Source organism: Salminus brasiliensis, chromosome 9 (genome assembly GCF_030463535.1).
Source record: "Salminus brasiliensis chromosome 9, fSalBra1.hap2, whole genome shotgun sequence".
NCBI classification, from domain to species: domain Eukaryota; kingdom Metazoa; phylum Chordata; class Actinopteri; order Characiformes; family Bryconidae; genus Salminus; species Salminus brasiliensis.
The window spans coordinates 38,976,810-39,046,531 of NC_132886.1; the positions used below are offsets into that span (position 1 = coordinate 38,976,810).

A 69,722-nucleotide genomic window follows, 5' to 3' on the forward strand; every position below is an offset into this window, starting at 1 on the left:
GGCTAAGTGGTCGTAGCATCCCTCAGGCTTCCCCGACTCCTAGATGAAAAACAAACCGTACCAGCTGAAGTTCACACCGCCCTGGGAGAAAGATGTCGGGTTTGGGAGAAGGCACAAGATGTACGTCCGAAAACCCACCAAGATAATCGCCAACCCAGGCGTCGTGATGAAGGTGCTGCGCCGCAAGAAGATCTTCATCTTCCTAGCCTACTTCCTGCTGGTGGCTCTGACGATGCTCAACCTGGCGAACTACCGGTGGACCAAGGAACCGCAGCAGTGCAACCACGAGGTGCAGAGCGGCAGGTTCCAAAGCACGCCGGACCTCAGGTTCCTCTTCAAGGATCCGCCGACGAGGCCCAGGCAGCTCGTTTACGTCCTGACCACCTGGCGCTCCGGCTCGTCCTTTTTCGGAGAGCTCTTCAACCAGAACCCGGACGTGTTCTTCCTGTACGAGCCCATGTGGCACATTTGGCAGAAGCTGTACCCGGGCGACGCCGTTTCACTCCAGGGTGCGGCCCGGGACATGCTGAACTCTCTATACAGGTGCGATTTCTCCGTGTTCAGCCTGTACAGCACTCCCTCAGGCAAGAACTTAACCACGCTAGGAATTTTTGGCTCCGTCTACAACAAGGTCATCTGCTCCTACCCCCTGTGCTCGGCCTATAGGAAGGATGTGGTGGGCATGGTGGACGAAAACGTCTGCAAAAAGTGCCCATCCCACAACATCCAGTTCCTGGAGGAGCAGTGCCTGAAATACGACACCATCGTGATTAAGGGGGTGCGCATTCTGGACATAAACATCCTCGCTCCGCTGATGGAGGACCCCTCGCTCAACCTGAAAGTGATACACCTTGTCCGGGACCCCCGGGCCGTGGCCAACTCTAAAATCAAATCCAAGCACGGCCTGATTCGTGAGAACATGCAGGTGGTGCGCAGCCGGGACCCGAAGGCTCGCCACCCGCCGCTGACCGACCCGAATCAGAAGCAGAACCGAAAGGACAGCTCAGACTACCACTCGGTCAGCGCCATGGAGGTAACCTGCGACCACATGTACAGAACCCTGAAGACCGCCCTCGACCCTCCCAGCTGGCTCAAGGGGAAGTACATGACGGTGCGGTATGAGGACCTGGTGGACAACCCGGTCAAGACCTTGCGCAGCGTTCACCAGTTCTTGAACATGACCACCAGTCGTGACTTAGAAGTCTTCGCCATGAACATGACCAGCGGCACCAGCGACACCTCTCAGCCCTTCTTGGTGTCGTCCAGGAACGCCACCAGGGCCGCCAACGCATGGAGGACGGTGCTCAGCTACCAGCAGATCCGGCAGGCTGAGGAGTACTGCAGCCAGGCCATGTCCCTCCTTGGGTACCTGCGAGTTCGCTCGCCGGCCGAGGCCAAAGACCTGAGCAAGTCTTTAATGACGAGGCTCAGGGTTTGACGCGTTGGGAGACTGGAAGTGCACCACCGTTTCAGACTGGTATGGTTTCCAAAGAAAGTGTTACTGGAGCATGCTAGACCAAATAAGACTAAAGAAAAGTACCCTGTGTACAGTGTACAGTGTCTTGTTGACCGTTTAACCAATGCCAAGTTGGCAGTCCAGAAGGTACGCTCGCTAGCGCTCAACAGTTTAGAGTCATTGGGCCTTATTCAGCTACCGTTCTTGTGAGGAAAGTTCTTCCCAAAACCTGAAACTTTTGTGGGATTTGTTGAGGTTACTAGGACTATGGGGTCCAGGGCAGAGCTGTGAACAACCGATCATGAATCTGACGTAGACTTTACCACATGACTTTTCTCAAGAACTTGCGTAATTTGATTTAAGTGAACCCTAAAACCAGTGGTACTTCAAATTAGGCCAAGACCAGACTGTGTCCTGCATGGTGAACGGAGATGATTTAGAGCTTTAGAGCTTCAGCAATCAAGAAACTAAAACGATCTTCCAGAATCTAATCTCACAAATGCTAAGTAATTAATGTAGATAAATATTTATAGTTGTATTAATTTCTTTTCAAATAAAAGCCTGTAAAATATTTTCCTGGTGACTAGGTTCGTATATTTAAGCCCTTATTATATTGTACCGGTTATTCTTGTATATAAAATATCAGAAACATGAATACGACAAGCGAAACCAAGCTTTTGAACGCTAGCGTACGCACCGCAATGTGACTAGCGAGGTCCAGTTAAGCAGATCTGCTCCTCATGTCCAGCTTATTACTGTATGTTCTTCAGCCTTGCTTCGGGTTTGAAAGCTACTGACTGCGGCCTGAATGTCACCGAGGCTTTCGGGTCTTTTCAGCCTTAATCCAGAGTTATTTTAAGTGTTAAAAGTGCTGACAGACGACACAACAACACTCACAAAAAAGATGACACGCGAGTCAGACACCCATCCCCTGATACGAATCTAGGAATCTTGAAGAAGTATTGTTTGGGAATGTTTTGTACGATGTTGTCCTTAGGGATTTTCGGCACAACAGTGTGAACTGGCCTCATTCCACGGCTCATTCCTTTACTGATAAAAGTGCCTTTACAGTCTATAGTCTCTGAGCTGTAGGAGAGTCTTGAAAGGGTTCTCCACCAGGTTTTCTAAATTTCTGCATAAGGTGATGGGTGAGATGTAAACAAAGTGGAAGAGTTGATGCTAGAGAAACGTACCCAGCCAGAATTGCCCACTGTTGTACCATCATAACATTTCAAATGTTTAATATAAACATAAAAGTCATTCAGAGCAGGTTTGTCCACCCAGTCAGAATTGTTCTCAACAGTGGTGAATGGAATCAGACGTCTGAAGTTTGATGCCTCTGAAAGCTCCCCCACCGAATGTTCTTAACATTAAAATGGGCATGGATACACTCCCTGATGTCTGAGACTTTGATTTACCACAGTTTTGCGGTTAACATTTGTCGTAAATCCTATTAGACTATTAAAATTCATTCATGGCGGAGGGCGTTATAAGGCAAAAAGTAGTCCCAAAAAGAAAATTAAATTCTAACACTATTTTACCATCATTAACATTAAAATGCGTTATAATACAGCCTAAACAAAGTCATTCAGAGCAGGTTTGGTGTAAAATGCTCTATTCTACAGAAACCTGAACTTCCATGTGAATGGAACCAGACGTCTGGAAAGTTTAAGGCTTCTAAAAGCCAAATCACAAATGTTGTTAACATTAAAATAAGCATGGATACGCTCCCTGATATCTGAGACATCGATTTGCCACAGTTTTTTGGTTAATATTTGTCATAAAATCTATTGGATTCCTAAAATTCATTCATGGCGGAGGGCGTTGTAAGGCAAAAAGTAGTCCCAAATGAGAACTCATTTTTAACACTACTGTATCATCTTTAACATTCTGATTTATTACATTACAGCCTAAACTAAGCTAGTCAGAGGTTCGGGTTTGGTGTAAAACGCTTCATTCTAGACAAACCAGTCAGAATTGTTCACAATTATGATGAATGGAACCAGACGTCTGAAAAGTTTAATGCTTCTAAACGCTTAATCACGAATGTTCTTAACATTAAAATGGGCATGGATACACTCCCTGATGCCTGAGACATTGATTTACCACAGTTTTGCGGTTAACATTTTTGTCGTAAATCATAAAATTCATTCATAGCAGAGGGTGTTGAAATCATTACAATTCAATACAGTACAGTGTCGACAAAGTCATTCAGAGCAGGTTTGGTGTAAAACGCTCTTTTCTAGAAAAACTTGAACTTCCATGTGGGAAAGAACTAGATTTACCACAGTTTTGTCGTTAATATTTGTCATTAACAGTATCATACTTTTGAAAAAAGTAGTCCTCAAAAGAAAACCGTCTTTGGCCGTTGTTGTACCGTCATCAATATAACATGAAAACTCAGAAGACACATGGTGGTGGTAGCTTCACTGGCGGGTTTGGATAGTAAATAAAGTGTCTGTACTCGTGTTGTAGCCATGACGACTACTTTCTCCCGTCGACTACTACAATGCAGCCAAACACGTTTTACCAAACTAATATGATGTAAACCCCTCATGTAACCTGAAATGCACGACCTGTCAGCTTTTCAGTTCCTTTCATCAGTTCATGCATTGTTCTGCTACACTTCCCATAGTCATATCGCCTTCTGCGCTAGCGTATTATATTACTGGAGGGTTTTTCCTTCATCACAATGCCCTGCTGATCTAAAAACAGGCACAGTATCTGCTCAACCACCACATCTGATCTGGGGTTTTCTGCGTCTGTTGTCCAAAGCTGGAATCAGCTTAACGTGTCGATAATCTCCCAGAGGTGGGATCTGTTACAAATCGCTAAGAACAGCGCTTTCTCCTGTTTTGCCTGAAGACACACAATGAAGATATTTAAAAGACAAAACTTGATTATAAAGGGTTTATAATTCAAAATTTCATAAGTCAGTGTTATACAGTGGAGTGTCAGTGTCATATGTTGGTCAATAAAGCAGCAAAAAGGCTAAAAATGTGCCTTATGCTAATGTGCTAATGTTGCGTTTTTGGTTTATCAGTGTCCAAATATATAAAAAAGCCCAGGTTTTGATGTTAAAGCTGTGCTCTACTGTGTTTTGATGGAATGCTGTAGCCATAAGCTAATATGTTAGCCGTAGAGTCACAGGAAAACAAAAGTATGATTTTTATATATTAACCCTATATTATTTTTTTTGGGGCCTGTCCTGTATCTCAGCTTCAGGTTTCAAATTGACCAGTACCAATCAGGCCTGATCAGGTCTCAAACTTCCCAGAAAAGGTTGGGTTAAGCCTTTACTATCATTCACATAGTTTGAGCCACAAGCTAACACGATAACCAAAGGTTAACACACTAACACGCTTGTCACTCGATAGACACAAGCCAACTTCCTAGCCACAAGCTAACAGACTAATTACAACCTAACACAATAGTCATAAATGAACATGCTGGCCACAAGCCAACTTATTAGCAATAAGCTATAAGTAGTCACTAGACACACATTAACACACTAGCCACAAGCTAACACACTACACTAGTCGAGCTAACACACTGGCCACGACCTAACACACAAGCTAACACACTAGACATACATTAACACACTGGCCACAAGCTAACACACTTGACACAGTGGCCTGTAGCGCACCACTGTTATGCTGTTTAGCTACAAGCTAACACACTACACTAGTCAAGCTAGCACACTGGCCACAACCTAACACACAAGCTAACACACTAGACACACATTAACACACTAGTCCCAAGCTAACACACTGGCCACAGGTGAACACACCCATCCACAAGCTAACACACTAGCCACAAGCTACCAAACTACACTAGTCACACACTGGCCACAAACCACCACACTAGCCACAGTGGCCTGTGGCGCACCACTGTTATGCCATTGGGAGCAAACCTTCACTACCACAGCTCTAGAACATCCCACTTTGCACTCCACAGCTACAACTGACTGGTGTGCTCGCTTATTGCTATGTGCCGGGTTCATTCCAAACCGGGGTGGTCATAATGTTTTGGCTGTGTATTTTCTCCGTAATGCCCGCCCCAGTGCAGGTTTAGGGGGTGTTTTGTGTCGGCCACTCTCAGAAACCCTCAGCCCTCCATTTCAAAGCAAGTGCTTTGTCGCCTTCGGGGCTGCGGTGTCAGATATCCGAGCGTAGTAACCCACAAACGTAAGGAGAGTGGAGGGGGTCCTAGGGGACAGTCTGGGCTCTGAGGCTCAGAAGATTTGTGAAAGTGGTGAAGTGTGTCGGAGCGCCTCTCGGGAGTGGCACAAATACATGAGCGAGGCAAGAGACGAGAAGCCTCTCAGCCAGAAACAGAAATAGCAGGAGCAGCAGCAGCAGTCTGATCCCAACGTCTTCTCATCCTCACGTCCTCACGTCCTCACGTCCTCAAAAATAGCCATTTTTCTATTTCTGCTCTTTGAAATCAAACAAGGATTCGATGCTGCGAAAGCTCCTCAATAGAGTCTCAGTACCTCATTCAACTCCACAACCAAAACACCCAGCCTATTCACTCCACAATGGCCTGTAGCCTACAAGTACGTAGCAAACGTAAACAGTAGCCTCATTCACACGCTGCAGAACAGTGCTGGGGTGGAAAACAGCCCAATGTCTGGGTCGCTGCGGGGCAGAACAGGCACTGGGTTCATCTGGACAAGCGGGTTTGATCATTTAACCCATGCTTTGGCTCATATGGACGAGCAATCTAGGTTAATTGTACCTCATGAATTGATTATTAATATCTTATACTTATTATAACAGGGATATTTAAATATTGCATGTTTTGCATGTTGTCCACACAGTAACACCTCGTAATGGAATCTTCCTTTTTTAACTTAGCTCACTGTTTCTTAACCCTGGTAATAGTTTTACTGCATTCCCTACCTTAAAACGCCCAGATCAGCTCAGTATGGGGTTATGAATGACCACATTAACAGCTGGAGTTAGCCATTAGCCTAGTGCGTAAGCAGAGTCGCTTGCTGCACTTCCGTCTCCTCTCGCACCGCTTTCGTCGACCCTTCTTTCGGCCAGCAGGCTCACACAACGTTTTGGACTGAAGCAAGCCTAGAGCGCAAATCTTCTCACAGTCTGAGTACGAGTAGGGACTGTGGCTGATTTGTCTTAGGTGTTAGGAGGGTCTAGCGATGGTATACATCAGTTATGTTGGAAGCATGAGAAACACTAGTGTGCCACGGCTTGGAAAATGCTCCTCTAGCTAAAGGCGAATGCGACCCACCACCCAAATAACACCTGCTCTTTGGTGGCCAGTCCTGTGGGGTCCTAGGCATTAACTAACATAGCATGTATAGAGAAACCGATGGACTACAGTCCGGAGTTATAGAGCTACACAGTGCTGCTATACGGTCAGTGGAGCAGATACCAGAACCACCAGTGATCCTACCACAACCACCATGTGACCTCTGAGTTGTATATGTAGTGTTGATGAAAGTTGCTAGGTGGCAGGAGCGACATTTCATCCTCAGTCCTCACTTGGTACACAGCCAGTGCCTCAGGCATCAGGCAGTGTATTCATCACCATTTGGTGTAACAACTCTTTTAGCTTTTAGGGGTTTGGACGTCACAGTGGAAATCACAGGTTTTAGTCCAGGAACAGTTTAGGTCCACAAAAAGACTTGTCAGGCTTGGTATTCATACTGGTATTGGTGGCAGGATATGAGTACTTGGTACTGGGTCAAAAAGAAAGTCAGTGGTGTCGCTCATTCTAAGCAGGAGGCTCCAGAAGTCCTTGGCATGGAAGGAGATGTGGAGTGGAAACAGAAGGATCCTGCCTGGGCACCTGATGGCTCTTAGACTGAAGAGCTGGCAACGGCACTGGCCTCTCGCCAAAGCCCCCCCTGCTATAAATCAGTGGAGTGCGCCCGGAGGCGACTGCTGCTCTATCTGCTGCTCTGTGGATGGGTTTAAAAGGCTAGTCAAACATCTTGGCAGCAAACCCGGAGTCGGCCGGGTTCTTCTGTTCTGATCTTTTTCCTGAAGGCAACACTATAAGTCCAATAGTTTGTAGACACCAGCGTTTCATCTGCAGTCAAGACTATGAATAGCAAGCTTTTCCCCCGTTTGCTGCAGTACCAGCACCTCTTCTGTTCTGAGGAGGCTTTACTCTTGATGCGGGAACATTTCTGTGAGGACTTGATTGTCCCACAAGAGCATCAGTGAGGTCAGGTACTGGTGTTGGAAGATAAGCCCTGCCACTCCAACTCATCCCAAAGGTATTGGACGGCGCTCCATTGTCAGAGAACACAGTTCCACTACTCCACAGCTTAAATTTGGGGGCTTTCTACCCCTCTAGGCCCACGCTAGGCATTGGACATGGTGACCTCAGGGTCGTGGATGGATGCTACATACCGTGTCCCGTTCTGTTGGTCAATGCTTTCCTACTGGGATTAAGCAAATGGTGTGTTAACAGTTAACAGGATCAGCAATGGATGCACATACTGTATCTGAAGGCCCTTGAATGGAAGGGGTGTCTGAGTAATTTGGGACATATTTTGGTGTCTCTGCCTTCAGTTAAGTAATGGAAAATACTGGCAAAATAATTCTGTTTTGCTTCAATATGTGTCCTCTGTAAATGTCTTTTCTCATGGTGAGAAGAACCAAAAATAGGGCTTTTGATGGACAGCATGTTTTTAATGATGTAGTGTGTTTTTGTTCAGTCGCTGGGTGCAGGAATTTCAAGCTTGTCTAGTGACGTGTCATCTCTAAGAATAGATTGGAGCTAATCTTAGATATCTCTGTGGAATGAGGGCAAAAATATGTACAGTTTAGCCCTAGACGCGTCACACAGGAGGCCATAGGTGAACCTCCTGGGATGAGTACACTTCACACATAGCCAGCTGGGAAAGTTTAGAGAAACTGTACTATAGTGAAAGTATGGTACTGTATCTAACTCAATCTAACTCAATTAAAGAGCTGAAACTGTACTATAGTGAAAGTATGGTACTGTATCTAACTCAATCTAACTCAATTAAAGAGCTGAAACTGTACTATAGTGAAAGTATGGTACTGTATCTCGATCTAACTCAATTAAAGAGCTGAAACTGTACTATAGTGAAAGTATGGTACTGTATCTAACTCAATCTAACTCAATTAAAGAGCTGAAACTGTACTATAGTGAAAGTATGGTACTGTATCCCAATCTAACTCAATTAAAAGAGCTGAAACTGTACTATAGTGAAAGTATGGTACTGTATCTAACTCAATCTAACTCAATTAAAGAGCTGAAACTGTACTATAGTGAAAGTATGGTACTGTATCTAACTCAATCTAACCCAATTAAAAGAGCTGAAACTGTACTATAGTGAAAGTTTGGTACTGTATCCCAATCTAACTCAATTAAAGAGCTGAAACGGTACTATAGTGAAAGTATGGTACTGTATCTAACTCAATCTAACCCAATTAAAAGAGCTGAAACTGTACTATAGTGAAAGTTTGGTACTGTATCCCAATCTAACTCAATTAAAGAGATGAAACTGTACTATAGTGAAAGTATGGTACTGTATCTAACTCAATCTAACCCAATTAAAAGAGCTGAAACTGTACTATAGTGAAAGTATGGTACTGTATCCCAATCTAACTCAATTAAAGAGATGAAACTGTACTATAGTGAAAGTATGGTACTGTATCTCAATCTAACTCAATTAAAAGAGCTGAAACTGTACTATAGTGAAAGTATGGTACTGTATCTAACTCAATCTAACTCAATTAAAGAGCTGAAACTGTACTATAGTGAAAGTATGGTACTGTATCCCAATCTAACTCAATTAAAGAGCTGAAACTGTACTATAGTGAAAGTATGGTACTGTATCCCAATCTAACTCAATTAAAGAGCTGAAACTGTACTATAGTGAAAGTATGGTACTGTATCCCAATCTAACTCAATTAAAGAGCTGAAACGGTACTATAGTGAAAGTATGGTACTGTATCTAACTCAATCTAACCCAATTAAAAGAGCTGAAACTGTACTATAGTGAAAGTATGGTACTGTATCTAACTCAATCTAACTCAATTAAAGAGCTGAAACTGTACTATAGTGAAAGTATGGTACTGTATCTAACTCAATCTAACTCAATTAAAGAGCTGAAACTGTACTATAGTGAAAGTATGGTACTGTATCCCAATCTAACCCAATTAAAAGAGCTGAAACTGTACTATAGTGAAAGTATGGTACTGTATCCCAATCTAACCCAATTAAAAGAGCTGAAACTGTACTATAGTGAAAGTATGGTACTGTATCCCAATCTAACCCAATTAAAAGAGCTGAAACTGTACTATAGTGAAAGTATGGTACTGTATCCCAATCTAACTCAATTAAAGAGCTGAAACTGTACTATAGTAAAAGTATGGTACTGTATCCCAATCTAACTCAATTAAAGAGCTGAAACTGTACTATAGTGAAAGTATGGTACTGTATCTAACTCAATCTAACTCAATTAAAGAGCTGAAACTGTACTATAGTGAAAGTATGGTACTGTATCCCAATCTAACTCAATTAAAGAGCTGAAACGGTACTATAGTGAAAGTATGGTACTGTATCTAACTCAATCTAACCCAATTAAAAGAGCTGAAACGGTACTATAGTGAAAGTATGGTACTGTATCTAACTCAATCTAACCCAATTAAAGAGCTGAAACGGTACTATAGTGAAAGTATGGTACTGTATCTAACTCAATCTAACCCAATTAAAAGAGCTGAAACTGTACTATAGTGAAAGTATGGTACTGTATCTAACTCAATCTAACTCAATTAAAGAGCTGAAACTGTACTATAGTGAAAGTATGGTACTGTATCCCAATCTAACCCAATTAAAAGAGCTGAAACTGTACTATAGTGAAAGTATGGTACTGTATCCCAATCTAACCCAATTAAAAGAGCTGTAATAATAAAGGTTTGGGTACTGAGCACAGGCGGTACCCAAACTGATATCTGATATTTGAGTAATGAGGGCCGAATAGAAAGACTGATAAGAGGCATAGTTCACTAAAACATTGCCAAAATCCACTACCAAGCAATCCACATGGCTGTCCTACAGCCCTGACGGTATAGTGAAACCAGTTATTAATCCCTGTTTGTGTTTCCTGTTACTGGGAAACACTGAAGCATAGAAACTGCTGTTTTCCAATTACCACAACTCAACACAACATAAACAAGTGGCTGCTTGAAATGCTTGGATCGACTGTCAGCCAAGTCGCGTTTGATTGGCAGCCTGGAGGAGCACAAATGGCGTTTATGCTCCAGTTCTTTACAAAGTGTCAACCATCTGCACGCTCCTCGCTGCGGCCACCGAGACGAGGAGTTGCCACGGTTACGTGGCCAAAAATGCCCGTTGAGCAAAAGGAGCAGATGGTGGTCGTGCAGATATTTTGGGGGGAAAGTGGGGAGACTAGGAAGGGGAGGCCTTTGAATAGACACACCACAAATGTGAAGGCCCGAGTGGAGAACCGTGACTATTAGAGCTTGGCCTTCAGTTCAGGCCCAAAAGTCCCAATAAAATGAGGAAAAAGCCCTTGCATTCACAGGTAGTGATGTATCTAGAACTGTCTAGTGTAACGTTTTTGGCTAATTCCACTGTCTGGAAATCAAAATGTGATTGGTTGAGTAAAGAAACCACATCAGAAGAGGGTGTGATGATTAAAGAACATAGTTTGCATGATGCTAGTAGGTGAACTTTAGCTTCTATAACAGTATGAATCCACATTCTGCTATCGCAGATCTCTCTCCACATTGAGTCACTTTTTTTTTATTAAATACAGAATATATATATGAATATAAAGCCAACCAGTAACAGTGAAAATTCCAAATAAATGTGTAAATAAAATAAAATTAATTTTAAAACAATAAATTGTGTAAAAGTACAATTAATATAAATTAAGCTAAAAGTGGACAAAACTGAGCAAAAATAACTAAATATTGTCAAAAATGAAATAAAAATGGATAAAAGTACGAAAATAAAAACATAACACAAATTGTACAAAAATGCAATACAAATTTAAAAAGATTGAATAAATGTACAAAATTATGAAACAATTGCAAAAAATTTACAAAAAGAAAGAAGTACAATAAATATAATAAATTACAATAAACGATAAATGATGAAATAATACAAAGAAAAACAGAAATACAATCATTTACAATACAGCAATTAAATAAAAACTGAAATTTAATTTTAAAAAATTAAAGTATTACTGTCACATGTGAATTATTTTTTATTATATTACTGATCACATTAGTACAGTATATTGCATATTCAGTCTTTATTATCTCTAGTAATAAGTTACATAAGTTACATAATTGTTTTTCTTTGTGTTTTTTTATTATTTGACAGAAATTCCCTTGTAAATGTGTGTATATACAGTATATATATATATATATATATATATATATATATATATATATATATATATATATATATTATTTTTTTTATACAGTGATACTCTCGTCTGATTGGCTAAACACAATAATACTGGTTAGCTACATTGGCCTCAAAGCTCCAGTTCTCAGGGAGTGAGGCCTTGGGTTCTGTGTGCTGTGCTCTGCAGCTGGACTCTGTCTGATTAGAACATCTGTGGTCATATTAGACTCATAAACCCACAGAGGCCCAACTTAATGCGGGGAGGCCGCCTCGCCGCAGTGATCTCGCTTCTACTGAGTGTGAGCTTGCATCATCTTCCCTCCCGGCTGACCTGAGCCGGAGGTATCATTAGCATAGCGGCTGTCACGAATATGCTAATTTGGCTGCTTTACCTCCACTTAAAACGCATCCAGCGATTAAAAATTCAGGAGAGCCCATTTGATAGAGGACCCCGCGATCTCAAATCCATCGGCTTATGAAAGCAGACGGATTACTTATTTATTGGTCTGCCACCGCGGCTCCGCTGCTTTCTGTGGGAAATGATGTTAAAATGTTTCCAAAGTGCTCTCTGACCGAAACCCAGCGCTGATTGTTAATAATGAAGCTGCTCTTCGAGAACGCTGCTGAATTACGATGAATTACAAACGGGAAGGAAATGGAAAGAGCCTCGAGAACGAGGGGAAAGGTGGGCCTTGTTTGGGAAGGCGGGAACTCTGCAGGAGCACGCTGTTCATAATTAAGCCTTGAAGGTCAACATAGCTTTCATTCCCTCCTTCACACACTGCTTCTCACCAGGTCTAATTACATTCACACACACACACACACACACATATTTAGACTCAGCTTAATTGAAGGGTTCGAACTAAGAGAAGGAAGGGAGTTAATGGAAAGATGCTGTAAAAAGTCCGGTTAGCTTAACGTAGCTAGCTTCATATGGTAGTGATTGGTTGGTGGTACTGGACTGTTTGCGGTACCAGCGGTACTTGTTTCAGCAGGTAGGTTTGGTAGCACACCTGGTGGCTAAAGGTAAGCAGCACATCACTAGTAGAAAGCTTACTCACAGTATAATTATACAAATTATAAAAACAATATGAGAAAAGTGGCCGGACCTTTACCATCCAGCAAAAGGTAGCATTGGTAATATATAAATATCAATTAATTATTTATTTACTGATCATTTAAAATATTACTTTACTTTTAAATAACTGTTTTAAATGTAATCGTTGCATTTTAATTGTAATATATATATATATATATATATATATATATATATATATATATATATATATATATATATATATATATTACATACAATATATATCTGTGGCCTGGCTAAAATGACTCTTTTCTAACTAAATAAAATAAAAATAAAAGTTGTAATATCGATTTAAAGAGTAATAAATAGCTCATAATGAATGTTGTGTTTGTGTGAAAAAAATTCTACACATATTTATTATTATTATTATTATTATTATTATTATTATTATTATTTATGTTTACAAAAAACATACAGGGTACATATTTATTTTTTTCTGGGTTTTCATGCAAGAAGGCATGAAACAAAAGCCATGAAGGGAGCCCTCTTTTTGATGAACTTTGGGACTATCAGGGAACAGAGACTGCACTCTTTAAATAAAACTTTAAATGTATCAAGTGTTATTGCTAATTGTTTTTGCACTATTCTTTTTAGGAGTATAAAGTAATTCCTTTTGGGCTTTAAAATGAACCATTCAAGCTCTGATCTCTGACAGATGTCCAGTTTTCTGATAACTTGTGAAGTCTTCATTTGAGGTCTTTAAAGACAGAAACAGACTCATGACTTCAGGCAGGTCATGTGAAAGTGAAAGATTAAGATCATTTGATTCAGAACTGGAGCGTGCAGTGAGGTGTTCAGTTCTGGAAACTGGAGATGTGAAACAGATCATCCTCCCATGTTAATTATTCAACATTATAAACCATGCAGAGAGCCACTGCATCCACTCTCACTATGAAGCAAGAGGAATATACAGTACTGTACAGAGGACCCCCTTCATTTATTCCATTTCCAGTCATAACGGCTTTAAGTTTTATAAAATCTTGCATCTCCACTGCTGCAGTTTTTCACTTTTTTTGCTGTGATAAACACTGCTGGAGATGAATGAAGGAATAAACATCTCCTCTGTGAAGTTTCACTCTAACACACACATCTACACTATGAAGAACTCTGATGGTGCACAGCTCCAGCAGCCTTTTTTTTTTTTTAAATCTAGCTCCATGCAAGTTCCCCGCATGCCTTCGGCTGTTTTGCTTCTCTGGCTTCGTTAATGAAAAAGGCTCGGCTCGTTCCTTCTTGTTTTCAGATCCAGACAGTTTTTCGTCCCACCATGACACAATAACAAACGCCCCTAAGAGAGAGCCTCTGGTCATCAGTTCTTAGTTAGGAGTGTAGCTGAGTCGGCAGGGGCCTTCAGTAGAACGGGACGCTTAAGCTAATGGAGATTTTAAGGGCTGAGTGGTTAAGATATGAGCAAAGTCAATTAAGTGGTTTGGTGTAAAAGAGACTCGATGGTGGTGGACGGACCCTGAAGATGTCTGAGGAGGTTAAGGCCTCTATAGGAAGCTCCGTCACAGAAAGCCATTATCACTGCTGTCCAATGAAAACCTTGTAGCTGCTGTGTACTGTACTGTGAATAGTGACCCTTTTGGAGATACCTGTTTTTCATTGGACAGCGACGATACACTGCCTGGTGTCGGATACGCTATGTGCTAAGATAAACATTAAACTTTTTTTAAATCCGATTTTTCACCCATTTTCTCCTCAATCATGGGCCGCCTATTACCCAACCCGCACAAAATCTCCTCCACCATCGCACGCTATGCCCCCAACAGTCGAGCCTCTTATATTTCAAACTGCCACCGATGCGACATCGCCGGGCCTGGAGGGAAGCGCCGCATACACCAGCCTGCAGACGCCAGTGACGGCCAGCACAGCAGTGAAGCGTTGAGGGGAGAGAGCGGCATCTACCCACCCTGGAGAGAGCACCATCTACCCACCCTGGAGAGAGCGCCATCTTCCCACCCTGGAGAGAGCACCATCTACCCACCCTGGAGAGAGCACCATCTACCCACTCTGGAGAGAGCACCGTCTACCCACCCTGGAGAGAGCACCATCTACCCACCCTGGAGAGAGCACCATCTACCCACCCTGGAGAGAGCACCGTCTACCCACCCTGGAGAGAGCACCATCTACCCACCCTGGAGAGAGCACCATCTACCCACCCTGGAGAGAGCGCCATCTACCCACCTTGGAGAGAGCGCCATCTACCCACCCTGGAGAGAGCACCATCTACCCACCCTGAAGAGAGCAAGGCCAATGGTGCTCTCTCTGGGCCTCGGCTGCCGGTGGCTAGCAGCAAGATTGGGATTCCAACCAAGTATGAGCTCCTTTGAGAGACGTTTGGAGGATCATCAATTTGAAACTGTGGAGGAACCTCTTTGAGGAACCTTTAAGGAACCTTTTTCTTCTAAAAAAAATGTTTTTATGAAGGTTCAGAACCCTCAAAACACCTTAAGAGGTTCCTCCACAGTTTCAAATTGAGGAACCTCCTTATACTTTAACAGTGTAGGTTCACTGGTGGGTTCTAGTCATGATGACCGCTTGTTTCATTCACCACCATAAAGAAATCTGAGTCAGTAAGGCGGTAGGGCTGTAGGTAGGGTATGTTCAGACTGCCAGCCCCAGACTTGATTTTTTGATGCATCTAGATTGTATCCAGGTTGATTTTTGAAAGTCTGGACAGACTAAAAACCACATGAAGTCCCAAAAGTTCTCCCCAGTTTAGCCGTGACCAGTCCCCACCCGCTCCCCAGTTAGCTCTCTATCTACCACACAATACCACCAGCCCTGGGAGGATCGAAGCTAGCATTCTTCAAGTGCTTCCACCAAGACCATGTGTGGCAAGACAGCCGACCTCTTCTGTTCAGAATCATTGGATCTCAACGCGCTTGGAGGAGAACACTAACCTCCAGTTCAGCTAATAGACTATAGGCCATGATGGTTCACGTCACACTGAATGGTGGGCAAGGTCAACTCTTTCTCCACCACTTTCCATCAAAGTAAGAGCTCCATGTTGGCTCTTTAGACCAACGTAGGGAAAAAACTGCAGTCAGTCAGTGCTAGGAAAAAAGGCCAACCTGGCCTTTGGCCAACAGTGTGTCTGCTGCTGTGACTGTATGTCAGTAAAAAAATGCAGTGTCATCCTGAGCCGCTTATTCTTTGTGTTGAGTGTTAACTTCCCACCACTTCCCGCTACTGCAAGCCCCATGTGACAGTGTGTGACCTGGCTCCAAGCCAAGAGCTTAAATTATAGAGAAGAAAGATGTAGAAAGTGGAGCTTTTGAAAGCCACCACTAAAGAACAATGGAGAGAGAGAGAGAGAGAGAGAGAGAGGGCCCCGTAAGCAAAGGCTTAGGGATTCTGTAACTGTTCCACTTTCCCGGCCCCAGATAAGATCTCTTTTACTTACAAAGAGTTATAGTGGCTTCAGAAGACACCACAACTATAGGACTGTCAGAGGGATAAATTGTTGGAAGATGACATCCGCTGAATGAAGGACGATGAGGCAATAGTTCTAGCCCCCAGCAAACCCGACATCAGATAAGCAATAAGCAAATAAGCAGCTCGCTTTCCTTTAGCTTTCTGGGTCACAGCTGTCCAAACTGTGCTTTGCCTTGGTTTGCGTAGTTGTAAAGTCTCTGCGGTGCGAGTCCAAGTCTGGTCTTGAGTCTCTGGGGTACGAGTCCAAGTCTGGTCTTGAGTCTCTGGGGTACGAGTCCAAGTCAGGTCTTGAGTCTCTGCGGTGCGAGTCCAAGTCAGGTCTTGAGTCTCTGGGGTACGAGTCCAAGTCTGGTCTTGAGTCTCTGGGGTACGAGTCCAAGTCAGGTCTTGAGTCTCTGCGGTGCGAGTCCAAGTCAGGTCTTGAGTCTCTGGGGTACGAGTCCAAGTCAGGTCTTGAGTCTCTGGGGTTTGAGTCCAAGTCACGTCTTGAGACTCTGGGGTGCAAGTCCAAGTCAAGTCTTTAGTATCTGGATTTGAGCCCAAGTTAAATCTTGAGTCTTTGAGTTTTTAGTCAAGTCTTGAGTCTCTGGGGTGCGAGTCTGAGTCAAGTCTTGACTCTCTGGGGTTTGAGTCCAAGTCAAGTCTCAAGTCGCTGGGGTGCAAGTCCAAGTCAGGTCTTGAGTCTCTGAGTTTGAGCCCAAGTTGAATCTTGAGTCTTCAGGTTCCTTGTCGAGTCTTGAGTCTCTTGGGTGTGAATCTATCTTAAGTCTCAAGTCGCTAGCTTGCAAGTCCAAGTCAAGTCTTGAGTCTCTTGGGTGTGAGTCTGAGTCTCTGTAGTATGGCCCCAATTGAAACTTCAGTCTTTGGGTTACCAGTCAAGTATGAAGTCTCTGGGGAATCCAAGCCTGAGTCTTCTGTGCCGGAGTCTGATACACGTCTGCCTCTTTGTAGTCCGAGGTAAGTCCTAAGTCTCTGGAGCATGATTCTAAGTCAAGTCTTGAGTTGTTGGGGTGCAAGTCTGAGTCAAGTCTTGATTCTCTAGAGTCTGAATCTTGAAAAAGTCTTGTTTTTAGCTGCAGTCATTAGATTAGCGGTTGTGCTAGCTAGCATACTTGCTATTCAATCTATATGCCGGCTAACATGGTTTCCAGTTATTTTGTATCTTTCATTTATTGCATGTAGTTTTTTTTTCAGTTTTCTGTCATTCAGACTGAAGTTTTTCTAGAATTAAAGTCCTCTTATTTTAAGCTGTATTGAACCAGCTTAAGCTTTTACATGTTAAGGCTTGGGTTTTACACAGTTCAGTATTTTTTTATCTCTTATATTTTTGTTAAAATTTGCCAATTTCTCATAATACAAGCCCACATAGCATTTTCTCTAGAGAATGGCCTGAAGGTACAGGGCCCTAGTTTTGGCAGAGGCACAAGACACATGGGTAAGAGCCTTACAGCGGCTTGTCAGTACAAACACAGGCATACTCTTTAGGTAAAGGCCTTGTCCTGGCTTCCTCTCTCAGGCTGAGCGGGGGAAGCCCAGTGTGCTTCTACACTCCATGCAAACAGTGGTTTCTCAGCCTACACTGACCTTACATAAGTCAAGATAATGCAGTTATTTATAACTGCCCGGGGCTGAGCTCTTCCCGCTTGACCTGGGTTACTGAAGCTCGGAGGCACGTGGAAGCACTCAATAATTAGACTCTAGTCACCTCCCTGACCTTGCTGAACACCTGCACTATTGGACCGACATTTTCTACCACTTTCTGACAAAGCTGCCAATGCCTTTTACTCCACTCACTGGCCACTTTATTGGAAACACCTACCTTGCGCTTCCATTCACTGGCCACTTTATCAACGCTTACCTTTATAGGTCCACTATATAAATTCATCACTGGTCAGTTTCAGACCAGAAGGCTGCTGTTGACCAGATATTATTTGAGCTATAATCTCTAATTGTAAAAAAACAAAACAAAAAACAACAACATTTAATTTAATTTAATTTGTGGAACGTGGGCTCTGTGGGTTCCAGGCAGGCATATAGGCTCTGAGTGGGTGTGCACATGTGTTGTTACTGGGACCTTGCTCACCTCCCATGAAAATCAAGCTCATTTGGTCTAGATCTGATGGTAGATGCTGTACTTCTAGATCGGTATAGATGGGACCCATGTGAGATTATGATGGGCTGCAACAATGGGGCCCACCAACATGCCTACATGGAACCCACCTAGCCCAACGCTGCACCAATGTGAGCTTCAAATGAGCATGTTGGCTGGAGAATAAAACTCAGAAGACAGAAGGTGGTGGTGGTAGGTGGGATCACTGGTGGGTTTGGATAGTGGTTGTATTTGCGTTGTGTGAAGAAGTCGGTAGGTTTCTCTACAATGGTCCACAACTGCACACCAAAGCCAAGTCCACTCGAAGGACCCGACGACGTGCAGAATCTGCAAATTTGCCCATGTGAAAGAACAGCCGTTATGATAATGTGATAACTGCTCCTCCACAAGCCTGTTATTATCACGTTGGTACAATAGATGGAGCTTTGCCTGCACAGAGTTTTAGATAAAGTGGCAAATTACCTTCAAGCAACACAATCCCAGTTGTGCAGAGGGTAACTGAACTGGTCTAAGACCGGGACACTGTAGCCACTCTGGCCCTGAAGAGGCCGTCTTCACTCAAAGGGTGTCTCTGGGCTGGATAAGTGCCGGTTCTGGGAAAATGTGCAAGACAAAGCTGGGTCTTCTTTGGCTCATCATCTGTTGATACTCAATATGCGCAATTTCCTCCTTCTCCAAGTTGCCATGGCAGCAAATAAGCGCTACTCCCATGAGGACGGTGGCGCTTTCTATGGCGAATAAACTCACTTTTGTGGAACGGTCCCTTTCCTGCTATCGAGCGTTCTTTGGTGGGCAGTGGTGGTTTAGTGGTTGCAGCCCTGGATACTGTTCACAGGGCCCAGTTGTGGAAGGGCCTCAACCTCCTGTGGCATGGCTGACCCTTTTCTCTGGCCTTGCTGGTTTATGCGAAGAGAAGATTTTCAGGGGGCTCTACAGGTATAAATAACTGGTCCCAAAAACATCATCTTCCACGTCAACAGCTTTTCAAAAACCTCTCCGGCCACAGAAGAGCGCAAGCATGAGGGTCACCATCCAGTAGGGGGCGATAATACCTGGTTAATACCTGGATAATATAATTGTAACGAGTAACGATGCAGCACATAAAAAAAGCACGTAAAAGTGGACGTAGGAGACAAGAATAATACTGCAGTAGATACAGATACAGGGTTTTAGTACTAAAGTACAGCAGTGAGGTAGTTCTACTTCCTTACTATACATCTCTGGTGGTGCGTTACGAGGCAAGTCATTGAACGAGGCAGTTACAAGGCAGCTAGTTGTGTATGCGAATGCATGGCCAAACTGCAGGTCCATCTCTAGCCTGAATTTCACGATGGACCAATAGAAATGCTCCAAAATGACATTATATAATAATAATAATAATAATAATATAATATTATGATGAAGCATGTAATTATATTCCCATGCCTAATTTCCAAAACCTTTGTGACTGTTGTGATTTCCATCACAACAGAATCCAGTTGTGATTGAGCTATTTATTGTTGCTATTTATATTTATTGTTTGAGGGCTTGTACAGCGCTGTAGCGGTTGACTGGTTTTCTATGTTGTGCTGGGTGTGTGTTTAATGCTCTGAGGTGTGGATGAGGTGTGGGTTGTACGTTACGAGTTGTATGTCAAAGGCTCGAATCCGATAGCTGTGCGAGGGGGTGGTACACTTGGAACAGTCAATTTCAGCAAATGAGGGCGAGGGTCGGGTACTTATTATTGCAGGCTTGACAAAGCCAGAAATGCTTGTGGTGTTCAGCTCTTAGTTCTTGCCTGTGGATCACTTTCGGAGGTCTGATGAACCAATTCAGACCTCTTTAACTTGAAGAAACGTGAAACCACTCCGAGCTGCTGGTTCCGCTGTTATTTAAAGACCTACTCTGGGGAGCACAAAGCTACACTGACCTCAATAAGAATCTGCATCTATGGTTCTCAGTCCCCAGCCCACCAAATCTGATCCATGGTATAGAATTATACTCTGTATTGTTTGCCGTGCACTGTACTGCACATTGTCTCCATGTTGAATATAGGGCTGTATATAGTTCACTATAGAGAGGCACTCGGAAACTCCTATTCAAATTTCTGAATAGCTGACAATTCTTCAGCCTTTAAGCTAGCATTGTCTTCTGGAGGTTAACTGTAGCTGTAGCTCATTTATTGAGTGCAAGTCCATTATTTTCCTGTTAAATAGTTCATCAATGGTTGAGCAGAAGCAATACCCCAGCAACCACCGACAACAACATAGCAACCTCATAGAACCACTTTATCAACCTCCTAAGATTAAACCAGAGCAACCAACTAATAATACTCTAGTAATCACCTTCACTACTACAGCATCTGCCAAAAATACCATAGCAACCTCCTAGCAGTGCCCTAGCAACCGTCCGGAGCACCTTAAAGCCTTGCAAACCACCAGAGATACCAGCAGAGCACCCAACTAGCAATACTATCAAAATTACCACCAATACCACAGCATCTGCCAAAGATACCATAGCAACCACCCAACAGTACCCTAACAGCCATTTGGCGCATCCTAAAGCCACCTTAAAGCCTAGGTACATCCAGACATACCAGCAGAGCACCCAACTAGCAATACTCTCATATTAACCACCAATACCACAGCATCTGCCAAAGATACCATAGCAACCACCCAACAGTGCCCTAGCAACTATCTGGAGCAACTTAAAGCCTTGCAACCCACCTGAGATACTAACAGAGCACCCAACTAACAATACTCTATTCATCACAACCAATACCACAGTATCTGCCAAAGATACCATAGCAACCATCTGGAGCACCTTAAAGCCACCTTAAAGCCTAGCAAACCACCAGTAATCACTCTAGTAATGCTCTAGTAATCACTTCCAATACCACAGCATCTGCCAAAGATACCATAGCAACCACCCAGCAGTACCCTAGCAACCATCTGGTGCATCTTAAAGCCACCTTAAAGCCTAAGTACCCCCAGACATACCAGCAGAGCACCCAACTAGCAATATTTTAGTAATTACCACCAATACCACCTGTAAAGCTGCCATTCCAGAGATACAGATATTTGTTTGCGTGACAGCGATGAGGCAAGTATTAAAATCACATTACAAGATTTGTTTTTTCAATTCTAAAATATTATGATGAAGACTGTCATTATATTCCCATGCCTAATTTCCAAAACCTTTGTGACTGTCAGCCGCACTATGTCGCCAGTCCAGTTGTGAATGAGCTATTTAGCATGTATTGTTTGAGGGCTTGTACAGCGCTGTAGCGGTTGACTGGTTTTCTATATTGTGCTAAGTGTGTGTGTTTAACTCTCTGAATACCAGCAGTTCTGAGAATTGTGCCTCGAGATTGGAGTGTGAGATTAAGAAAGCATGTAAACAGAAGGTGAGTCTTAAATAATCTAAAGAAACCAAAAGGAACTCGGTCCGAGCTGCTTTCAGAGCGTCACAGAGGACAAAGACAAGTAATCCTTTCAGCCTCTGCTAAAAAAGGTCCAGCTGCTGATCCATCATCTCGGTTGTCACCAAAGACAGCTGTGAACTAGGTGGAGAGAGTTCATGTCGGCTCTGAAAGTTCACCAGAAGTTGAACTGGTGAATAAAATGGTGCATTTTCACTGTCCAGAAAAAAAACTGAATTTCTGTTCTCTGTTCTCCCAGTTTGGTTCTGCCAGTGAACCCACCTGCTCGTAGCTCCCCTTAGCACTAGCAATGCTCCCGACACTAGGAGGGTAAGGACACTAGGTGTGAAGCCAGTAAGGTGAATTGGATGGAACTGACCTGACCTGATCTGACCTGACCTGAATTTAACTGAATTTGATTGACGTGACGTTACCTGATCTGACCTGCCTTGAATTGAACTCAGTTGGATTAAATGCACTTGACTTGACAACCTGAACTGAACTGAGCTGAACTAAACGGGACTGAACTGAACTGAACTGAACTGACCTGAACTGAACTGAACTAAACTGAACTAAACGGGACTGAACTGAACTGAGCTGAACTGACCTGAACTGAACTGAACTAAACTGAACTAAACGGGACTGAACTGAACTGAACTGAACTGACCTGAACGGAACTGAACTGAACTGAGCTGAACTAAACGGAACTGAACTGAACTGAACTGAACTGAACTGAACTGAACTAAACGGAACTGAACTGGATTAAATGGACCTGACCGGTCTTGAATTTAACTCAGTTGGATTGAATGAACTTGCCTTGAATGGATTGGAGTTTAATTGTATTGAACTGAATGGGATGGAGTTTAATTGAATAACCTCTGACTTTACTGCAGAAGCCACTCCTTGCCCTGCAAACCTTCTTCATGGCCAAAATGGGAATGATTGTTTTATGGACGGTGGAGCTCAGACCCGTGGTTTAAATACAGATCCATTAGATGTCTACCTCTCAGGCTCTGTGTTTGGTTGATGTAAGCAGCAATGGTTTAGTAACATTGTGGTTTTGTAGTTTGTCTTTGGATGGCAGCTAAAGTTCTGATCGCCCTGCTGCTGCACTGGTTTGACCAGTGTCTGTTGGAGCTTCTGTGGAAGGTCTGTGGAAGCATGTGCTAGCCTTCACCATACCAGCACCGGTAACATCACATGATAGGGGCTTCCTAGCTAGTGGGTGGAATTCAGAAAATTTCCAAAATCTAATCTAACCAGCTGTCAAACAAACTGTCAACAGACACTGGTCAGATCAGTGCAGCAGCGGCAGGGCGAACTAGATCCTGCCGATCTGTTGCTAAACCGTTGTTTACTCATGCCAACAATCAGTGCAGCCTTAGCACGAAAGCACAGCACTGGATCTCCCGAAACGAGAATTGCAATCACTTCCAATACACAGGAGGTAGAGGCCTAACTCTGAGGCCCAACTACACGCCTGAGGACAGGTAAATACTGTACACTGTGCTGTACGAAGGTCTTAATTGCCTGGGATGTTATGCAAATGATATGCAAAGCTATTTGTCTGAGCTATTGGCTGATTTGCATGCTATTGCTTTGGGAGTAAAATCGATCACCCATCGTCCACTGAAGAGAATTACCATAAAAGGTTCATATAATTGTTTTTCTATGTAAACTTTGTTAGCATTAGCAATCCTTGCCCAGGAAGTATCTAAAAAAATCAGCTTCCTTGTTTGCAACCACCCAAACTGCCTGCATACACCATAGGTCTTAAAGGCACAGTAGCAATAAAGACCTGCGGAGGCTGGATAGAGGCTGGATGATGGTCGGTAGATGGTAGGAAATGAGGCCTTTCGTACGTTTGAAGACAATAGAAAAGAAGGGAGAGTAAATTGGCATCTTATATGGAGTTCCCCCAGGTCTTCTAATGGGCCTGTGTGCCCTCATTTGTCTGTCTGTGTGTGTTCTGTTTGATTGGGAGGGGTTGTGGATTACTTCTGGACCTCAGGATGATGTCATGTTCTTAGCAGAGTAATCAGCAGCGACTGCCTGCCTGCCTGCCAGCCAGCCAGCCAGCCTACAGCCTTTAGCTTATTGTCTCTTGGCACTGGGCCTCACTGTTTGCAAGCCATGGCAACTAGAGCCTCGGCTAGACTAGCTGGGGTCTCCGAGGAATAACGGTCCCGGTGGTGCACGGAAAACCATCAGTAGCTAATGCACTGCTGTCTCCCAGGAGGTCTAGAGTTACCATTGTCCATGTCACTATACAGTGCTGTGAAATAGGGGGCATCCCTCCCCTTCCCAGCTCCTTCTATTTCTGTGTAATTGTCATATTTATATGTGTCAGATCATCCATATAAGTTGGTTGATCATTGATTAATGCTAGACAGACCAGTGAAGCAGGTATATATGTAATGTGCTGTATACCGTATTTACCTGTCCTCAGGTGTGTAGTTGGGCCTCAGAGTTAGGCCTCTACCTCCTGTGGTTTGAAAGTGATTTCAGCTCTCGTTTCGGGAATTCCAGCTAGTTCGCCCTGCTGCTGCTGCACTGGTCTGACCAGTGTCTGTTGACAGTTTGTTTGACAGCTGGTTCGAGTAGCTTTTGGCAATTTTCCCACTGGCTTAGAAAGCCCCTATCATGTGATGTTACCGGTGCTGGTAGGGTAAAGGCTAGCACGTGCTTCCACAGACCTTCCACAGAAGCCCCATTGCATTTTTTAGGTAACTGCTGTTAACGCAACACTGAACACGCTTGGAGGAGAACACTAACTGCTAATTCTCTTACATCAGCTAACCGAAGGCCGCACTGGGTAGCATCGCCCAGGCTGGGTGATTGGGGAGATGTAGAGCCATCCTACCCACCCAGAAAGAGAGAGAGGCCAGTAATGCTCTTTGGGACTCCCAGACACGGATGGCTGTGGCATCTCTAGGGATGGAGCCTGTGGCCTCTTGATGATGGGGTCGATAACGCTTAGCTTTTCCAGTCTACAGTTGATTTTTATTTGTGCATTTTTACAAAGTTATAGTATATATTGGGGTAATATAGACGGGTTCGTAAGCTAGGCTCAAACTTACTCAAACTTACTGTTTGATTAAGAGGTATTTAAGAAATGGCAGTTCAGGGGAACTGTGGAGGTCAAGATGACATCTGGTACACCAAGAAATCTCTCATAGGAAACTGCTCGTTTGCTGGTCGGACAGGCAATTTGAAATTGGTGTATGACCGCCAAGAACCTGCATGATAATTAAGCTAAATCAAGAGCAGTGGTGCACTGTTCCACTGTGCAGTGTTGCTTGCTCAAGTGGGTTTTCATGGAAGAGTCATAATAAGGAAACCGTAGCTGCCTTTCATGAAGAGAACACCTTGCCAACTGTGAAGCTTTTGAGTTGTGTTGCTGCCAGTGACATTAGCAATATTACACGGGTGAAGGCAGTGTGCTCCCAACACTGGGAGGCTGAGGACTGACACATGCCTCCTCCAGCACATGCCCAACCAGTCGCCGCCTCTTTTCAAACTACTGACAATACACCGTCACCGGGCATCGGCTAGCACATGCCCGTGCCTGCCAACATCGTACTGAAGTGATGTGAAGAGAGAGAGAGAACGAGCCATCTACCTACCCGGAGAGAACAAGGCCTACTATGCTCTCTCAGGCTCTGGCTGCTGATGGCAAGGCAGCATCACTCAGCCTTTGGAATGGAGACCTCAAGCTAAAGGTGTATCGTTTAAATTAAAACAAATGAACCGTCTTCAGGGCCTGGAGGTGGTTTCAGGTGCGCTGCTTGTAATCTCCGGCAGCTTTGAATAAGTGTGGGAAGAAACATCAAAGCTCTGTTTCACTCCTATTGGCTCGGAGGGCGACATTTAAGTCAATAGGAATCCGTAGAATGATGACAAGCAACCAAACAGCTAAAGCACTTTTTTTTTTTTCTCTTGTGGCCATCAGGTGCCATGAAGCTGTCCAACACACCTGTCAGCTCTCATCTAAGGGCCTTTCTAAAGGGCCTTTGCTTTACAAGCTTAAAACATGGAGATAAATGGAAGCCTTTCAAGTAAGGGAAAGTCCACCCATTTTCAAATTTTCTGTATAATCCAAAAGTGCTTGAGATGTAAACAACATCACTCAGAGGGCTCTGAGTGGCTCAGCGGTCGGATGCACAAACTATTGCCCAGAGGTCGAGAGTTTGAATCCTGAGCCATGCCGCTTTGCCATCAGCAGCCGGAGTCTGAGAGAGCACAATCGGCCATGCTGAAGTTGGCAGGCCCAGACGTCTGGTAGCTGGTGTGGTGAAGCTGGTGACCCAGTACTTTGGCATTGGCAGCAGTTGGAAAGAGGCGGTGGCTGGCATTGCATGTATCATAGAAGATATGTGTAAAGTCCTTACCCTCTGTGTCGGGAGCTTTGCTAGTGCTACGGGGAGCTACGAACGGTTGGGTTAATTGGCAGAACCAGATTGGGGAGGGGAAAATTCTGATTTCTGTACCGTGGTGGTGAAGGGAACCAGGGCTGTCCATGACTACACAAACACAAATACGAATTTTAGTTACTGTCCAAACCCACCAGAGACGCCACCATCACCACCATGCGTGTTCTGAGTTTTATATGGAATGTTAATCAGGGTGAAATAGTGGCAAATCTGAACACAGTAAGCTTTCCTGAGGGACTATTTTGCCTTACAACAACTCTTATGTACCCCTCCACCCCACAATTTCAAAGCTGTCGTAAAACAGTGTCTCAAATCAAGCAGTTTATTCATATAGAATAACAACTGTGAAGGAATCTCTTAAGGTGCTCAGAGGAACCTTTTTTTAAAAAGAACAAGGATCCTTGAAGGTTCCTTAAAGCACCTTAAGAGATTCCTCCACAGTTTCAAACTTAAGAACCTCCAAATGTTCCTCGAAGGTCTTACACAGTGTACCTCCAGAGCGGTGAGGCTAAAAGGGCCGGCCAGCCAGCTACAATCTCTTCAGCTTGATTTAGAAGAAAAAACAGGTGAATTTTACCTCTTAACCAAAAGCCAAGCAAAGACGACGTGTTCCAGCACAAATACCAGGACAGTACAGTGTGGTCACCTTAACAACATGCCTGTCATGCAGCGCTTGCAGTGAATGGCTATGGCATTTGGCTGTGAGCGAATGTTGGAAAGAACCAGCATTCACTGATGAGGTGAGAGGCTGTGGTTGTGTATCTGTTCATATGACCTGTAGGGCGGTATTTTTCTTTAAGGTTGATCAGGTTAGCGGACCTTTCATACCATTGCGGGTAGATACATCTAGATAAAGAGAGCAGGGTTGATCACTGTCGCACCTCCACACTAAAAAGACATGGCGATGGCTGTGAGTTTAGCACTGTACTATCATTTCTCACATTCTGTCCTTGAATTCCCGGCTTAACCGAACCTTTTCTTCCGTCAACGTTCACTGACCATGTTCCGTGACATCTACCGTCGCTCGCTGACCTTGGCATAGTACTGAAAGTTAGGGAAGTGCTAATGGTGTTCCTCAAGTATCTACTCTGGGCCCACTTTAGAAGGCACAACAGAACTCTTCTAATTCTAATTGGGCTAGACGTTGTAAGCCATTCTTTTTGTTCTGGAGGGGCGTCCTACAACAGAAAACTGTATTTTCTTTGGTTGTGTTCCAGAACCTTAAAACTGTTACATGACAGTCTTGACTCGTTTTACTTACCCCCTCAAAAATGTACATACTAGCGCACTAGCCAAAGCCCAGAGGCTAATCGCAATGGCTACACTGTGAAAAGTAGAAGATGCTCAAGGAACTTTTGGAGGTTCTTCTATTTGAAAATGTAGCTGAAAAACCTCTCCTTGAAGGTTCCTCAAAGCACCACAGTTTCAAACTGAAGAACCTCCAAAAGTTCCCAGAGGATCTTCTACTTTAACCAGTATGCTTTTAGGAAAGGTGAGGCTAACAGGGTGCCAGCCAGCTACAGTCTCTACAACATTGTGCCTCCTGGACACCTGGAGAACCCAGAGAGGACAGCAACACTACTCTGTAGATTGAGCTATGCTAAGCTAGGTAGGCTATGCTAATAGTATGTGGCTACCGTGAGCCATCATGGTGATGTAAACCAGCCACTAAAGGCAAACTTCGCAAAAACTCATCATGAAAGGAAAATCAGCATTTCATTCCGAGACAAAATAACAGGGTGGTAAATCGGCTGTAAACCAAACGTGGGCATTTTTGTCCCCAAACAAAGTCACGTACTTACTGTTTATACATCAAACAACAGCGTATGCACTCAACTGACACCTTCTAGAGCACTACTAATGACTTCTTTTGATGTTCATGTGAAGATATTCTGTTCCAAGTAGCGAAAGGCTAATCAGTTCTATGTGCTGAAGCTAACCTAAGCCACTCACTGGCTGGATGTCACTCAAGCACAGCCGGTATCTGAGTAAACGTTGTTTACAAGTGTAAAATCTTGGGTTTTGACGTGCTGAGAGGGCAGGCAGAGCGAAGCAGCTCAGAGAGGATGTTTATTAAATGAGCTGGGAGAGCTTTCTGTCTTGGCGTAGAGCATCAGATGGACTACAAATATCTGAAATGACACTAATTGGGCTCAGAGCAACAGCAAGCGTGAGAGGATTTAAAATTTTATTAAGCGTCGGATTTTGTTGTCTCTCCTTTTTGGTATGAACCTCTGGACTTCGAAAACACCTGGCCTGAGGTGGTGTTCCTCAAGTATCTATTCTGGGCCCACTTTAGATGATGAATGCACAACAGCACTTCAATTCTGATAAGAAGTCATTCTTTTGGTTCTTAGTCTGGATGCACTACACACTGAAACCAGATGCTGGGAATGAATACCTTGTATTGAACATCACCTGACCTTTATGCTCTACTGCATGGTAAAGTATAATATCAAGGTAAAAGCTAATGGTAGCTCCTCTGGGCCTGTTTTTAAAAGTGGAAGTAGATTGCCCATTAAAACATAGATAGAGTTATATAGGGATTCATGTAGATTAGGTAGAGCAGTGCTGCAGGGCCAGCAGCAAAATGTAAGCTAATTACGCCCTCTAGTGGACACTAAAAACATCACATCCTTCACTTGAAATGGAAATAGAAAAATAATAATGAATACAAACACAATGACACAAATTGTAAATAATACATTTACTTCTACATTTCAGTTTACGTTATTGTATCCAACAGCTTTACGTATGTAGATTATATAACAACGTTAAGGACGTGCAAAGCTAGAAATGCATCTACTTGGCAAGCTGCCACTGTTGGGCCCTTGAGCAAGGCCCTTTACCCTCTCTGCTCCCCGGGCGCTGGAGTTGGCTGCCCACCGCTCTGGGTGTGTGTGTGTGAGTGTGTGTTCACTACCAGATGGGTTAAATGCGGAGGACACATTTCGCTGTACAGTCCACACTGTACAGTGACGAATACGTGCACCTTTATCCTTTATCCTTTTTTAAAGTTATATAGTATCTAAAAGTTTATACAGTCATTTTTTTTGGTTTGTTTGATTAATTTTATCCTATTTTCTACCCAAAAACGACCCAATCCCTGTTCACATGAACTCCCCCGATCACTAGGAGGATGAAGACTAGCACATGTCTTCTCAAACTGATGAAGCAACGCTAGGTAGCCAGCGCTCTTGGCCTCCCAGCTGCAGTATGACAACTAACAGATGCCTGTGCTGACCTGTGATGTGGGCAAGGAAGTGCCATCAACCCACTTCTGGCAGAGCAAGGCCAATTGTGCGCTCTCTGACTCTTAGCGGTTGCTAATGGCAACCCGGGGTTCGACCCAGCGATCCTCGGATAATAGTAGGGAGCCCTAGTCCACTGAGTCACTCATATATGTGGGGATATCTACCTCTGCCCGCTGACTATTGCATAGGACTCAAAGTTTGGTAGGTGCTAATGGTGTTCCTCAAGTATCTACTCTGGGCCCACTTTAGAAGGTGAATGCGCAGAAGAACCTCAATTCTAATTGGGCAAGAGGTTCTATTAAAAAAAGCCATCCTTTTGGGTCTTAGCGACTCACCTGGATCTCAGTTCTCAGTGTAATCTTCTCTGTCTGATCTGAGACGTCTCCACGCGTAAATGAACAGCCCTGTTTTTATGGGTCGCATCAGGTCAGCGGCGTTCGTCTTGATCAGAAACTGACCAAGGATCTCATGTCGTTAGCCCAGCAAAATATGCAGAACTGGTCAGAACTGACCACCGAGGACGATCAGCAGAAACTCTGTGACAACAGATGGGCTCTGGTCTCTAACTGTCCACCACAAAGGTCAGAAGAGTCGTGAGGTAAGTGTTTCTAATAAAGTGGCCAGTGGAATTGTCGATGGTTTGTCCTGCAGACTAAAAGTCTGACCGCATTGTTGTAATGGACTCTGCTCCATCATGCCTGGCCATCCTAATGGCCTCAGTAATGTGATGACCTCCTCATCATTCCTGCCTGCGTCCATCTGCGCCATCAGAGTAACGGCCGTGGCCCCAGGTACAAAGGCTCGCTCTAATGGCCTCACATTGCCCTCCCAGGGCCTGAACAGTGGGTGGCGTTAACTGTCATGGACTGCGCTCCTGGATGTGTTGTGCTGTTAATGGTCAGGGTTCGAGGGCATAGATGAGGTTAAAGAGGGGCTTCATTGCAAATGGACTTGGAAGCAGAAAAAAATGCTAGTGTGAAAATGCTAGTTTTGGATGAGCGTTGCCCCCCAACTTAACCATTGTTGAATCGGCCCTGGGGCTGGACCTGTGCAGTCGGGACACCCTTAAAAGATCAAAACTCGGCTTGGCCAGCAGGATCCAACGACTTTGTCCCAACCTGAGCACCAAACTAGATGACCCCCACACCTCTTTCACCATGACCTCGAACATGAGGCCACTGATGCCAGTAAATACCTGCTTCAATAGGTCAAACTCACTGGATGTCAGTGGACTCGGTTTGAGCAAAGTAGCCTAGCCTTATTTAAAAAGTCACGTGACTTGTTTGATATTCTATAAGGTATATATTTGCTATACTACATAAGTAATACATACTATAATCTTCTGTAAATATGCAAATAAACCTGGAAAGAGCCCAAAATCTATTCATTTAAGTGAATTGCCCAGCGACCACCACTAGAGGCCGCCATCCTACAAAAAACAGCGGGACAGTGATGGGCCGTCGTGGCTGGAGTGAATCTGATGGAGTTCTACATGATTTCTATAGACATTTATACAAATATTATTATTATTATTATGTAATATTTTAAAGTGGTTAATGAGCACGCAGACATTTATTCAACATTTCTGATCCCTGCTTATATCACTGTACACTCCCACTTGTCTAAAGCAGGACCTGGGCCTGGAGGCGCCCTGCCCTGCACATGAATGTGAGGGTGAGGGTTGGTGTGTGCCCTGGCCTGCACACTTTACTGCTTTTCCTTTCCCTGAAAGCTGGGAGTGTACATTTCTCACACTTCCTATACATGTAGTGTGTGTCACCACGTCACCACCTCCTGCATTTTATTTATTTTATTTATTTATTTGTTTATTATTCATATTAAAAAAATAAAAATAGAACGATATCCTATTTTATTTATTATGTATTTCTGTATATTAGTAAGGTGTTTTTTCCCCTCTGCTCTGTGTTAATTGCGATTTCCACTGTCTTTATGCTGTCTAGCCAATATTTAATTTTCATATAAAGATAGAAAGGAAGATATACATCAGTTCAGTTTTGGATTATTTCTTGTTACACACATCCTTTTGTTTTAGTTAAATCTAAATATTTTTAACAAAATTAAAGATATTTTATATGCAAATGATTTACCACATAAATATAAAAATTAACAAATTGTATAAAACTCGTTAATACGTTAATTTACTTGCCTGAATATTTATTTATTTTTATTTTTATGTAAAATATTGATTACAAAATAAAATGTAGTTGTCACGTTAAAAAAACTTAATTGACTAAAAATAAAAATGCTAATTAATTAAATAAATAATAAACGACCCCAGGCGACTCTATAATCCGCTGCAATCCATATGCAAACGTAAATGTGTACGATGATCACAAATGGGCGTGGTTTGTGAACGGGGCGTGGTTTTGCGAGAAGGCGGGGCCAAACCTCCGTCACCTAGTAACCAGCGGCTAACGTAAAGGCACCGAAAGGGTCGTAAAGGCGACGCTGGCTCGGAGGAGTGTGAGGATTAGTGTGTGCTCGTGCGGCTGCTGAGGAAGAGTGAGCTCGGATTAGAGGCGAGGAAACCTCCAGACTGGAGCCGGAGAGGAATACCGAGGGGCCGGGGACTGCAGCGGGGGGCCACGCCGCGGGCAGGCGGAGAGACACGTCGCCGTAACGAGAGAGAGAGAGAGAGAGAGAGAGAGAGAGAGACACTGAAAGAGAGCGGAGTTGAGCGAGAGAGAGAGAGACGGTCTGCTCTGCAGGCTGACTGACCGCTGGAGCCGGAGTTTACCCGCTGCTGCTCGCTGTTTTCAGCACTAATATCCTGGTTTGTATCCATTTCCTCTCAGTTTTGAAGGTTTATAATGGTCGTTTTCAGCGTTTTTGGGCTCCAGCTTCAGCATTATGCAGCGAAAAGCCCCGTTTCAGTCCGGAGTCCTGAGGTAACTCAACTTTCCCACCTTCTCAGGTTGAGCTCGGTGGGTGCTCGGGGGACGAGAGCAGGTCAGAGGCTTCCTGAGAGACTTCAGCCTCTTTAAAGCACACCTTCTCTTTATAATGAAGTTATTAAGCTCAGTAAAGTGTTATAACCCTTAATAAAGGCGGGTCTGAGCGGTGCTCTGCAGGTCGTGGGTTGGTGAGGCAGTCCTGAGGCAGTCCTGAGGCTCTGTGTTTACCCCTGGAGTCCCACTGAAGACCAGTGTAGTGGTCAGCCAGGCTGGTGTGTGAAGGTTGGTGGGTGAAATTGGCTTTTCAGTGATTTAAAAAGTGGCAGAAGTAATAATGGTAGTCTGTCTTTCTTGGGCGATGGACTCCTGTGTGTTATTCTGTAGGAAAACTAGAAGAAGAAGATCAGACATGTCTGAGCTGAACGACTACAGAGGAACATTTGTGTCTAATCGAATTTATCGCCAAACTATTCCAACCCAGACGTGGAAAACGAGGTTCAACAGGCTCAATTCCTATAAAATAATCCCTCATTCACCCTTAAAAAGAAGGTTCCTCAAGGGTTCTTCAGAAAAAGGCGTTGGTTGGACACGTGTCATGAAGTAAAGAGAATAACGTTGATTGATTGATGGATGGATGGATGGATTGATGATCTGGTTCCAGTGGCGTCTGTGAAGAGTTGGGATATATTAAGCAGTTCCTGAAGGTGATGGAGGTGTTTTGATGGTTTGACAAGAGCCGAACTGTGATGACCATCTAGACGACTGGGTTGGAACATCTCCCAAACGTCAGGCAGGTCTTGTGGGGGGGTTTCTGGTGTGCAGTGGTCAGTACCGAAGTACCAAAAGTGTTTGGTGTGTGAAATTGGCTTTTCAGTGATTTAAAAAGTGGCAGAAGTAATAATAGTAGTCTGTCTTTCTTGGGCGATGGACTCCTGTGTGTTATTCTGTAGGAAAACTAGAAGAAGAAGATCAGACATGTCTGAGCTGAACGACTACAGAGGAACATTTGTGTCTAATCGAATTTATCACCAAACTATTCCAACCCAGACGTGGAAAACGAGGTTCAACAGGCTCAATTCCTATAAAATAATCCCTCATTCACCCTTAAAAAGAAGGTTCCTCAAGGGTTCTTCAGGCATTGGTTGGACACGTGTCATGAAGTAAAGAGAATAACGTTGATTGATTAATGGATGAATGGATATATAATATATAGTTGGGATATATTAAGCAGTTCCTGAAGGTGATGGAGGTGTTTTGATGGTTTGACAAGAGCCGAACTGTGTTGACCATCTAGACGACTGGGTTGGAACATCTCCCAAACATCAGGCAGGTCTTGTGGGGGGGTTTCCGGTGTGCAGTGGTCAGTACCGAAGTACCAAAAGTGCTTCAAAAAAGGGCAACCGATGGATTGGCCTTGGGCACCCAAGGCTTACGACATACAGGATCTGCTGCTAACTTCTGACTTCTTGGTCTTGGTCCAGAGGACACCCTCACAGTTCTTGTGGGGGCTGTATTTGGATGGGCAGGGGGGCAACAGGATTCTAGCCAGGTGGTTTTAATGTTCTGGCTGATTGGAGCTGAGAATCAGCTCAACTATTCAAAAGCTGCAATGGTTGCTTGCATGTTTAAATAACGTCTTTTGAAATATTGGGAGTTAAAATCCAGCTGGACAAAAGGCTGATTTTCTTCAGATGTTTGAGGACAAATAAAAGGATGCAGTGTTAAAGCTACTCCATGCTTGAGTCTCTAAGTACTGGTGTTGTCTCGAGTCCACTTCTGTAAGTCCCAGCTTAATCTCCAGCCTGACCTTTTCGCTGATACTGCCAATAATTATTAACTCTGCGATTTGCCATGCAGTGGAGTCAGACCATGTTGACCAGCCGTCCTCCTGGACATCCGCCTTCTAACAGCGCTTAATATACTACGCCTGCTTTGACCAGCGCTGATGCGTTTGGGTGCTAAGATGTCCTAAAGACCTGAGACTCGACTCAGATGCACCCCAGAAACTCGAGACTTGACTCTGACTTGCTTTGACTTGCTCTGTCTTAAATCTTGCCTCACTCACACTTGGAGACTCGACTTGGACTCTCTCCCTAGAGACCCAAGACTCAACTCAGACTCGCACCCCAGAAACTCGAGACTCAACTCAAAGTTGCACCCAGAGACTTGAGACTTGACTCAGACTCCCGCTTAGAGACTTGAGGCTCTACTTGGCTCACACCCAAAGACTTGCACCCAGAGACTCAAGAGTAGAGTCAGACTCGCACCCCAGAGACTCGATTTAGATGCACACCTAGACACTCAAGTCTTGACTCAGACTCAGACTCTCTCTTAGAGACTTAAGACTCTACTCAGCTCGCACCCAGACACTCTGGCTCACACCACAGAAATTCGGAAGCACACCTGGAGACTCAAATCTTGACTCTCTCATGCCTAGAGACTTTGACTCTCCCCAGAGACTCAAGGCTTGACTCAGACTCCCAGCCCAAAGACTCAAGATTCGGCTTTCGATGCACACCTAGAGACTCAAGTCTTGACTCTAGACTTCCACCTCGGAAGCTCGAGACTTGACCTAGACCCGCTCTTAGAGACTCGGGGCTCTACTCGGCTCGTATCGAGAGACACTGACTCGCACCCCAGAAGCTCGATACTTGACTCAGACTCGCTCTTAGAGACTCGAGGCTCTACTCGGCTCGGACCCAGAAACTCGACTTGGAAGCACACCTAGAGACTCAAATCTTGACTCACTCAAACCTAGAGACACATTTTGGCCTCGCTCGCCAGGGTCTCAAGACTTGACTTAGACTTACACCTACAGACCCAAGACTCGCCTCAGATTTCCACCCCAAAGACTCAAGACTCGACTTGGAATCACTCCTTGAGACGCAAGTCCAGAAACTTAAGACTTGACTCAGACTCGTTCTTAAGAGACTCTACTTGATTCCCACTCAGAGACTCAGACTCACGTCCCAGAGATTCGACTTGAACGCGAGGCAGCTTGTGGTCGTCTCTGTGGTTTCTGGACCTGCGAGAGAACCAAAAGACACAACTGGCGCTGCGCTGAGAGTCACACACCCACATAACAAGCGTCCGTTAATTGTTGGGCCTTCTTCTGCCTCGGAGGATAGTCTGTTCTCCCAGCTGCTGGCGGCTGCACTGGCAGCATAACACCAGTGTGATCAAACATTATTGACTGGAGCCGTCGATAACCACGACAGGCACGCTTTTTCATTTTCCGTGCGATCTCCACGGGAGCCTCGAGCAAACCCAGGCGCAATAAATGCTCAGCCACTTAAAGCCCCGTCCTTTATGCGCTACAGCGGAATGGTTCTTACGGGAGCATGACTCTGGAAATCGCATTACGGAGTTGTTTTATTCATGTTCTCGGTTGTTGTGCGTACACGGGGGCTCTTTGTGCTGGGCTCTAATAAGCGAAGCCTTTGCAAGAAAGGGAAATCTGGGGCTGCTGATTGGGCTCGATTTCTGTGGTTTCTTATGGAATTTCCCTTCTTCATTTGTGCTCGGTGACGTCCGTTCATCAACCCTTCGGAACGGGAGCCCAGGAATTTTTCTTGCAATACCGACAGTGAGATGTTGTCGGCTGCTGAAGTTTTCCTGTGCTTCTGTGTCTTCTGTATCTTCTGTATCTGCAGGGAACTGCCAGAGTTTGTTGAGGAACCTCTTTCAAGGTTTTTAAAAGTTTGGCTGCGGACAAACTTCTGGCTTTCTTCTCCGTGCCGGTGCCCAGTCTTCGTCTGGAGCGTCTGAAACCGGTACCGATGACTCATCCTGCACGCCGTCACCATCTGCCGAACGAACGGCCCTGCTTTAAACGCCACCGACACGTCTCACACCTTTGATAGAAGTCCTAGTCGTCAGTTCTCTACCTTGCAGCGACGCATCTACAAGGAGAGGGCTCCTTTTGTGTGGTGCTACTGAAGATGAGGTTCAGCTGCTTGAGGTTCCCTTCCTCCACTGCGAGTCTTCTGAAGTGGTTTTTATTGGGCTTTCTGTTCTCGCTCGTAAACCTTCAGAGGAAGAAGCGTAACGCAGTGCGCCTCAGAGCCCCGTTCTACTCCGCCGAGCTGCTCCGGTGATTAACGGTGTGCTCGGCCGGCCTGAGGTGTGTTGGGAGGTCACCCTTTAGTTACGCATGTTCTCATGGCTTGACATTTTGAAGCTCCTTCAGAAACCACTGTCCTGGTTATGTAAGGCACAGCCCCAGATTTCTTACACTTCGGTGCTTTGTCACCGGGACTCGGCATGTTGGGCTGCCTGGAGTGTCTTTCTGGTGTTCAGTCTCATTTTTGCTGTAGTTTTAATATTTTGAAGGAAGTTCCTTTATGAAGTTTTGTGTAGTTAAAGTTACAATCACGTCACAAAATGCAGCAGTAAAAAATTAAAAATTCATTTTTATTAACATAATAATAATAATAATAATAGTTGTAATTGTACATAATTCCATTCAATTAACCAACAATAACATCTTTGCAATTAAATTTGTTGCTGGTCGGTATTTCTTTTTTATTATATTGATTAATTTAATTAAAATATTAATTCATTTAAATTAATAAAATTGTGTCTAATGATACTTTTTCTAACAAACATTTTAAAACATGCGGTTATATATTCTAATATTGTTTTATATCAATTTTTGATGCAACGAAAGCAAAATAAGTTATAAAAATATAAAAAGTTATAAAAAAATAAAAAATATATTTCCATTTACCAAAGAATTTAATACTATTAAAGTCCAAGTTTAAGACCAAAGCTGTCTAAGGAAGCAATCTAAGGAAATCTAGCAGCAAGATAACATTGTATTGTATTGCTAATTTCATTCATAACATCATTCATAGCTTCTATTTATCTAATTAAACCAGTCTAATTACACTGTTGTAATGAAATGTGCAGTTGGTCGGTGTTTATTTAGCACTTACAAGACTTTATCATATCGTATACGTTATCATATCGTAATCTCGATACGATAAATATTTTTGTCACATTGCCTAGCTCTGATGTGATGTCCCCGTATAATGTTAGCAAAGCAGCTAATATTTTCAGAGCTTTGACTGGGTATTGTTGAAGCCAGCTAGCAGGAATTGTTTTGTGTCTACATACTTAAGAAGTTAAAAAACACTTCAACTAACAGGTTTGTTAGTAACTTTATTAAAAAGAGAGAAGTTCAACCTCAGTTCTTAGTCAGATTAGCATGACTAGCCTTTCAGAAGACTGACCTATCAGAAATCTACCAGCAGAAAGGGTCAGATTTGAAAATGGACACCATGGCTTTGTGAGAACAGACCTAGACACTGACTTGGAAAACTGACGTAATGCCTGGGGAACATTTCATCGGATTTGTGTACAGTTAGCATGCCTGAGCGTGCCGTCGCTGGCTCGCTCGCCTGCCTGCCTGAACGGCTTGCTCTTGTTCTACACCCTTAAAAATAAAGGTGCTTCAATGGGTTCTTTGAGCGATGCCATAGAACAGAGGTCTTCAGATCTGGACCTTGAGTCCATTGTCCAGTCTTTGTAGGTGTGACACCACATGGCCAATCAGTAAAATTTATTGTTCCCTTTACTTTCAGAGAGAACAAAATCCGAGACTGGAAACAAGCTGGATTCAAGCTCCAGAGCTGAGTACCTGCACCATGGAGGAACCACCTTTGCTGCAGTACAGAAGAATATTTGCTTCTGACGGTTCTTCTAAACCTTGTTTAATGCTTTTTCCACACTTCTCTTATACACACATGGTTCCTCAAGGTCGAACATGGTTTCTCTGTGTTTTTTTTGAATGGAGAACCAGCCACCGATCAGATGTTGTGATCATGCTAGGATGCCCAACACAGATTTGGTCAGATTTGACGACACCAAGACGCCATGGCTGAGGAAATGCCTGGGTAGCAGCATTGTAATGCCTGGGTAGCGTCTTCCTGGACTTGTCTACAGCTAGCATGCCTGAGCGTCAGAGAATCCGTTGAAGCACCTTCATATTTATTAGAGCAGAGCAGAGTTTTTGTTCCTCTCAGGCTTTATTGTGCATTTTTTTTATGATGATTTTTGAAGGTCTTCAAAAAATTGAGCTTTAGGTCTGGGGGGGGGGCTGGTTTGAAGCAGTGTGGCCAGTGTGAGCTTGTTGGTGACTCATTGGTGAGAAGCAATTAGAAAGTAGCTCATTAAGTTGGAGCGTGGGACTGTTCTGTAGACGTGTAAAGTCTTTTTAAGGTGAGTGAAAGTGGTTATGAGCAGAGAACAAAAGAAGTCGCTATCGTTTTAAAAGTAATTAAATTTCCTTGTCAAGGAAGTCAGGACAAGAACGAGATATGTACGCCATTGTCCGGCCTTATCGAATTGCTCTTGGAACACATCCTAATATCCTTGGGGTTTCTCGTTATCTCCCCAATTATTGCACCCAATTAAATTTAATTTTGAAGGATCACACAAATGAGATTGGCTGGGTCCATTTATGCGTTGACTCAGCTGAATTCATTGAAGGTTTAAAATAAAAGGAGGCTGAGTGATTAAGAGCGCTGTTAATGCGGGCAGTCGTTTCCTTGCCATCTGCCTTTTGTAGGGTTTAAAAGGGGAAACTTTGCAGAAACAACTTTTTAATTGTGGTGGACGTCAATGTTAGTGACTAATCAGTGGTCATACTACATTTTTTTTAATGCTCTGTTTATACCTGTCAGCTTCAGTTTGATAATAACAAACCTTGGTGCGTATTCTCCATTAGTGCGGCTCATAAGAGAAAGCGGAAATGCCTTCCGGACCGAACAAGCAAGTGGTTCGTTTGAAGTGTGAACACAAATTAAACCAGATGCAGAGTTGTGTCCGGACATGGGGTCACTCCTACCCTCAAAATCTAGTATCAACCCCTTTCAAACACCATAACAGTCCGTCCACATCAGTAAAGGAAGGTTTTCACTGGAGAAATAAAGAAGTTTTAAAATCTTGACTAACTTTTCAGGTTTAGGGTCAGAGTATCTCCTCACACCGTTCTATAGGTCACATGGGGTCTTATTGAAGCGAGAGCTGCTAATGGTGGATGGTGTGGCGCAACAGATAATAACCCCACTGCATGCCAGTGAGCTACCACACCATGTGGGAGACTGGGGTTCAATTCCTGGTCTGGGTGACTAGGTGCTGCGCTACACCAATAAGAGTCCTTGGGCAAGACTCCTAACACTACACTGGCCGCCCTCTGTAATATGAGTTACCTTGTAAGTCACTCTGGAGAAGAGTGTCAGCTAAATGTCGAGCTGAGATCGTTCTGAGCATTTTGATATAAAACATTGTGCTATTATCTTACATGCAAGTGCCTTTAAAGGAGAATTTAATCTGTGTTGTGTTGCAAATATCATGTACATACTGGTGTAATATTCTGTAGAATACCATAGTAATTGACTGAATTTACCATTTTTTGTTTGTCTAGAAATTGCTGGAGTATTATTGTAGACCGATTTCCTTTATTATTGTTATCATTTTCAGTTTATTAAGAGTCTTCATGGAAATGCCAGCCCACAAATTCAGCATCTATAGCAACACCATATGTGGAATTAGTGTGTGCCTCCTATTACACTCATAACCTCCTTTTTCCCATATTAAATGTTAATGCCACAAATTTCATGAGGTCAAGTCCTTTTGCTGGGGTTTTATGAGATTCAACTGATGTATCACTTTCTCTTGCAAATGAGGCCTATTAGGCATTTGTCTGGGTCTCCGAATCCTTGTTCCTCCTTCAGCAGGCCTGCGTATACTATTATCAGTCATTTGTCACAGCTTTTTCCATTTAGATGGATGTAGCCTAATTCCCCCTTAATGGGCTCCATCTCGTTCCTGCTTAGCCATCCGTTCTGTCAAATGAGAGATGCTGCTGACAAAGACCTTAAAGATGCATTGAGGGGGTGCGCACTTAGAGCTTCTCATGGTCGAGGCGAATGACTGGATGCCCTAAAGTGAAAGTATATGACCTTATTCAGGGAATTGTTGTTTTTTTTTCCATGCTGTATGCCTCTTTAGTCTGTAAGTCTGTAAACTTTTGGCATTGCAAGGTCTTTGCACTCGCCTGTGAATGTTCCACCTAATCCTAAATTTCCTCTTCATCTTTTCAAGGTGAGGCGGACTCCTACGAAAGGAGGTTGATGCTAAGGCGTGAGAGACTTGGCCTCAGACATGGGGACCGTGGCTCCTGAGCCTGACGGCATGGACCGACATCCTCGCAGGCAGCATGGATTGCTCTAGGTGACCCGATCGTCGACTATGCAGCAGGTAGCGAGGATGAGGCCGTGGCATTGAGGAAGACCGAAGCGCTCTGATCGTCCTCGAGCCACTGCCTGTCAGCATGTTGCGGTTCGTGTCGCTGAAGTTCGCCCGTGTCTACCGGTGCGGCAAGTTCCTGTTCCTGGTGGCCCTGTTCGTCATCCTGCTCATGAACACCCACAACCTTTTCGCCTCCTTCCAGAGAAACGAGCTCATGGACCGACGCTTCATCGGCCTCAACAAGTGCCCGGCCTGCTTCGGGACCAGCTGGTGCCGCAAGTTCATGAACGGCCAGGTCACCTTCGAGACTTGGGGCCGGCTGCGCTTCCTGGACTTCTTCAACGTGAAAAACGTCTACTTCGGCCAGTACGGAGAACCTCGGGAAGGGACGCGGCGGGTGGTGCTCAAGCGTCTGGGCTCCAACCAGGAGCTCGCAGAGATCGATCAGAAGATATGCAAACGAGCCACAGGAAGGCCTCGATGCGACCTCATCCAGGGCATGTACAAAACCGAGTTTGCTCGGCTTAACGGCGACGTGAGGTTGCTGACTCCGGAGGTGGTGGAGGGCTGGTCGGACCTGGTGCACTGCCCTTCCCAGAGGCTTCTGGACAGGGTGGTCAGGAGGTACGCCGAGACCAAGGACTCTGGAAGCTTCCTTTTGAAGAATCTAAAGGACACTGAGAGGATGCAGCTGCTGATGACATTGGCGTTCAACCCTGAGCCTCTGGTGTTGCAGGTATGTGGTCTGTCGGCTTCGTCTTTGTTGGGTTTGTGGATCGGTTGGGTTGGGTTGGGTTGGGTTGAACTGGTTTAAGCAAGGCCTGTAGTTAATTATAGTTTTTTTTTTTTAGTCTGGGTGAAATATTAATTAAACACACATCCCAGAAATGAGATGGATCGACTTGGTGCATCTTTATGCATATGAAGTTTTTCAGCGTGGTTCCTGAATTATAGATATTCCGTGAGTGCAAGTGGTGTTTCTTGGTTGGGGCAAATGCCTGGCTGTCCCAACAGATGTCTTGGGGCATAAATCATGAACATATAGTATCTTATCAGGGAACGAGCTGGAGCTGAGTTCATTCGGAAGTCTAGTTCCACTCCTTTCTCCTCGTTATAATCCATGGTGTTCCTTGTCTGAGCTCCGTTAGTCTCCTCCCGGCTCTGTAATTGATTTCTTTTTTAAAGCTGGCTAATCCATTTCAATTTCTTTTGTGATTGACCCCAGTTGTCAAAGGGCTAGACAAACATAAGGACATCTCTGTGAGGCCAGCCAATATCTGCTCTGACCCCCCATTATTCACTCTGTCTCCCAACACCTCGAGCGTTCTGGCCGGCGAAGGCGATCGCAGCCCTCTGTGGAGAATGATCCATAAAATTGAATTAGCTTTGTACAATCCGGCCCTTTGCCCTGCAACCTGTGTCAATTCCATAATCATAATGAGATGTCACTGCCTTGCACTGGAAGCCCCAAATGAGAGGACTCTCTTAGTTCTTTGATGAGATTACCTACCCTACCTCCCTCCCTCCCTCACTTCCTTCCTTCGCTCTTTCCTCGTCCTGCACGGACACGAAGAACGCGCTGCCGAAGCTAACGGGCGTGTGTCTCTCAGCATGCTTTGAATCATTTATCATCCGCCCTGCAGCTAAGAAAAGCGAGATCTTCCAGTTTGCCACAAGTCTGCAGTTGCCTCCCCGAACCCTCCCACTTTTAACCGGAATTTTCGCACTTTCCAGATTGTGCCGGCTGCAGAGCCAGATGAAGAAATCAAACGGCCTGTCAATTTGTCACCCCTCCTGAATTATGCCACTTGCACCGTCAAGTTCTGACGTTGACATGCGGCAGCGAGGCCTCCTCCCGCTCTCCCCGCACCACGGGTCCCATGCTGCTCGTTTCCAGCGATTGTGGTTCGGGTATTTTTAGCTGAGCGGTAGAAAAACAATTTGCTGTCCCGTAATAGCGGAGTCGTTTGGAGCAGAGGGGCCAGCCGCCTTCGCTTAGGGGGGATACACGCTTCTGGAACTGGAGAAAGAGCGAGTGGGCGAGTGAGTGAGTGAGTGAGCAGATTGCTAAAAGCAGCCAGAAATCTGACATCACACACAGCACGTTAGCGAATTACAGTTTAAATGGAGGTAATTATATATTCTAGGAGATTATATACATGTGTGGGGAGGCGTAAGTCAGTTCCAGAGCTAAAAACAGTAGTTGTGACCATCTCGAACCCTGAATTTTGTCCAACTGTTTGGTCTACAGGGCCCCAAGTTCAGAAACCACATAAGCATGTTTGCGATTACTCAACAATTGAATGTGCTTTGAGGCTAGCATGTAATGATATTAGGCAAGCACAATCAGAACTAGTGGCTTGATGCCAGAGGTGGGGGTTTGAGACTGATTAAAGTAGGACCTCCAGTTTTAATGCAGGACATGAAAGCATCCTGTTGGTCACTTTTGCCTCCTTCTTAGGAACGGGTGCCCTTCAACCCAGTCACGTTCCACCCTGTAACTTTTTTTTTTATGTGACGGGGCTGAATTAATGTTACGGGGTGGAAAGGCACCCATTTCTGACCCAGGACGGACCCAGCCATCAACCTTGTAACGGCCATTGTGGAAAGTTTTGGCGCCAAAATGGCTGATGTCTTTCTACACCATCAAACATTTATAGCGGTTTTATTTTTCCCGGTCAAATATTTCTGTGCTTGGCATAATGCCAAACATTTTTCTCAACTAAAATCTTGAGTCACGGATGAATCATTGAGCTTGACCAACCTGATCTGAAAGTTTATCATTAATAGAGAAGATAAAGGATAAGGCAAGATTAGCTTACATCTGTTCGAACCATGTGGTCAAATGATGTTTTACAGGAGGTAATAATCAGAATTATAAATGCTATAAAAACAGTGGATTTTGGGAAAGGAGTTTAGTATAATGCTAAATAAACAAACTTATTTTATTTATGTAATTATTATTTATGTAGTTTTAATAGTACAGTAGAAACAATCAATGGGGATATGCCATAATTCTGGTAATTCTGGTAAACACAAGCTTTAAATATTTCTTTCATTATTTTATTATTTTATTATTGAGCTGAAAGAAAACAATGGTGTATTTCCTCACTTAATATCTCAAATAATCAAATAACTGCATACTAACATATGCTGACTATGTGTTCACAGTACTACAGTGTGTCTTACAGTACGTTTTACCAACTTATTCATTAATAATTGATTAATATTCCAATCTTTATATAGTAGGAGTTGGCTGTTGGCTGTTTGAAATAGTTAGCTTACTAGCCATATAAGATTGGGTGCTAAACCAGTGTATTACATTATTAGATATTGATCATTTAGAGGCTTGTATTTTAAAATCCGTAAGACCATTCATTATTGATTTATTAATAGTTGTGCTCTACCTTTTAAAGAATTCATATAATTGTAAGATTATTAGCGTACTGCACACGGGGAACAGTGGCCTAAAAGTGAATTCCCCTTTAAATATTAATTAAATTTAATGCGGGAAATGGAAATTCTGGAGATTAGAGACTGGGCTCAGTCCTCCCACCCCAGAGACTCTAAGCTTGACTTGGACTTGCGTCCCATAGACCATTGACTGGATTTGACTTCCACCCCAGAGACTCTACTCTGGCTCGCCTCAAGGAAAAGGTCAGGAGGACAATTTGTTACCCCATTGCAGGCATTACAGAGCAGCTCTGGCGTCCCCGTCCCCTGGAAAAAAGCCTCCGGCTTTGACTTTGTGCCTGCATTACTTGTGCCTTTCTTGCTCTATTGAGAGTGTGGCCCATCTGCTCAGCAAGGCTGAGAATAGCACCGGCAGCGCCCCAGGGGTCATGTCCATCACGGCTCTAATGTAGCACGCAGCCTCTTTCACCTGATACTGAGGCTCTGACGAGGTTCTGATGCCATGGGCACCTTTTCGAAACGCTCCCAGAACCGGCGGGCGGCCGGTGTTGTCTTTTTTAGAGCTGTGCGTGCTAACGAGCGTGAACTTGGCATGGCTGTTTTTCCGCTTGTTGCTCAGGAGCTCAGTCGGAGCCGCTGTCACCAGGAGCCGCCTCCTCAAGCGCAACCAAGCATGCAGCAGCACTGATGGGAAAACATTCTTGGAGGTGGAGCTGCCAGGATCGGATTATTAATTGATGTGAAATGAATACAGAATCTGATAGGTTTGATCGGCAGGCTTCAGCTGATGTGCTCCCAGAATGCTGAGTATAGCCACTCGGACTTAGTTTACATCTGAACGCAGAGCCTGACTGTGGAGTTCCCCTTTTAACATGTTTCATAATACGAGTTGAAATTCAGTGTGAAAGTTGGTGGTCTGCGTAGGTGGTCTGCTGTCGCTTACGCACCGCTGCTTTTCAGAAACACTCGTCTGAACAAACTCGTCTGTAGAACTGGAGAAATAGGCCTTCTAACACGACCGTACGCTCAGCAGACGCGGCAGAAAGCGAGCTAATGAAGGTGAGCCGAGACTCGAGACTCTACTCTGACTAACGGCCCAAAGACTTGCAACTCGGCTCTGACTCGCACCCAGGTACTCGGGGCTCAACGCGGACTCACGCCCCTAGGAACTCAACTCTGACTCGTGTCCCTAAAGACTTGAGACTGAACTTGGATTCAAACCCAAGAGACTCGACAGAAACTCGAGGTCCAGAGACTTGCACTTCACAGGCTCTGACTTGTGGCCCGGGAATTCGAGATTCCAGACATATTCACAGCCTAGAGACTTGCACCCTGAATCACTTGATATGGACTTGTGCCCTAGAAACTTGAGACCCGACTGCTGGGACTCAGCCCCCAGAGACTCCAAAATGGCCCAAAGTCTTGCAACTTACAGTGGACTGTCGTCTGAGGACACCCCAAGAGAGTCGACTTGGACTTGCACCCTAAAGACTCACCTAAGACTTGCGCCCTGAATCACTTGATATGGACTTGTGCCCTAGAAACTTGAGACCCGACTCAGATTCAAACCCAGACTCGTCCCCCTAAGACTCCAAAATGGCCCAAATTCTTGCAACTCACAGTGGACTGCAGTCGACTTGGACTTGCACCCTAAAGACTCACCTAAGACTTGCGTTCCTAGAGACTTAAGACTCAGCTCCAGCTTGTTCCCTAGAGGACTCGATATGGACTATGCAACCTAGAAACTTGAGACTTTACCACGATTCAACCCAACAGACTCTGCACAGACTAGAGGCCCAGAGACTCTGCTCTGACTCTTACCCCAAAGTCTCGAGGCTCAACCCTGACTCGCAGCCTAGGAACAAACTCGAGGCTCGAGAGAGGCTTGCACCATAAATCACTTGATAGAAACTTAAGACTCGACTCTGATTCAAACCCAAGTGACTCTGCTTGGACTCGCTCCCCAGAGAATTGACTCGCAGAGTCGTCACACTTGCACCCTCAGAGCCTCGGTTCAGACTCAGACTTGCACCTCAGATCAATCAGTATGGACTTCCACTCTAAAGACCCAAGACTCGACTCTGACACCAACTCCAAACACACAACTCTGACACCCCCCCCCCCTCCCCACCACCCCCCAAACACCAGAGAGGAGCAGGAGCAGGCTTTGCCTCCCTGTTGCCTGCAGTGGTCGATCGCGTGGGCGGTCTACTGTGTCACTTATGTAGCTCTGCTTTTCAGAACACTCATCCAGAGACCTACTCCTCGGTAGAACTTGAGAGATGGGCCTTTTGTTATGACTGAACGCTCAGCAGACAAGGCAGAAAGCGAGCTGATACAGCTCTCAATAAATCAGCGGATTTGCAGTGACTCCAGTTAGAGCTTTCTGATGGTTGATCGTTTTGCAGCATTAGGAAACTGGGCCGAGCAGACTTCCGCTCAGAGGCTGCGCGAGCTTTCACAGCACTTTTGTTCCCTCCAACCTTTCACCTGAAACCCGCCCACGCACAGCCATTTGGCATGCACACACACCCCTGCGCTCGCGCACACACTCGCACATATGCACACGTACACGTGAGCTTTACGGCTGGCTAGGTTAGAATTTCCACTGTGGTTGAAAAGGAGACTTTCTGCCCGCCACACCGCTCGTCCCTCCCTCCCTCCCTCCTACCTCCCCTCGTTTCTCACCAGCTTGCTCTGCTGTGTGACTGACCTCCATACACCGAACTCGCTTCAGCGTGACTGATTTCAGGCTCGTTGTTGTTGTTGACGTCCTTTTTAAAGCTGGGCTAGAATTGAAAAAACGGTGTTTATCCTGGACTGGTTGAATAATGAGAGTTCGGTACATGGAAAGTACAAACCGTGAACCTCAAACACTGCTGTTACTCCTTCAGAAGATCCAGGAGAACCACAACAGAGCTGGAAAACCCCAAAACTCTTGCATGACAGTCTTGACCAGTATTTTTATTATTATTATTATATATGTATTATTTTTTTACCCCAAAAATGTACACACACTCCGCCCACTAATAGTAAAGCTGTAGTCAAAGCTGAGAAAGCAGGAGAATATGAGGATGTTGATACTGGACAGCAGCTCATCACCTCCAGACTCTGGAATACAGGGAATATGGGTTGCTACGGGAAACCGACGTCCCGTCATTAGTTAAATAGTCGTTAGTGGCAGCGCTAATGTGGCGTTAGTCTTCCCTGATTTGTCGAATCCTGGTTTTCAGATGTTTAACAAGCCTCTGGGCAGCGACGGCTATTGATGGACATGTTGATCACAGGGTTGTGGGTTTGATACCCGGGCAATACTCGGCAAGCTGCCACTGTTGGGCCCTTGAGAGTGGCCCTTAACCCTCTCTGCTCCCCAGGTACATGTGCTCACGGTCACTTTGTTGGGTAAAAAGCGAAGGCCAAGTTCCATCTGTGTCCAACGCTAATGGCAAATATGATTGGATTGTCTTGTCTTGGTTCCCCCCTGAACTAGAACCATCTAGAACCCGCAGTGTCCAGCATATAGTGGATGGAAAGCCAGCACTGTGACCCTGTGACTGTGTCCTGGCGCTGTGAAGTTGCTCAGACCAACAGACCAGTTATACAAGCATCTAATGAAGCACTGGTCCACAGTATGGCAGAGCAGTGGCAGCTTGTGAAACCAGAAACCAGCTTCTCTGCAGATCAGAACCCCCGATATTTCGACGCACCCACAGTGACGTTTATGTGCTGAGTATCTCGCTACCTTATTACTTACTCTGCACACGATCAGAGTCAAGAGTGTTAACAGCTGATGTCTCTGCTAATGGGGCCTTGTTTGTTCATTATTGTCTCCCAGGGTTGTACCACCATGGTGACCCCCACTTCCTTCACCTTGCTCTCGTTCTCGCTGGAACTGAGAAACATTGGAAGGCAGGCTGAATGCGATGTCTTGTAGCAGCGAGCACCTTTTGTAAGCGTTGTTTGTGTCTCAGAAATGCTTTAATACGATCTGAAGGTCACGCACGCTCGTTGCAGGCTCTGCTCGGCTCCGCGGCGGAGGAAGTGGTTTGTGCACTAAGTGGTGGGTGCCTGTGAGCTGTGCACGCCACCAGATAGAAACCTTAGCGGTTAATGGACTGAGAAGCTACAGAGACGACACCAGACACCGCTCGTTTCTGAAGCTAGGCGTTACCGCAACACCACAGTGAAATCACTTTTAAAACATGGTACGGTAGGTGTCGGTATATCCGTGATGCACTGCATGTCCAAATGTTTTTGGACACCCCTTTTTATGAATGCATTCAGCAACTTAAACACAAAGGTGCAAATGTCAATAGAATAGGACTATCTGGAGCACATAAACATCAACCAATCACCATGCACCATGCTGCCTAATGCCAGGCGTGGGCTAGTAGAGGGGTATAAAATCCCCCAGCATTGAGCTGTGGAGCAGTGGAAGAACTGTGTACTCTGTAGGTCCATCCAGAACCTTTGGGAAGAGGTGGGGTGGTGATCATCGTCCAACATCCTGACCTCTCTAATACTCTCGCTGCTGAATGCAATCAAATCCCTACAGAAATCCTCTTCCAAAATCTTGTAGAAAGCCTTTTTCCCTGGACGGTAGATACAGTTACTCCAACTAAAGCAGGATACACTCATTTTTTTTAGGATGGTCTCCTGTGGTTCTAGGAAATGGCTCTAATTGGTAGAGACCTTTTTACATTATGTGCAGTTTCTTTCTTTAAAGGTTACGTTTCTGCCCTTTTTCACAAGCTAACACAGTTCCACAGGGTCCCAATTACATATCCGCGACATGCTTTCATCGAAATACCTCAAGGATTCAGCACCACAGCACCGCCCCTTTCAGATCTTTCGGTGTGGGTGCCTGTTCTCTGCTCAAACCACCCCCAATGTTTTATTACTCCTCACAACTACACAACATTTTGCCCAGCGTTCACACTAGCTTACATCACCTGAGTTTGTCTCCTGTAGAAAGTGACTGGTCGCTGAAACAGTACAGTAGCTAGCCAACATTTACTTCACCTTGAGTTCACATCTCTCTCTCTTTCTGTCTTTCATGCTCGCTTGCTCGTCACACCTACTTGGACCAGGTGAATCAATAAATCGTTCTTCATTTGCAAGGAAAATCTTCTGTAGATGGTTCTTTTTATTTCTTTGTGCTGTACCTCCAGTCCTGAGGTGCTATGTCTCAAAAAGGCTAAGGGAAATCAGTAACTTTGGTGTTGGGTGAGTAGAAGGAGTGTCTTTATCTCAACTTCAGCTAAACCTTCAGCTAACAAAAAGAGTCAAAAGTGGATATTAATCAGGAATAGTCAGCTTCTACATTAAGATGTTTTCTTCTCGGTGGACGATGTGCCAATGTGTTAGTTTGTCCGAGAAACGTTTGTTTACTGATACTGATGATGTGTCCTACTGGAGAACCTTATTGCTTGCAACTCCAAGCAATAAAATTCAGTGCAGTATATTGAGGCATTGCTATTGCTAGGTTACGTATTGATCATTGCTCATATCTGATTACATCGCACTTTTGCCCAGGCATAGAATGCACATGCCTAGTTTACCATGGTCACCTCTGGTCTATCTTGGCGCGAAGCTGCCGTCCTGTTTTCCTATACCCAAGTTTCTTCTCGCAGGTCTCACAAGCGAAGACGCCGACTTTTTTGAAAAAGCAGAGCAGTTCAGTATCAAGCTGAGATGAAAAATGGTGGTGGATCTCAGACACGACCCCCTCCCTCCCTTTTTCTTCCCCCTCGTTTGCTGTTGCATCTATTGAGTGCTCGCTCTTTGTACAGGGCTGCTTTTGCAAACTCTGAGCTGGAACAAGCTCAGCTTGGCTCTTTCAGGGGACGAGGTTTGCAAACAACGTGCCTTTGACGTTCTCGGAGAGCGGAACTCCGAGCAGCAGCTCTCAAGCTCTACATTGTTTGAGACTCTGGAGGCCTTGCACTTCAGTTTGTGAAGTGTTTTAGGCACCTCTGAATGGAATAACATGCTCTTGTACTGACTTTCACACATCCCGCTCTCCATTCCCTTCTGTCCTTCCCCATCTTAACCGGGCTGAAGAAAGTCTGGAAACCAAGCCAAGATCCCTGGGCACTTGCACTTGTGCGAATTAGGTCAAATTAGAGCCTCTTTTCTTTCAAGGAAAACAGCAAAGTAAACGGACGGTAGGGCTGGAAAGTATGTCAGCGGTCCGACTGTATGGCCTTCACAATGCAGATATTGGTTCTTTCGGGTCTTTTGCGGGCTGTACTGCGGAAATGGACAGACGCCTGGAGGCAGAGCTTCTCAAATGCAGTCAAAGGACCGAGGTCACAGAACTGGCAGGTAGCCTAGTGTTCTCCTCCAAGCGTGTTGAGTTGTCTGCTGAGTTAGCGGCAATTTGATAAATGTGTTGGAGCTCTGAGGAAGCACATGCTAGCCCTCGCAGGACTGGTAGCGTTTTTTACTAGTAGGTGGGAATTGGAAATGACTAGACTGGTTAAAACATTGGGGGGAATCCTCTGAAAAATAGTCCATTTTGGACATTTTGCAGCATTTTGGAGCAAAAAAAAGTTTCCCTGACAAAAATGCAAGGAATCTGAGACCGCTTTCTAAACCGGGAAGGGTGTAAACAGTGTTTCCCGACCCAGGTCCGGGATTGTGGGGGAATTGTGAAACTCCACTCTCATTCCTTGGTTGCTCCAATGTGGAACATCAGCCCCGGCCAGCAGGAAGCTCCGGCTGACGCTTCAGTTCTACCCAGCATCTGTTCAGGCCGGAGGAAGCAGGCGGCCTCTGTAGATACCGCTGTTGATCAGCGAGGGCACCGCACTTGAAAACACTTGAGCCCCCCCCGATTAAAGTTTAATAGCCGCGCATCCATTTTTAACAGCCCGTCTCCAAATGGCGGAAATGTGATATCCAGAGCACTTAAGCAAAGTTTACGACTGCTTTGGTGACTGCGCTGTTAACTTTTCCTCATTGTGTCTCCGGGTTCACATCCGGGAACAAGCGGCCTGTGTACACATCACTTTCACAAAGCCCGAGTCCTGGAAACCATGGAAATAGTTCCTTCCACACAGACTCTCAAAGCCTGCGGCGGTGAGGGCTTGGTGTAATGACCACTCGTAGTGTCAGCCTTTAAGCCGTGGGCACAGTCGGGGGAGGCGGTAATAACAGCGGAGTTGTTTACACATTCGTAGCTCATTGGAAGTAACAAAGTAATGACCTGAAAAGTGCCCTAAATTTTATTTATACGTAGAAGATAAGATCTGAACCTGTGGGTCGCATAGAAAGTTTATACAAATGAGATGAAATGAGAAGGAAAAGAAATTCAAAGAAATTTTCAAAATGGCAATTTTACTGTAATGGAAGTCAATGTAGAAATATGTAGAAATTTTTCATTTTGGAGCATTTCTATTGGTCCATTTGTCATGGAAGTTGGACACGACGTGAAGAACAGCTCTCTAACAGAATCGAATTCTGTTAAAAAGTAAAACCAACAAAAATGAATGTTGTTTTTCATCTTTTTGCAAGGCAGCGACAATATGATGATGCGTTACACCCGTTGTTAGGTCTATTTAAAGGGTTAAGATCTGAAGACAAAAAAAAAGAATCTGACTTTGAAAATGTGTGTTAAGGGCAGTTTGATTTGCATTCAAAAATATAATAAATATATAATATAAATATTAATATGATAAATATTGGCGAGAACAAATCCAGACCTGACTCCGGTCCAGCGCTGGATGTCATGATCATATCTGGTCTAGGTTTTTTTTTTCCAGCAGTGGCAGGGTAACACCCCCACCCCCCACACACACCCCACCCCACACACACCGCCCCCCAACCAATGTGAAAAGGTGCTATAGTTGGGAATTATCACATAATAGAAGAAATACAGTGAAACTAGACTCCAAACCAGCTTTAAAAAGTATTTATTCAGATTAATTTATACATATGGCCTCTTTCCCCCGCTGTGAGCTGGCTGTGGTCCAGCTGAAAGGTACTGTCTGAAACAAATCCAGACCGGCGATCCAGATGAATCTGATGACTTTTGAGGGAGGTTGAATATTTTTAGATGTCAGGACTTTATCTCAGGCTGGTTATTCATATTCCATTTTCTGGTTTTTATTTGTATGTATTGTGGCATTATGGAAATTACCTGACTGACCTCTCTCTCTCTCTCTCTCTCTCTCTCTCTCTCTCTCTTTTGTAATGTGTCTCGTCGACAGAGCTTCCCTTCAGACGAGGGTTGGCCCTTTGCCAAGTACCTGGGCGCGTGCGGGCGCATGGTGGCGGTGAACTACGTGGGTGAGGAGCTGTGGAGCTTCTACAACGCGCCGTGGGAGAAGCGAGTGGACCTGGCCAAGCAGCTGATGGACATCGCCGAGCAGCTCACCAACAATGACTTCGACTTCGCGCTCTACCTGCTGGACGTCAGCTTCGACAACTTCGCGGTCGGGCCCCGGGACGGGAAGGTGATCGTCGTGGACGCGGAGAACGTCATCGTGGCGGACAAGAGGCTGATAAAGCAGAGTAAGTGGACGGTAGTTGTGATGGTAACGATGGCTCTTCTTTGCTGAATCCGAAAAAATCCATTTCTCAGGCTTTTCCTTCCATCAGTTGGTTTATTTATTTATTTTAAATTAGTATTTAATTTTTTTTATTACATTTAGGCATGAGGTGAATACAGTGCTAATCTGTAGGGGTGTTACAGTTCACCCAATTTAATATCACATCTCAGACTTTTTTGTTTGATTCGATATGATGGTGTTTGAGTTTGGACGATGGTGTAGCTCACATTTCAACAGATGGTTAACGTCTGCATTATCGTGATCCAGTAACAGATTCCCAACATCACAGACCCTATACCTCACATTACCCTGAAAGTAAAATATTGTCAATGTGTATCTCCAAAATGGCAGCTACCAGATTTTGGCACATTATGTCAAACTGAAGAAAAAAAAATGGAGATACAAGGTTTTGCGTAACGTTTGCAAAAAACGTTTGGTGGCGTTAAAGTATGTATGTGTGGGTATTCTTTACTACAGGCCCCCTAGTGGCCATTTTGCCAGTCAAATGGGAAAAGTCTGGTTGGATATTTCATGGTTTTTGGTGCGCAGATGTTCTCTTTGGTGAAAGAGATGATCGTCAGAGTATCTAAGAGAATCAAATTCTATTCACATTTCTGTCAGTATGTAAATAATCTGCAGGGTTTCCTTTATTGAAGGATGAACTATGTTTTTATTTCAAGTGAGCGCAAGTTTGGGTCTTAATATTTTCTTCTTTTTTTCTCAGCTAAACAGTTCATATTCTTATTCTTGTGTTTTCTTGCTCAAAATGAAGAATACAAAAATAATTTGTGGGCTTTTTATCTCTCTGATTAGCCAATGCAACAACATCTGTGACATGTCCGGTTTTAAATAGGGGACAGTAGGCTAAACGGCAGAAATGGCGGCCATTCTTGGGACTGTGGAAAGGGCTTCATTTGTTTGCGAACAGTTTGAAAAGCCGGTAATTAAGTGCAGTTTTAACTATTGTATACATTTGTCTAATAATCATAGATTTAAAATAGTTAAATAAAGAAGAAAATCAAATAACAGTTGAATGAATATCAGCACGTATTAAATTATGGTGATATTTGGTATTATGGTAATACTGTGGGCAATGACTGACCCACGGCTAGTGGCATCTAGATGAGGTACCTTTTATTAATGCAGAAAATATCTGTTCATTTGTTTCCATTTTCAGTTTCAGGTCATTCAACATTATAAATGTGCACCGATATTAAGATTAATCCACAAGCTAACGCCCTAGCCACTTGAAAGCGTACGATACAGTACGCTACAGCTTTACTGGTGGTAAGAGCTGAGGAGAAGCAAACTTCAGAGGCCGAACATGCCATGTCTGATGGACTACGTTTGGGGGGGTAATTGGGAGCGTTTCTCTGCCGGCTGTCACTGTGGAAATGCAGGACACCACAGCCAGGGTTCGCTTTTGAGGAGCTTGGAATGTTCTGACCCAGTTTCTTTATTCCTCTCTGCTCAGCAGGTGCAGCTTTATCTTCCCTTTACGTTGGCCCTGTAGTCTCGTCACAGATCCCTGTGAATGTTCTCCACATGTTTCAGGGTATAAAACTGCAGCCGGGAGAAGCAGGTGAACCCGTGATGGACCTCTCTCTGTAGCAAACTCTCGAGTCAAGATTTTGAGCCAGCAAAGTTATAAACAGCAGCAGCGTGTAGATGTGCCACCTTTTATTTCCTGAAAGTAAAAATGTCATTTTCGTCATTTTCATCAAGGAAAAAAACATCATTTTCATCAAGGAATTACGGTGTTATTTCAATACATCACATACATTTTTAAAAAATCAACCATTTTCACATTGTAAAGTAATATTTTAAGATAGTTAAAGTAATTTATGTCAAGTTTACTAAGTCAGCATGTTCAGAGAATTCATTATTAAAACTTAAAAAAAACCCAAAAAGTCAAATTAGAGAAATGAGGAATCTAAATAAAAAAAAAAAATTAAAAATTGATCACAGTTATTTTAACACAGTATAAAATAACTGTGAGATAATTAAAGTAATTATTTCAGGTTTACTAAATTGGGAATTCATTCAAATGTCATGAGTCATTTTAAAGTACTATGGTATTACTGCAGCGTAGAAAGTCAGCCTTTTGAGATACTTCATCAAAAATGTCATTAAAACCTGATCAAGAAATATTTTGACAAAAGAATTCCTTTTTTTTTGTTTGGCTTTTTTGATTTCTCGAGAGATCTAGGCAAAGTTTCAAGAAAGTCAGTCTTTATCTTAACGATAAATTAACATAACGTAATTATTTCAAGTTAATGAACTTTTTGAGAAAATTCTTTATTAAAATCTAATTTTCCAAGTTAAATATTTTAGCCAAAAAAGGTAATCAAGCTCTTAAACTTACAATTATTTCTATAGATCATCCCAAAAATGGGCCTACACCTAATGCTTAAATTAATTATTTAGACAGTCATGATGGTGCCACTTTATTGAGTGATTATTTTGACATTAATTAAGATACTTCTCAAATACGTTGGGAAGTCGTGACTTTGAGAGACGTCAAGTTTATTTTTTTCTTCTGTACCTGTCAGAAATGGGCTAAAAGCATGTTTCTAAATAAATCCCTACTAAATAAATCAATCCTGTTGGAGGTCAGATGCTAATATGCTTGCTAACTGTGAGAGCGGATGACGTGGTGTACTGGAGGGTCGTTACAGTCTGACGGATTCAGTTCTTTTAGCCAAACGAGCTTAATGTCAAATAACCTCAGCTCTTGGCAGAACCGTGGTGGGAGTCGGCGAGCTCAACTCCAGCTATACAGGCTTTCACAAGCTGTTCATCTTTTTCTGCAGCCTAATTAAGAGCGCTAATGATGGCTGCATTCATTGCTAAAGGAGCTGTGGATTCTGTGAATCAGCAGCCCTGAGTCACGTCGTTAGGAAGGAACGAAAAGCTCTGAGGTTGGCCTGTACTTTTCCTTTGGCTGCAGCGATTAAGTTGAGGGGACGTCGGCCGTCCGAAAGTCAGACTTTTGTTTGTCATTAAAACCTGATCAAGGAAAAAAAAATCTTTATTTTGACAAAATAATTAATAATTATTCATTTTCTTTGGAAGCCCGTTTTTGAGTCCTCGAGTGAACTAGGCAAAGTTTCAAGAAAATCAGTCATTATTTTAACAGGAAATTAACATAATTAACGTAATTTTTTAAGGTAATGAAGTCAACATTTTACGAAAATTCGTTATTAAAATCTCAAATTTTTGAAGGGGGAAAAAAGCCGCCGGTCGTCCGACATAATTTCTTTGACACTGCCCAGTTTACGAGCGCAGCTGTGGTCTTTCCAAAAGTCTCCTGAGCTTCGGTTCCTCCTGACCTTCAGCGGCCTTCGGTAGCAACATTCGGTCGGTGCTGCGAGAGGCTGTGTGACGTTTCCTGCGTCAGACCTTACCTCTTGATTTCTGAAAATAGACGAATGGAACAGTACAGCGGGGTGTGTGTGTGTGTGTGTGTGTGTGTGTGTGTGTGTGTGTGTGTGTGTGTGTGTGTGTGTGTGTTCTTGTCATTCTGAATGCCTGTGCGACGTCGCCTCCTCCTCCTCCAGTTCTGCTCATAATTGGCTCCCCGGAGGGTGATTGGCAGCGCAGTGACTTCATTTTCTCTAATTAGTTATTGGCGCAGGATCGAGTTGTGTCAAATGACCAGGAAAGCAGATCTCCCCTCCTTAGTGCCCCTGAATGACTGAATATAGTTCAGCTGATGAATTGACGCTGCGCTTTGCTGAGCTGTCCGGGCCGGGTCTATTCCGGCCTGCTGCTGCCTGGCCCCAGTTATTAAGGTCTAGGAGATGTTCCTGAGCCTTTCAGGACCCGGAGGAGGCCTCACCTCAGCAAAGCCTTACATTACAGCCAGACGAGCTTGGGTCTGAAGTTAGTTTTACTCTGGAATTATGGGGCTAATGTCCTTTGAGTAAGCCTGAGTAAAGACTCGACTCGACTAGTGACTCGACTCGACTAGTGTCTTCCAAATAACAGTGTCCTACAAGACTTGACTCGGCTTGTCCAAGACCATTGTCTTCCAAGGCCCGACTCGACTTGTCCAAGACTCGACTCGACTTGTCCCAGATCAGTGTCTTTCAAGAACAGACCAGATTCGACTATTCCAAGACTTGTTCAAGACCATTGTCTTCCATGTCTCAACTTGACTTGTCCAGTACCGATGTCTTTTAATAACGGTGTCATCCAAGACTCGACTCGACTTGTCCAAGACCATTGTCGTCCAAGGCCTGACTCGATTTGTCCAAGACTCAACTTGACCTGTTTAGGACTCCACTCCACTTGTCCAGTACCGGTGTCTTCCAATAATGGTGTCGTCCAAGACCCGACTTCACTCGACTTCTCCAAGACAGTAGTCAAAACTAATAACTGTGTTTTTTTTTTTTTCCCTCCAAAGACTTCCAGAATTCCAGGCTGAATGTTGAAGGAGTAAGTCCAAATGGACTCTGTTTCAGAATCACACTCCACAGTTTGGCTTTAAGCAGAATAAACGAGCAGAGCGCATTATTAACAATGTTTCTTTATTTTTATTTATTTAGGATTTTTAATCCTTCTTTATTTCCGTGTTTCAATGTCTGTCTGAATATTCTTAATTATCAGGTTCACTAATATTATCATCATATCAGTGTCATAAGAATGACAGTATTGTTTTTAATTTTTCACAATATCTTGTGACGTTTTTGGACGATTTATCATCTCAAATCACAAGTCACATTCCATTACCTTTGACTGAAGACAGCAGTGTGGTGGATTGTGCTAAAGGTCACGGAGAGCATGTATGTCCTTTGCGTTACCAAGCGATCACAGCATGCCCGGCACTGCGTTTTTAATTAGGATGAAAAATGACTGCAGGTAACGGCTAGGCTTTATTGGGCGGCGACCTCATTACCTCTCGCTCCTTCTCTCCTCAGACAAGCCGGAGAACTACGACGTGTGGTACGAGAGTCGCCCCGAAGAGTGCGACAAGGAGGCCTGCCTGTCCTTCTCCAAGGACATCCTATGTTCGCGGGTCACAGTGGACCACAACTACTACGCCGTCTGCCAGAACCTGCTGTCCCGCTTTTCCACGTGGCGCGGCACCACCGGGGGCCTCCTCCACGACCCTCCCGCCGACGTGGCCAGAGATGGGCGCCTCGCCTCGCTGCTGGACGAGTGCACCAGGCCTCAGAAGCGCTACGGCCGCTTCCAGGCAGCTAAGGAACTGCGCGAGTACCTCACCCAGCTGACAGAGCAGGCTAATGCTAAGAGGTAGTACACGCTGAAGGAGGGGGAGGGCTGCAGGGCTTCTCTTCCCCTTTTCGGACACGGACTCGGCCTAGTAAAGCGACAGCCGGCCGGCACTGGAACTTTCTGTTAGAAGCGTCCCGAAACGGAGATGTTGCCTACCGGACGTTTCTTGCTTTGAGAAAGAGAGAGAGAGAGGCCCTGTCTGAGGCTAATTAAGGGAGTTTTTGCACATGGGCTTGGATGAGAGGCCTGGGTGAAGACTGTAAGCAGGAAAACTGTATGTGCAAGTGTGTGTGTGTGTGTGTGTGTGTGTGTGTGTGTGTGTGTGTGTGTGTGTCTATGATGCTGTTGAGCCGATGCTAATGCGGAAGCCTTGTTAGCAGTAATGGGCGTGATACGAGTGGGCTTCAGTCAGCCTCGTCTGGGCTCTGATCAGGATCCTCTAATGAGGTTTATGTTTAATTTATAGAGCCCCGTGCGGCAGAACGACCCCAAAGCAGCAGCCCATGTTCGAGTGACACGTGGATCTTTTATTTTCTTCCCCGGTTCTTGTGTTTTTGGTGTTTTTTTCTGTTTATTGTAAGATCTGGTATCCCCTCCTCCCTTCTCTCATCTTCAGTTGAATATGTGATCCATTATCCACAGAGATTCTGCTTAAAAGACACGTCCGTCAACGTCAGGAGTGTTTGGACGGCAGGCCTCACGTACGCAGAAAGGAGAGCGAATTGAGGCAACTTGGCAAAGTATGCAAGAACAGATACCAAAGAACACAATTCCGTCGTTTTTTTGGCCCAGGTGGGTCAAAAGGTTAAGCACAGCCTTCTTTCCGAACTGCGTTCACGTTAACCCGGTTTAGGTTTCCGAGCCCTGCACGTGTGCGGGACTTTCCCCCTCCTTGTTTTGGACCAATACAGCTGAAAGTTTCATGTGCGGGCTCTCCTGATTTTTCATTTGTCGAGATACACTTGCACTACAAAATCAAGCATCGCGTTTACAGAACCGAATTGCACTACATGTCTGAGATTGTCAAGCTGTTCATTTCATGTCTCCTTTAAGTGCTTCACTGCAAAAAAAACACCACGTCTGCGCAAGTGAAATCAAGCCTAGGTAGAAGGTCCGATTGATTTTTTTATTTTTTTTTATTTTTTTTCCCTAATTTTGAGATTCCTGTCCGAAAAAAAGACTACTTAACTATTGTTTAACCAGAGTTTTATTTTTATTTTGCAATTTTTCATTTTATTTATAGAGTTTTCACGCATTATTTTGTTTTTAAACAAGCAAAATTTACCTTCCAGTTAAGGGTGGGCAATATGACGATATTTTTTTATCATATCGTTATACGCAGGATAATTTATTAGCACATTGCTGAACTCTGTCTGGGAGAGTATTGCAATTTTCTACTGAGGCATTTTGTCTGGGATCACATGTACCGTGATCAATTTTGTGTATCGTGAAAATGTCTTTACATTTCGTGATGTCATATTTTTTGCGTATCACCCGGCCCTACTTCCAATAGAAGACCACATGTGCTAGGGGTGCAGCGGGGTGCAGTTTAATATGTTACCGTTTGATGAATCGTCAATTTGAGGACTAATGATGGACCTATTTTCATGATATTTGCCAAACTAATTATGTTTACAATGATTTTACGATTTACTATGATTTTATAATTATTGTACTTTTAACAAAAGTTCTACTACATTGATCTACAGATTGGTTCAACTTTGGTAGCTAAAAGTGCCATGTCCTCAAACATCCTGAAAATCAACGTCATAGATTTATAGCAGTATGCAGAAGTTGGGGCACCCCTGGTCAAAATACGTTACAATCCTTAAAGTACTTTAAAAAAATTATTATTATTATTATTTTTTTTCCCCCGTTCATACCCCCCCCCCAAGCCATAGCTCCTAAAACTAGAAGGGTAAAGACTTAACACACATCTCCTCCGACACATGCTCAATCAGCCACCACCTCTTTTCCAACTGCCACCAGTGCGGCATCTCTAGGCAGCCAACGTACCCCTAAAGGAAAGTGCCGGGTCCACAGCTCCACCACACCAGCTAACAGATGCTAAGTGATAAGGAGAAAGAGCGTCATTTGCCCACCAGGAGAGAGTACGGCCAGTTGTGCTCTCTCAGGCTCCGGCTGCTGATGGCAAAGCGGCATGGCTCGGGTTTTAGTTGGTAGCACATTAGACCGCTGAGCCGCTCAGAGCCTGACCATACCCTGACCATACCCTGTTCACTTAAAATCATCAATTTTCACAAAATGAGGAATATTAGATGTTCAGATCGTATTTCGGATGCTTTCACTTGCTGAGACACTGTTCTTTTGCAGCGTTCAGAGGTTCGAATGTTGTGTAGTGAATTTCCTTTGAATCTTTGCCCTCGAAACTTGGGAGCGTCTCGGTTTTGTGGGCCGCGGTGTTCAGACCTGTTTTCAATTTAAAATCTACTTTTATCATTTGTGCTCTTGTTGTTGTTGTTGTTGTTGTAGGTGTTGTTTTTTTATATAAGATTCTCCTCGTCATTCGTTGCATTTTTTTTCTGTTCCGTTTTATTTTGGTATTGTTTTGTTTTGTAATCTTAGGCCACACCCCTTTCCTGTTTATTTGTTTTCTGACTGGTCTTTGTCAGTTTCATTTGGGGCTACTCAGTAGTCTGGTCTTACTGTGCCTTCCAGTCTGAAAGCTGTATTTACGACTGGGCTTCAGAACTTCAGAATATTAAAGGATATCTATATTTACCTGCTCTGATGTCGACTGCGTGTTTCGTTCCGGGTTCGAAGCGGCGGGAAGGAAGTGCTGAAGGATTTGAATTTCACAGCATCGAAAAATTGAATTTTTATCAGCTTCTTCTTTCCTTCGGTGCTGAGGGTGTGTGAATGTGTGTGTGTGTGTGTGTGTGTGTGTGTGTGTGTGTGTGTGTGTGTGTGTGTGTGTGTGCCCTCCCTTATAGATTTTTCCTTCCGATGGAGAACAGCCAACACACACATCCTCCAGTAAAGGCCAAGGGAAGGAGTACATGCATGCCGTGTACGCCGAATTGAAAACGGACCCCAGCCTTCCACAGTTGATCTGTGTGGAGTTAATAAAGCACGTTCTTTTCAGAACCACTAACACTAAAGGTAAACACACACACACGCACACACACACCGTGTCTAAATCACTGACCAGTACACTGTAAACCGGTCCAATAGATGGACGTGGCGGATGTCTGGTAAAGACAGGAAAGGAGCGTTCGGCTTCAGTTTCACGTCTCAAGTCGATGCCTTCCTAGCGGCACGGTGTGGGCTTAGGACTTGGTAGACCTCATAATTCATATTAATACCAGGGCCTCGAGCGAAGCCCAGATTCGCCTCCCTTGCAGAGCCGTGCGGTGATGAATGGGGTGACTCTAGGCTAAAGTTAAACACATTCACCCATGCCTCCTAAATATAGATTTCTTCTACCCAGTTGCAAAACACTGTAGTACTGAAGGCTGGTTCAGCTGGAGCTAAAAAAAAAACGGGGAGGGTGATTTGCCTAAATTTACCTACATTTACCAACATTTCCCTAAATTTACCCAAATTAGCCAAAAAAACAGAGAACCTTCAATAGCAGTAAGGAAACGTTTGACTGTAATAGCTTAAAAAAATAGACCTCAGCCTTTTTCAGAGACAAGTGAGCTGTGGGTAATGGGGATGGGGGGGGTGTGGGATGTTATGCATGCGCCCACACTCACATGACTGAGCTTTTAATAAATCAGCTATTATTTCTAGGGGGTTTTGGCTTCAGCGCTATTCGTAAACATAACTTTGGAAATGATTCATTAAATGTCAGTTAATTATTCATAATAATTAATAAAATTATATTTCAGTTAATTAAAAAAATAGATCATTGTTTTAAAGGGTGGCTTTGAGAGCAAGTGCTTCACGACTCGTTCAGGAAAACCTTGTCGAGGCCTTTCAAAGCCTTTCAAGTGGTTCGGTTCATGATGTCACAATGCCAAAAAATGTAACAATGTAGTCGATGAAACGGACAATTATGTTAATTAGGCTAATGGCTAACTTCTAATTGCCTCGTTCCAACACCACGTCAGCTCCTCAGCATCCTCCAGCATCACACTCCTCCCACCTCTCCTTGTAGTCTCTTTAGCATCATCCGTTTTCTTCTTATTTGAAATATCGTGAGGCTCGAATATCGAGTCTAGTCTATCGATACACCCCTCCTCTCCTCCCCCGGCCCCACCCCAGCCTTGGAGGGCAGCTTTTAGCCGCACGTATCGGCTTACGCCGCGGCCTGCGTGTCTTATTTAGATGGAGGTGCCGTTCCAGCCCGTCTCGGATTACAGGAAGACATGCAGGAAGTGAGGTGCAGACTTCCACAGCATTCCAAAGCCCGTCCGTAAACAGGCCCTCCACCGCCACGGCCCCCAGCACCCCCACCACCGCCGCCTTTCTTCGGCCTTATGGGCTGGTCAGTCTTCTACCCATGCTTCTTCTTTCCTTTGTCCGTAAACAGGCCCTCCACCGCCACCGCCACGGCCCCCAGCACCCCCCACCACCGCCGCCTTTCTTCAGCCTAGTGGGCTGGTCAGTCTTCTACCCATGCAGTTCGACCGAATGTAGGCCGCATGTATCGGTTGCCCGCTGAAGGAAGCAGAAAGGAACATGGGAGGTCATGGGGAAGCGATCGGCTGCTGGCAGCCGTAGCCGAGGGTTCGGATTTGGTGCGCACCAACGCACCAAACACGCCCGTCCAAGCAGAGCAGCGTTCTTGACGTCTTCATTAAACCGATGTGCTGAAGGATAAACCCAGACAGATCAATCAGGAGGAAGCTGGAGGAGATCTGGAGCGCTGCATCGTTAGTGTGCGCAGCTGATCACGCTGGGAAAAGGATCAGATTGGAGTCGGCCTGGGCCTTGAGGGAAGAGCGCTCGTGGTTTTTGACAGATGTTTAGGAAGCTCTTTTCTTCGCTAAGGAAATTTACCAGGTGTGTTGTTTTTAAGGTACCGCAGAAAGGAGTCTGAGTGAATATTGACTCTGGTGTTGAAAACCTGGCAACCTAAGGACATCCTTTATTATAGGGAGATCAAGAGTCTATACCACCATACCGGACACCCCCAGGCCTGGTCTTAGTCTGAAATCCCAGCGCAATTTGCACTGGCAGAGAACTTTGAGAACTGGGTGGGCATCATGACCTAACGCTGCTTACCAGCAGCATGCTTTTACCACCAGGGCTTTTACTACCCTCTAGAGCTCAGCTCCAACACACGTCTCATAAACACCATCTCCTCCCGTCTCCACAACCCTCATATTTCTCTTTTACAAACACTGTTCTTTATGGAACCCAGTCCTTCTCCTATGGCAGCTACCTTCTGTAGCACCTTTATTGTGAAGAGTGGAGCTCAGATACTCCAGATTCCTTTTCTCTTCAGGTCCACTTTAAGTGCCTGTAGTTGCTCACCCACCAGGGCCGTCATTAGACCCAGTATACTGGGGGACATGTCCCAGTAAAACTTAGCTGTGTCCCACTAAAGCCATGACAGTAAAAAGTGGATTTAATGTATGTCTACTTGACACGCCATATATATTCACTACAGGCACTACATTTCCCATGATGCTAGCTGTTAACAGGGGCATTGGTAACAGAAGCTTGCAAAATTAGTTCTAGCTATAGTGCATGTGTAGTTGTATGCTGCAAGGGAAATATTTTATGCATGTGTAGCAGTAATAATAGCTAATACTACAAATTATTATTGTGCTTACTGTACTAACTTAATTACTGATACCTATTAATATTGGCTAATAGTAGTAATAATAATCATTTGACTAGATTCAGTATTGTTAAATAATAAATATAATATAAAAATATAACTACTAATAATAAACTAACTACTAACTAATAACATTTCTAACATTATTATTATTAGTAGTAGTAGTAGTAGTATATAATATTAGTTTATAACAATTGTTATTATTATTATTATTAATTATTATTAAGAATTAACATTGTATTTTTATAATGATCATTTTGATCAATATTATTATTAAGTTATATTATTATACAAAGGGGGGGGGGGGTACAGCGGTGTCCCGTCTAAATTGTATGTGTTCCTCAGTACAACAAGTAGTCTAGAACCGGCCCTTGCCACCCACCTCACTTTTTTATGGAACTGTGACCCTTTTTCAGCACAGACAAAGGAAAAGCTCTGATAACTGGGACCAGAAATGATGAGCTCGATCAGACTGATAACATCAGCAGCTGCTTCACGTCTGCCCTCTATGCAAACACACACACACACACACACACACGTGTGCATGAAAGCCTGCGTTTTTGGCCTGATCCTGCGAGGTGGCCACAGGCACAGAGGTTAAAGTAAGGCAGAGTGCTCGGAAAACCAAACGCAGCGGGGTGGCGGAACAGCTGTGCCCCCATTACTCTCGTGATCCGCACGGCTGTCCCGGAAAAACGTGCAGAGGATGTAATTACTATTGACCTGACTGAAAGAGAGAGGGCACCATCACCCCACACCCCCCAAGGGGCTATTAAAGCCTAGCTGGCACAGTGATTGCTCGTGTGTGTGTGTGTGTGTGTGTGTGTGTGTGTGTGTGTGTGTGTGTGTGTGTGTGTGTGTGTGTGGATGTGAATGGACGCTCCACTGGGCTGCACGTTGACCTCTTCGCCATCCGTCTCCATAGCTGACAGAAATAACATTTCACCACCAGACTCGGACTCGAGGAGTGTCACATTGGTCTTGTCCTTGAAGTCCCACCTCTCCAGAGTTTCAACGTCCTCCAGGAGAAACGTGCTGTTGGTTACGGATCCATTTCCGCCTGTCGCGAGCCGCCGCGAGCCACCACCAGAACAGGAGCTCACAAATTACATAGGCTCAGAGCTTGCATCAATATGCTGAAGGCCAAGCGGTGCTTTTAACCATGGTGTAGACCAAGAGTGGCCAGTCCTGCTAGGATCTCGAGGACCACCCTGGAGAGGTCGGCTCCAACACTGGGCTGTAATACTCAGAAGTCCCAAAGGCCTTCTTTACCTGGATTAGGGTTGGAGCAGAATTCTGCAGGGTGGTAGATCACCAGGACCAGGATCGGGCACCTCGGGCATGTCCCTGTGAGCTAACCAAGGAATTTCACAATCCTGTGGATTCCTGTTGTTGATCCACTTGATGAACTTATAGATACCTTAGGTATGTTAGGGCACTTAAGAACAGAATTAGCAGCTCAGAGTGTCTTAGCGGTCTAATCGTTCAGGGGTCGCAGGTTCGAATCCTTACACATATCACTTTGCCATCAGCAGCCAGAGTCCGGGAGAGCACAGCTGGGGACCTGGCGCTTTCCTCGGAGTCAGCTGCCTGGCGATTGGTGACTCCCTAGTGAAGGGAGCATTGCCTCAAACTCGCTGGTTCTTATTATTCAGACAGAGGTACAGGTAGCACCTTTCCACATTGAGAAGAATGTGCCTCCCTGCCACCCCACCTCCCAAAATCCACCAGTTCCTATACCTCACAGCCGTGTGTCAGTCTACTGAAACCATTGTTTCTGGGTTTTATGAGGTGATTGCGAGTTTCAGAGTGAGGGATCAGAGTCTTGCTTCCAGATCAAAAGCATCGACGTGCTGACTCAGGCGCAGGATGCTACGAGCAACCAGCCACTCTTTATCAGAGTGACAGAATCAATAGACAACACCTTGCAATCCACAAAAGAGCCCTCCTAGTTCCGCACCGGGAGCGCTGTATCGAGCCAAGCCAAACACACAGCATTCTCTACCTTCCCTTTTTGATCAACATCAGTAAAGGATCAGTGGAGCTCAACACACTGCAGACAATAGGGCATTGCTTGGCAGTCTCTTTTGAAGATAATCACTAACGGGCCCCTGGGTTCCGCATTTGGCTGCCTTTGCATATTGCTTGTTCAAGTTCGGAGTGCAGGAACTTCTCTGGAGATCAGTCCTAAGATCGCCAATCTGGCTTCCCATGCCGGTGTGCCTAAATTACCAGCTGGCTGGCAACTGCGACTGCTAAGAGCTCTCCATTTGTATTGTGGATTCAGTGTTTTTAGGTGAAATCAAGAGGAGCCACTCATGCTACGCTAATAGAACACCTCAGGGTGGGCCTTCGAGGGAAAACCCCAGCAGCCAGCTTCAGTCCTGGCTCTGAGGGTTTCAATAGTGCTTGAATTTGACTTGAGTGGAGGGCGTTTCCAATAGTCTACAGTACCATTTAGGTTGGCACACCTTGCTGGGAGGATGTGTCCTGAACCCAGACCCGGTTATGTTGATCCTTTATGATGCTTAAGGCAACTAGGTAACACCATGGCCTATTTCCCACTGCAGGGCCTAATGGCCAGGGCAGACCCCGTCAAATGGATTTGCTGTGTTGCTAAATCAGGACCAGCCGTCTCGTAATATTTATGCGATGGGTCCACTCTTTAGTCTTACACTACAACTACCAGGCTAGCTAGCCTCCTGAAGCCGTAAGAATCCTTACCGTGGTGTTAGCTGCATGTTGGCTGCCGGACTTGCCCAGCATCGCTACCGCGGCGTAGCCACCGACCTGACCCAGCATTAGCAGCCCCTACTACTGTGTTAGCATCGCTGCTATGGCATTAGTCACGAGCCTGGACCCTTCACATCTCAAGACCGGTAACTATGAGGTCTACATCATAAGGCTTTGAGGGCAAGGACTGAGACCTTTACCAGGCAGGGTCACAGGGAATGCTACAGGAAACCTGAGAGCAGATACTTTGCTCTCAAACTTCCCACTGTTGAAATGCCGTTGCCGCTTCGTCTGGCAAAGCTAGGCTTGCCTGTTTTTTCTTATTCTAAAACTAGAACCGCCCTGAAAAATAGATAAGCGACGCTCTACTCTGCTGGGCAGCTGGAAATGGTGCATTAGAGGACCATAATCAAGTGGGTTTTCTCCACTCCTGCTTCAGCAAGCAGTCACCGTAAATGCTAACCAGGCGGATCTGGTGCTGAGAGAACTCACACAATCGGCAGTGTGAAATTGAACGAGAAGAGCCAGAGCACGTGTTTCTCATTCCACCCACGCCGAAGCCCGAGCAGAGTAAATTAGAGGGCACGCAGCTTAGCGGGAGGATGCTAACCGCACAAGCGGGTTTTGTTTGTGAGTTTAGCCCTACTGCTTTAAGTACAGCTTCCATCACAATTGGAAATGCTTGATCTTAAGAAGCTTTGAGAGCTTTGTGAGGTAAACTCATACTGCGTTTTTAACCAGGGGCTGTGTTTACTTGTCTGAGCTGATCAGGACAAACTTGGCAATTGAATTACGGTGTGTGTGTGTGTGTGTGTGTGTGTGTGTGTGTGTGTGTATTTGTGCACATTTAAACAATGAATTTTATTTCTACAGGTAACAATCAATGCAATGCAAGATTTATTCTGTGTAATTCAATGTTTTTTAGGCACCATTCAGGCTTTCCGGCCTTAACACATGACCATAGCAGCAGCCAAGTAAATACTGGTGTCAAAAGTGTACCTTTTATTTTGACCACAAAGTAGAAATGGTACATTAGCCTGACTCTAGCTGTCTATAGTACATTACTGATGAATATCTGTATAGAAAATCCCCCAGTTCTACAGCTTATAGGGGAAATATATGGACTTATCTTAATGTTTCCCTCGGAAGGCCTGGTTGTAACCTGGTGTTGAAACTAACCCCGTGGTGTGGAGGCTGTACTTCAGCCTGACTGAGTAATAACTGCTCTCAGTTATTAAAATGCCTCAAAACGCTGCTACTTCAGCATTGGCCCCCTCATTCAGAGATGGTGAGTTCAATCTCTGGTGATGCCACAGTCATTCTTTGCTGAGAGGCATGACAGCAGTCAGACAGTATGGACAGACAGGCAGACAAACAGAGAGATTGATAAATAGATATATAGGCTGATAGACAGACATAGACAGACCGACAGCTAGATGGATAGGTGGACAGATAGACAGACATAGACAGACCGACAGCTTGATGGATATGTAGATAGATAGACAGTCAGATTGTTAGGTAGGTATACAGACAGACAGCTAGGTGGCTTGGTAGGCAGACAGACAGATATATAGGTATATAGACAGACAGATAGACAGATGGATATATAAGTAGACACAGACAGACAGCAGGATGGATTGGTAGACAGACAGCTAGATGGTTAGGTAGGTATACAGACAGCTAGATGGTTAGGTATGTATACAGACAGACAGCTAGGTGGTTTGGTAGGCAGGCAGACAGACAGCTAGGTGGTTAGGTAGGTATACAGACAGATGGACAGATGGGTAGACAGACAGGCAGGCCGCTAGATGGTTTGACAGACAGGCAGACAGCTAGATGGTTAGACAGGCAGACATACAGATAAATGGTTAGGCAGACAGGTTGATGAATAGGTAGGTAGGTGGACAGACCAGTAGATAGGTAGACAGACAGATAGATGAATAGGTAGGTAGGTGGACAGACAGGTAGAGAGATAGATAGGTAGACAGACAGATAGATGAATAGGTAGGTAGGTGGACAGACAGGTAGATAGATAAATAGGCAGACAGACAGATAGATGAATAGGTAGGTAGGTGTACATACAGGTAGAGAGATAGATAGGTAGACAGACAGATAGATGAATAGGTAGGTAGGTGGACAGACAGGTAGATAGATAAATAGGTAGACAGGCAGATAGACAGATAGGTAGGCAGACAGCTAGGTCCTTAGGTTTTTAGACTCAGAAGAATGATCTGTCTGTCATTCACAGCTGATGCTGAACTGTGGGAAGACGAGAAGATGAGCAGAAACGGGTTCGACATAAAAAACCCGTCTCTGGTCTCCTGTGTTAGTCTGATCAACAGGGCGGGCAGGGCTGAGTTCTCTCTGTTTCTCATTGTGAGTTTTTGCTGAAATTCCCAGCTGACCTCAAGGACTTGAGTGGCGCGGTAATCAATTCTAGCAAAGTGCCTCTCAAGCTCTTAAGGCTTGTGCCTGCTCAAAATAAGTTGGGTCTAATGGCTCAACAGCAGGTGTGCTGTCCTTAAGCATTCCGGGCCGCCATCAGTCTCCGTTCTGAAGTCCTGAAGAAATCCAACCCCCTACCGTGTAGCTCCACCTTGCTCCACTGCTCCGTTGATGCACCGTTTGAAAGGTCGGCCAAAGACGACAGGAGGCCCAAGGCAAGGTGCTACTTTCGAGGCCCCCCTCCAGGTGAACCTGACCAACTCCAAGAGACACATCTTCGTAGGGTAAAAGGTGGGTCTCCAACATTCACCATCTATTCAGCCTATAACTCTGCCTATCGCTGCCCTCAGCCCTGTGATTCCCAGCCAACGATTCCCAGTCCTGGTCCAGAAGAACCCCCCCCCCCCCCCACCGGCCCTGGTTGCCTTGTTGGCTTGTTAATTAGCGAAGTAGCTGGATCAGGTATGTTGGGAGCTACAGGACCAGGGTGTTGTTGGACTTCTCTTTTATGCCCTGTGCTCGCATTCATTCCCGTGTGTCGTTGCTGATATGCAGCTGGAGCACTCCAAGCCTTCCTTACAGGAAAAATAAAAAAAATCAATAGGCGTGTCATGCTGTGTGTACTGTGTGGTTAACAAGGCCAGCGCCGCTGCCACAGTGCTGTGAGCTTCGAGGACTCCAGAATCTCCACACACCCACAGCTACGACAAGAGCGCATGCTTCTCTTTCGAAGCTAAAGTCAATGGGATCGGGCCCGAAATGAGGGCCGTCTGACCGACTGGACCTCCGTAGCGCCCCGCGGCACCTGTACTTCAGCGAGAGAACTAAT

At 44.6% G+C, this 69,722-nt stretch overlaps 2 protein-coding genes across 2 annotated transcripts in view; both read left to right on the top strand.

Moving 5' to 3' along the window:
• chst2a (carbohydrate (N-acetylglucosamine-6-O) sulfotransferase 2a) overlaps positions 1–2,847 on the top strand; it is a 3,284-nt gene extending 437 nt beyond the window's left edge. Inside the window, exon 1 of the mRNA XM_072688356.1 lies at positions 1–2,847. This exon is cut by the window's left edge and continues 437 nt beyond it. Coding sequence (XP_072544457.1) covers positions 44–1,438 — 1,395 coding nt within the window. The 5' untranslated portion in view covers positions 1–43 and the 3' untranslated portion in view covers positions 1,439–2,847.
• A 29,175-nt stretch (positions 2,848–32,022) lies between these two features.
• dipk2aa (divergent protein kinase domain 2Aa) lies at positions 32,023–60,707 on the top strand. Its single transcript, XM_072688357.1, has 4 exons — positions 32,023–32,373; positions 40,604–41,486; positions 52,378–52,681; positions 57,642–60,707. The coding sequence occupies exons 2-4, from the start codon at positions 40,833–40,835 to the stop codon at positions 57,980–57,982; spliced, it is 1,299 nt and encodes a 432-aa protein (XP_072544458.1). The 5' UTR covers positions 32,023–32,373; positions 40,604–40,832; the 3' UTR covers positions 57,983–60,707.
• The last annotated feature ends 9,015 nt before the right edge of the window (positions 60,708–69,722 follow it).

What these genes read in the sequence shown, in the direction of transcription:
- dipk2aa (XM_072688357.1), top strand. Translation starts at nt 40,833, where the DNA reads ATGTTGCGGTTCGTGTCGCTGAAGTTCGCCCGTGTCTACCGGTGCGGC. An exon ending in CTGAGCCTCTGGTGTTGCAG is followed by an intron (nt 41,487 to 52,377) that starts GTATGTGGTCTG and finishes TCTCGTCGACAG; the next exon opens with AGCTTCCCTTCAGACGAGGG. An exon ending in CAAGAGGCTGATAAAGCAGA is followed by an intron (nt 52,682 to 57,641) that starts GTAAGTGGACGG and finishes TTCTCTCCTCAG; the next exon opens with ACAAGCCGGAGAACTACGAC.